The sequence below is a fragment of the Ptychodera flava genome, chromosome 4 (assembly GCF_041260155.1).
Source record: "Ptychodera flava strain L36383 chromosome 4, AS_Pfla_20210202, whole genome shotgun sequence".
In the NCBI taxonomy this organism is placed as follows: Eukaryota; Metazoa; Hemichordata; class Enteropneusta; family Ptychoderidae; genus Ptychodera; species Ptychodera flava.
In genome coordinates this window covers 30,420,014-30,492,102 of record NC_091931.1, presented here as the reverse complement: position 1 = coordinate 30,492,102, position 72,089 = coordinate 30,420,014, and the positions used below count along the sequence as shown (strand labels likewise).

The 72,089-nt window shown below is 38.0% G+C and overlaps 2 protein-coding genes across 4 annotated transcripts; one reads left to right on the top strand and one right to left on the bottom strand.

The window, feature by feature from the left end:
* Positions 1–11,017: 11,017 nt before the first annotated feature.
* On the bottom strand, positions 11,018–16,694 carry LOC139130493 (uncharacterized). Its single transcript, XM_070696271.1, has 2 exons — positions 16,616–16,694; positions 11,018–13,327 (listed from the first exon to the last, which is right to left on the bottom strand). The coding sequence occupies exon 2, from the start codon at positions 13,316–13,318 to the stop codon at positions 11,849–11,851; it is 1,470 nt and encodes a 489-aa protein (XP_070552372.1). The 5' UTR covers positions 13,319–13,327; positions 16,616–16,694; the 3' UTR covers positions 11,018–11,848.
* A 5,832-nt stretch (positions 16,695–22,526) lies between these two features.
* Positions 22,527–65,013, top strand: LOC139131449 (FHF complex subunit HOOK-interacting protein 1A-like). Of its 3 annotated transcripts, XM_070697494.1 has the most exons (12): positions 22,527–22,660; positions 31,642–32,426; positions 34,586–34,744; positions 38,539–38,625; positions 41,384–41,416; positions 46,682–46,849; positions 47,246–47,325; positions 48,181–49,088; positions 49,754–49,804; positions 51,579–51,757; positions 54,876–55,056; positions 55,512–65,013. In XM_070697494.1, the coding sequence occupies exons 2-12, from the start codon at positions 31,656–31,658 to the stop codon at positions 55,790–55,792; spliced, it is 2,898 nt and encodes a 965-aa protein (XP_070553595.1). In that variant the 5' UTR covers positions 22,527–22,660; positions 31,642–31,655; the 3' UTR covers positions 55,793–65,013. The 3 variants fall into 3 exon arrangements, with proteins under 3 accessions (XP_070553595.1, XP_070553596.1, XP_070553597.1); XM_070697495.1 differs by lacking the exon at positions 41,384–41,416; XM_070697496.1 differs by lacking the exon at positions 49,754–49,804.
* The last annotated feature ends 7,076 nt before the right edge of the window (positions 65,014–72,089 follow it).

Below are 72,089 nucleotides of genomic sequence, written 5' to 3'. Positions count from 1 at the left end.
GATTTCTCGCTCTCTTGTATCCGTAACGCTTCGTAAAATAGTGTGAAGAGTTTCGTCGTAGGGACAAGGCAAGCCGGCAGTGTTCCTGATGCTAATGTTGAGAACAATAATTGGCGACAGATGAAAATTTTTCAAAATATTCGTCGGAGAGTGGTTGCGATCAGCGTACTCTTCCCTTCTGAATTTCAATTTGTTCAAGGTATCCTTTAGGGTAACATAGAAATAGGCCCGCTGTAGGACCGGGTGGATGGATAAATATGGTTTGTATACACTTCTCAGTGTTTTGTTTTAACCGTCGTTGTTTGAATTGGGGCAGTAGCTGTAACTTTGGAGGAAAAATTATAATGTTTTATGAAACTGGTAGATTTTTATTCTGCCTAAATTTGTTTAAAAACACAGTATACCCCAATGAACACAACACATTATGTACGCTATGTGAGATGTTTTCTCGACCAATGAATTGTCCGTTCTGACAAGAGTTGTCGAAGTGTCACTACCAAACATTACACCCATATACATCAAAGTTGAACAATACGCATTGCGACATCACTATGGAAGTAGACAAGAACCTACATGTCACAAACAGGAAAAAAATACAATGAGCCCCGCCACAGGCGCCGTGTATACGCGAGATTTAGGCACAATGTGCGACATATAGAACAAGCCGTTAGATAAGTGCCAATATGTGTATACCCGCTCGTGCAGACAGTTATAACAAAATTTGTGTTTTATGGTGTTGATAAGCTTTTTTCCTCCTTACTTTTGCCAACCTAAACAAGACAAGCACAAGAGAATATTTAGCGATCGACGTCGAAAGGATAATCGGCACCCAGGACTGAGCATTGTTGATGCGTACTCTTGTCGCGCTAACGCAAACCCAAGTGCTCTAATGCGGCAGTTCTGAAGCAACATTCTATACGTCTACACGACTCTTATAATCATCTCCGTTTATTAATCATTTAATTAGTTCTAACGTCGATCTTTCCCCGGCTGTCTGACCGCTCCCTGTCTCTTCATTTCGCTTCTATGCTAGTTGAGGGATCCATGTTAGCGCTGGTGAAACACTGTTGTTTCACCACGTGAGCGGCACGTCCAATCAGAACGACGCGTTAGCACGACTGGCACGCTGATATGATATGTTTATTACTTTTTACGCTGATGCCAAGGTTTTCAAAATTTTAGTTTGCTAATTTGGATTTACAGCAGCCTAATAATTATTTCATGGATTTAATGAATACCACCCAAGTATAGAGCATGCGTATTGAATCCTTTCTCTGATCTCGTGTCGTCATTGAAAAGCGAGTAAGTGGCTCCCCACTGCGTCGTTTCTAAAAATAATTAGCCCGAACTTCATGTGGAAAATGATAATTTTACTTTTGGTAAGAAAAGGAAAACTGTATTCACTACAAAGGTGTATGACTTCGAGAATTCGGTCATTAGTTAAAACAAAATGTTCCGCATAAATACACACCGACACTACATTCACATTTTAGAATCTGTCCGATTCTGAATCTTTAATCGCCATTATTTCTGTGTATTTTATGCGAGCGTGTCTCAATCCAACACAGTCGGTTCGTCTACCAGTTCGACCGATGCCACAACATTGGACAGTTGATATATAATAAAATAATGTAAAGAAAAATTCTGTCTACATGTAGTTAGTCAAAGACAGAAGCTTCGCTAGAGATCTGAAAGTTTGACAATAGTCTATGCTGTGCCTATAAACGCGATTTTAACTTGTTACATTTCGCCGATTGCCACCTACGGTCTGATAGATGTGTTACGGTCGTACCTTGAGGAAATGAGTTTGGTATGTCGTGACGCTTTCAATGACAGAAGCTGACACACACAGTTGTCGGTTGTAAGCACCACTTACGACCTTTAATACACGATTATGTTCCATATCCAAATCTCCTTTTTTTCTGTATTTCTCTACAAATTTGTACACTTTCCTAACCTTATATGATTACAATATTATCTAAATTATTCAATGAAGTTTGGGCCATCTAATTGAAATTTCCGTCAGGTGTTGATTGTTCCTCACGGTACAGCAAAATTGCACAATAGAATATCCTGTTCCCGATTTTTCCCGTCTAAGTTTTACTAATAATCAATTCAAGGTGTTCCACTAACCCCTTCTCGCCTTGGCCACTTGAGGGCCACTTGAGGGACACGTTTTCTGCTGTCGGTGGATGAATGATAATGATGACGATGATTGTTATCATTATCGTCATCATCATCATCATCATCATCATCATCATCATCATCATCATCGTCGTCGTCGTCGTCGTCGTCGTCGTCATCGTCATCATCATCATCATCATCATCATCATCATCATCATCATCATCATCATAATCGTTATCATTATCATCATCATCACCATCATCATCGTCGTCGTCGTCGTCGTCATCATCATCACCATCATCATCGTCGTCGTCGTCATCATCATCATCATCATCATCATCATCATCATCATCATCATCATCATCAATATACAATGTATTGGTTTTGCTGTTTTATTGTTAAAGAGTTCTGAAGATCTCGCCAAACTTAAATAGAGGCGTCATGTGGGGTATTCAAAAGTTTGCGAATCAAGAGGCATTGAACATATACTTATTTAGAATGATAAAACAAGACGTTGATGTCGCATTTAACGTTCTGTGCCGTCTTGGATTTCAACAACGCCTACTGGAACTTTGTAGAGTTTGCCTCTGATAAACAATCCTTTTCTGTGTTCCTTTCCCTAATCAGTGCACTCCCTCAAACCAAACCTTGCGGCAGTCCCTTTTCAACAAATGCTAACGCCAAACTAGCGGTTAAAGCAAGCAATGTCTCCTGCAGTAATAGGGTAGTAAGAGTGTAACCCTGTGACACATTTTCAACCCGTCAAAATCTTACAGCTCTTATCTGGCGCACGACTTACGTATGTAAGGCTAGTATCCGACAAAATATGCTTAGACTGCGCGGGAGGAATAATAAAATTCTTCCTCAAATTAGCCGCTTCTACTCATTCAAATTTTGATTTTTTTTGAAATTTCGGCAAAAACACGAGGTCAAAGTAAAATTGAAACACAAATGTTAGACCCCCACCTTGAGACCGTTAATAGACAATACTGCAATTGTTTTACTTAAGGCAGTTTTGGTGTGCATAGCTTTTTACAGTTTTCGTGTTTTCTTCTATGGAAATGCTCAGATTTTGTTCAGCCTGTATATATCTCTGTTATTGTGGACATTTTGTAAATTTTAGACTCCAAGTAGTCAGTAACAATGTAACTAGTGGGAGATTTTGTTCGCCACATCTGTAGTTTTGCCAAAAAAATCCGAGGAACAATATTTTTCCCTCTGGCATTAACTGATAAAACCCGCCCCATTTCGCTGTAACCTTACTCGTTGGTAGAGAATAATTCCCAAAAATATGGCGTAGAATGCCTGTCAAAATTCGCCCATGCAATACTGCTGTTCGTCTATGCAATATTGCAGTTGTCCTACCAATACTGTTGTGCGGAAATGATATGATTCAATTATAAAATCAAATATCCTATGTTGGAATGTTATTATGAAATTCTGATATGATGATATTCTTCAGTCATGTTAGGCAATGATCCACTTACAACATGCGGCACACCAATAACTAGATGATTACACACATTGACCATATACAAGAACACTTCCATTATGTGCAAGCATTTCATCTTGATGTACGCCTCCATGCGAGAACTTGCAATGGTTAATTCAGGCTCTTGTAGCATAAAATGACTACATGATACTGAGTAATGGAGGTGAGTAAATAACTGCTTGATTGCGATCGTGCAATTTGACCATGCGAGTATTAATATAACGTGACATAGGGAGAGTCACATCTAATTTATTTTGTTATTGTTTCTTAAAGAGGTTGTTTTTGAACAATTCCTTGAGCTCAGTATGAACAGAAGCTTGAAACTATCGTGTGACACAACAGCGCTATTTTGAATGAAGCTGGGTGGAAAATTGTGTCTCTGGTACCAAATTTTACACAGATATCCCTGGTTTCTATTCTCGATGTCGAAAGGGAATGGTTATTTCAATTTCGAGGTGCGAACTACGTACCAAAAAAAATCTTGTCTTTCCGAACCTATGCTTGGAAATAGTAGTCACAGCATAGAAGTCAGAACGTAGTCACAGGCTGGAGCATTTTATAACACACCAAAGAGCGTAGATGTAGCAACAATTCCAGAAAAAAACAACACAAATCACAAATAGCGGTAGTTTTCCCGGACAAATGAAACGTTTTCAAAGGTCAGGTCGAAGGCGTAGATAATTGAAATGGAAGCGAAAACAACCTCTCGAGCTTGTTTGATATTCAGCCAGTGCCGTTGATGGCGCACGCCAACGCATATGATAGACGGCATTACTTGTGTATATAATTTAGATCCACGTGCTAATACGAGTTATGTAAAGGCGTGATGATTGTTCAACTACGACGTATTACATTTTATTTCATGGTTGTATTTCGTATTTTTGTCATGCAAAGATTTCTATATGACATGCAGACTACTGCACTGAGGGGTTCTGATCCTTGTTCATCCGTATCTCAAATAACCTGAATCGTACAATGCTAAGTTTGTATGTGTGTAAGAATTTTCTCGTCGAATATATCAGCGTTTAGGTATCCCTTCTCGGTTATTCTCTGCTGCCGACTCCCTGCCGAGAGTAATTTATTACTGGTAGGGGTATGTTCTATGCAGACCTTGAGTAAGATTATGCAGTAGCAACAAAACGAGGAGAATTCACAACAAAACCAGATAACCATATTACAGTTGATTGAGCGAAGAATGGCTGTCCGTTTCTAAGATTATCACGGGTATTAAAGGTCAGAAAATTACGACTTGCTCGATCATCTAGTTGGTTCAAAGTTGATAGTCCGGATTGCACCTGTGGCTTTCAAAGGGTGTGCATCGTGCGGACCGAGCTCCTGAACTCGACAGAGAATATCATTTTCCTTCTGTGAGTTTCGACTTCTTCTAACAAATTTGTTACCAACTGAGTGCAGTGTGTAGGATGGGAGTCACGCTTAGTGCCTGGCGTTGTCGTATTGGTGGTTTTCTACAACCAATTTCTTGGAAAATGGTAGATTTACCGTCCGAATACAACCCACACAGCAAATGGTCACGAGCAATGGTATTCAGCTATCGATTAGCATGCACGCTAATAATAGCCACGACCGTTCTGCTCTTCGGCACAGTTCTCACTGACGGTATGGTACCATGTACTGGCTATAACGGACGCGGACGGAATGAAATGAACGGTAATAATGAACTATTATTGGACTTCAGCCTAATAACTTGTGCCACACGCATAGCTTATGAAAATTGGGTCTGTCGCTATGAATGTGATGTGAACAAGTACTGTCTTGGTATGTCACGGATATGTCATCGTGCTGATTTATTAATTCTGAGTGGTGATGTAGAATTAAACCCGGGACCAAACCAACCCCAAGTTCATGCAACCAAACAACCAAAAATAACGGAGAGTGTAAGTGTTGGGTTTAAAGAACTACGTAACCGTTCGGTCTCCATAGAGAATGTGACTTCTGAGGCAGGTAAAGCTGGCGATAAAAACTATACAATGAAAGACATAATGGAAGAACTAGGTGCTGTAAAATCATCAATTACCACCGAAATTAAATGTCTCTCAGATGAAATTCATAGCAAGATAGGCAGGACTGGAACGGAAATGACAGACGTGAGACTAGAATTACAGCAAGAACGTGAAAAGGTGAAATTGCTGCAAATGGAAAACGCCCAATTGCGTGAACGTATCACAAAAGTAGAGACTGAGTCTGACTACGTCTCATCACAACTAAAACGTAACAACATTGTAGTTCACGGAATTGAGGAAGCCGAAAATGGTCATGAAACCTGGGCAGAAAGTGAAGAGAAAGTGGAAACCCTGTTGAAGGATGAACTTGAAATTGACACTGTGGAATTCGAACGAGCACATCGCCTAAGTTAACACCCGCTTCAGACCACGGCCAATAATAGCGAAGTGTGTGAGCTTCAAAGACAAGGAACAGGTGCTATCTGCAGCGGCAAAATAGAAAGACACTAATACTCAGTATCGTATCCGCGAAGACTTTACAACAAGAGTCCGCAACATCAGAAAGAATCTATCCAAGTTTTTAAGACAAGCACGCGAGCAAAATAAACGATGTAGATTATCATATGATAAGATTGTTATGGAAGGCAAAACATATACCTACGACGCATTGAATGACGATATCAAACCTGTTCGGAGGCCTAGATAGAGGTCAGGCAAGGCCCAAAATTGGCGCAAGGTATGACACATATGCATGATAATAACTCTCTAGGTGTTTTAACATACTTTCACTAAATGTCAGAGGTCTCAAAAACAAATTACATGCCAATGATTTTCAATCTTTTATTTCAAGTTATGACATTCTGGGATTTCTTGAAACTTGGCTCGGAATCGAAGAGTTTCCAAATATAGCTGGTTATACAGGTTTCAATATGCCCAGACCGAAACGTTGTAAACGTGGACGTAACTCAGGCGGAGTTGCTGTTTACATTCGTAATGAAATTGCACAGGGTGTTACTCAATTGCATTGTCAATGCCAAGATGTTATTGTTTTACTTTTTCATAATGATTTCTTTCACTTCAAACCCGCTAAAGATGTAATTTATTTCTGTGTTTATATCCCACCTGAGTACTCCACAACATACAAGGTGCTACCTGAGCAAAACGGCATTGTACTCTTAGAAGACTGTATAGCGGATATTTTGAAAGATTATTCAGACGTAAATATAATTTTAACCGGAGACTTTAATGCGAGGACGTCATCAGAAAATGATTTTATACTAGATGACTCTGTTGATTACCTGCCACTAGATTTATACAGTTCTGATACACTGACGCTACCTCGTAAATCAAAAGATAAGGTTGTATCAAACTATGGTAAATCCCTCTTATCTCTGTGTAAAACATTTGATGTTCATATTTTAAATGGACGTAAAGAACCGGATATTCAAACCAGTTTACATGGATTACAAATAATGGTTATAGCGTTGTGGATTACACTATAATTTCAGCGATCTTGTAACATCTGTGATATCCTTTATAGTACTTGAAAAAGACTTTTCTGATCATTTACCTATTGTTTCTAAGATTGAACTGCAATCAGATGTATTTGATTTCCCGAACTTTCCCCAAAATGATAGGAATAGTAAACAGGGGATAGTCAAATTCAAGTGGAAGCCAGAACTGAAGGATGCCTTTATTAATCGGGTCAGAGCCTCTGAGATACCTTGTTAGGTCTGCAATCGATAGAGCAGATATTAATGATACTATTAAGTATATTTGTGAAATTTTTCATCATGCTGGTGAAGACATGAAAATTAGTTCTAAACAATGTATAAAGCATTGCACTCATGTACCTTGGTTTGATATGGAATGCCAACAATTGAAGTCTGCCAAAAATAAGGATTTGCGTAGGTTCCGTATACTGAATAGAGAAAGTGATTTTCAGGATTATAAAGTAAGCAGAAACAAATTTAAATCTGTATGTAAAGAGAAGAAAAAGGCATACCAAGATGAATTGAAACAAAATTATTGAGTGATGTCAAACTAATGATTCGATGTGGGCGAGATTTAGGCAACTGAAGAGCAAATGTATGGGCCTTGACATTCCGACTGACAAATGGTTTGAGTATTTTCAAAATCTTTTCCACTCTATCCCAACTGACACCGAGAACCAAAACCCGACCATTGATGATACAGATAGTGAAAACTACCCAACCCTAAATAATGCCATCACTGAACAAGAAATTCGTAACGCTATACAGAAACTTAAATCTGGTAAAGCCCCAGGTGCAGATGGTCTGTTGGCTGAATTTTTCAAAGTCTCTGATGACATTCTTCTACCATATCTCGTTCAACTTTTCAATTTAATTTTTGATTCTGGCTGCTTTCCAGAAGGCTGGTCGTTGGGGTAATAGTTCCTTTTCACAAAGCAGGGGATACAAATATGTGAATAACTATAGAGGCATTACGCTGTTAAGTAATTTTAGTAAACCTTTTGCTATTGTTCACTAAATGGGGTGAGATTGAAGGAAAACTTTCTGAATGTCAAACTGGTTTTAAGAAAAATTTCTCTACTATCCACAACATTTTTGCCCTGTACTCTATTATACAGAAATACTTAAGCAGGCGTAGGGGAAGATTCTATTGTTTTTGTCGATTTTGCGAAAGCGTTTGATACTATCAACCATACGCTTCTATTCATGTCACTTTTGCAGAGTGGTGTACAGGGAAAAATGTTAACTATTCTTAAAAGCATGTATAAGGATGTAAAGTCTTGTGTTCGAGTAGGCCGTCATCATACAGACAACTTTGATTGTAAAATGGGAGTAAGACAGGGCTGCATTCTAAGTCCGTTTTTATTTGCTATATTTATAAATGAACTGCAGACTATGGTTGAAAACGCAGGGTATATGGGAATTCAGATAACACAAGAATTGAAAGATGTTTTTCTTTTATTGTATGCAGATATACTGTACTAGGCTTGCAGAGACTTTTGAATGTCCTTAGTCTTTTTGCGGATAAATGTAAAATGACTGTGAATCTCTCCAAAACAAAAATCATCGCTTTCAGAAATGGCGGTAAACTTAAGAAAATAGAACAGTGGTTTTACAAGGGAGTGAAAGTTGAAGTTGTATCTTTTTATAAATATTTAGGAATTGTATTCTCGAGTCGTAATGTTTGGTATAAGGTACACAAACTCTTGCAGACCAAGCAAAGAAGGCTATTTTTACTGTTAACCGTTTCACTAGGAAATTTGGAGAACTGCCCTGTAACCTGTATTTTAAAGTATTTGATGTTATGATCCTTCCAATTTTGTTATATGGCTCAGAAGTTTGGGGATATCAAATGTACACCTGTATAGAGAGAGTTCATTATAATTACTGTAAACGTTATTTGGGTGTAAAAAGGAGTACTCCCAATGTTGCTGTGATTGCTGAGCTTGGGAGAATGCCAGTCTTTATTTCTACATTTACTCGTTGTATAAAATGGTGGTTAAAACTTCTGACCATGCCAGATAGTCGCATTGCAAAACATTCATACTTGATGTTACTAAGAGAAGATGATAGAGTAAAATAAACTGGGTAACGCATATTAGAGAAATGCTGAACAGATATGGTTTTGGTCATGCATGGATCAACCAAGGTGTTGGAAACGAGCGTTATTTTATTTTTACTTTTACACAAAGAATGAAAGATAGCTGGCAACAAGAATGGTGGGGGGAAATGTCCAGCATGAGCCGATTGAATTTACTTTGTCAGATTAAGTTTCGTCCGAATTTTGAAAGTTCTATATCAGCTGTCACAGTAAATAAATACCGTAAAGCATTGTCACAGATACGATGTTCCAGTCACCAGCTTGCTATTGAATCAGGTCGTAGTAGGGGTCTCGATCGCACAGAGCGACTCTGCGAAATTTGTCATGAAGGTCTTGTTGAGGACGAATTTCATTTCTTTTCGAATGTCCACTCTTTCAAAATTTGAGAGAGAAGTTTTTGCCATGTTGGCGAATGAAAATCGAAGACAACAAACTCTCATACGGCTTTTTACTACTAAAGATAGCAAAATTCTTTGTAATTTAGGGAAGTTTATTTATGAAGCATTGAACTAAGGAAAGAAGCTATGGAAGTGTAAGATCAATACTTTTCTTTTCCTCTTTTCCTTACATTGTAATACATTTATTTGGTGTAATCATGATATGTGATATTTCTTTGTCATATATTCCAAGCAATGGCCGGTGGCCTGTAAGCTAATAAAGATAATAATATTTAAAAAAAAAAGTTGATAGTCCGGTCTCTCACTTCATTTGTCCAAAGTTCCCAAATGTCATATTGGTCATCATTTGTAAAAGTTGACGAATATCGATGCTTGTAAATTATCGCGTTATCCTTATTAAAATCGCTATTTATAAAGACATCCGTAAAAGCACAATGCTACGTCACATTCCATTGATAAAAGAGTATAGTCGGGATACTATTTACCGATTTTTCAGGGCAAGTTTCATTATTTTTGTTCAAAAGTGCAAGTACGTTTTTTCTTGCTCTTCCTAAATTATGCTGAAATACAAAGATATTGCCATTCAAACGAACAACATCGTGTGTTTGCTTCTGTTTTCAAATAAATTCCAGTCCAAACCAACATTTAAATATTAACAATAACATCGGACATAACATACGCAGACTGCGTTGACAATTTAACTACTTTGCATATCGACATGATTTTTGGAGTAGAACAGGAAACTTTGTTTTGTTTTGTTTTTAGAAACAGGACGGAATACCAGCAGGAAAGTGCATCAACAGTTACAGCTTGTGGAGCTTTCATAGAACGAAAACACATTGTTGCGATATAAGAAACGATATAAGGAAATGCTGTATACAAGCAGTGGATTTTAGATAACATAAACTTAGACCTTTGATAAGATCATCATTGATTGTCGAATTCTGTGAACTCCACATCCAACAAGGGCAAATAGTCGGTTTGGAGGCACTTGAACTCGGAGCTGTGAAATAAGAGTGCAGAATTTCACGTATTTACCATCACGCGTACGGTGAATTTGATAAAATTTTCTCGAGGGAATATGGACCGGATATATGTGTAATTCCTCTTTTGTAGGTTGCTATTCATTGAATCGTTTAATCGTTTGGGAATGAATGGCTTTGAAAAAGATGAATGTCTCCGCTCGCCAAATTGGTACTTTTCCAACAAATCGAAATGGTTTTGACCGCTCGAGAGCAAACTGATAGTGTCCGAAATAGTGTTTTTGAGAGAGAGAGAGAGAGAGAGAGAGAGAGAGAGAGAGAGAAGAGAGAGAGAGAGAGAGAGAGAGAGAGAGAGAGAGAGAGAGAGAGAGAGAAAGAGAGAGAGAGAGAGAGTTTACCTATAATTTTCGTGATATTTTCCAACGCCCTGATCTAAGCAAAGGATGAAACTAAAATGTGGTGATCCGTTGAAAGAGTAGCATCATCGACAGAAATGTCTTTATTGTAGTGGAACGGTCACCGCAAACGATAGTAACGATGCCGATTATGTAATGCGATTTATTATACGGCGTAAGCAATCATGCAATCTCGAATATCATTGAGTTCATACATCACAATAACAAGCAAAGTAACTGTAACTCTGTCCATGGAGTATCGTTCACAGACAAATAAAGGTAAGTATGTGCTGAAAGCATTATCTTTAAAAGCTAACGAGTCCTCGTGTTAAGCTTGTGGGGAAAATCAAATGGTGCTCTGCTGGTAGTTTTGAGTAAAGGTAGGCCTGACCGTAACATATAGAAAAAGTTTCTGGGCCAATTTATAATAATGAAAATCAAGTATTGTGGAGGTGAATAACATGACTTTATTAACCACACAGGTGAAAACACGATTAAGAATTGTACGGAAGGTGGAGAATGTCAAGAAAACCAGATATGAGTGATAGTTTTCACATCAAACATTAAATCTAATATTTTGACTACGTCACGTGCACATACGAAAAAAAATTCAAAAGAGAATTTCAACAAACAAAAGTTCGTAAACACTGCTCTCAAACCGTGATTTAGATTCTTGACGAAACCGTCTGGGAGGATCAAACTTCTGAGAGATTAATGGGCATGCTTTGATGAGTTTCTTTCGAGTCATTCTCTCCTAGTATTGTAGAACCACTAATACGGTATTCTGTGTTTCTTGCCTTGTATACATTTGTGTCCCTGTTAATCTCTTCATTCGCTTCAATTGGTTGATCCTGATTTACGTAAGGGGACAGTTTCTTCAGTGCTATATCTGTCATTCCCTTAAATGATGGCACCATCCCCTCGAGCATTCCCAGTGGCTTCATCTGATGGCCCAGAGTGGGATGACTCCAGGCGCCCTCCTCTGCCGTTTCCGGTGTCATCGGTTTGATCCGATGGCTCAGAACGAGGCGCCCCTCCTCTCCACTGCCTGCCATTTGCATTCACTCTGGCACCACCATTTCTGATAGGTTGATCGGTTTCTTCTGATAAACTCGAGTAACTTGGCCGTCTTCTGCCCTCTGTGTTACTTGCTTGACGTTGGCCTTCTTTTCCCTTCTGGCGATTCCCCCTCATCCTGCCCCCGCGCATCTCTCTCGATATTTCCGCTTCGGCAGTTCCATTTGTTTCTTCTGGTGGTTCAGAATAGTAGTGTCTCGCTCTCCAACGCCTGCCAATTGCTCTCGATCTATTGCCAGGTTTCCCCATCCGTCCATCAGTGACAGAAGGTTTATTGGTTTCTTCTGACGGTCGAGAATCATTGGGCCTTATTCTACCTTCTCTATCATTTTCTCTCATTCTGGTACCAAGTTTCCCCATATTTTCATCAGCAAGGGAGGTTTCGCTGATTTCCTCTGATGGACTGGGACGAGTTGGCTCTCCACTCCGCCATCTGCCATTTTCCCTTATCCTGTCACCATGCTTACCTGTTTCCTCTGATGATCGAGCATGATTTGGTGGTCTTCTCAAAGGTCTGTCATATCCCCTTGTTCTATCACCACCATTTCCAAGAAATTCATTAGTGACAGATGGTTCGGTGGTTTCTTTTGAAGGGTCAAAATGAGATGACTCTCCTCTCAAGTCGCTGCCATTTTCAGCTACTTGGTCATTAAGTTCTCCCATCCATTCTTCTGGTGTCCACGAATGGTCTGGTCCGGGTGTTCTTTGTCCGCCACCACGTCCCCTCTCTTGCCTTCTACCGTTCAAAAGTTGCCACCTTTGCCAATTGAGGACTCTTTCACCTCTTTCTTTAGGCCCTTCTTTTGACCTTAGTCTACCGCTCCTTCCACGTTGTTCTTTGCCTTCTCTGACATTGCTATCTTCAGTTGTTTCGTCTGAGGACTCACGATTAAGTCTGCCTTGATGGCCTTCTCTTCGGCGCTGCACATCCTTTTCCTGTGACAGTCTGGAAGGATTGAGCTGTGATCTCCCTTCAGCTTCCAAACTGTCATTTTTGGTCTCGTTATGGTGATATATTTCTTCTGAATGCCATTCAGGCCTGGACATTGCCTCTGACGATGGCAAGGATCCTTCTGCTCCCACAGCGTGTTCAGTGGCGCGTTCCTCTTCAACGGCAACTTTTCCTGGTTCATGCTGAAAGTCCCCAATACTATCACCTACCGCTGTCACTGCTCGATACGGATTGAGCCGAAGTGCAAAGCTCTCGTCCTCTCTTCTCTGTTTGCCGGGTAAACCGAGAGAGTTTGCGGTTAAGATGACCTTGCATATTAGTAGTGACAATTGAAGGTTCATCTCGGGATTCTGTCAGACAAATAAACACAATACTGCCATTATAGAAAGGTTGCCATATATTAAAATATTCCTTACATATAGTTTAGCTTGGTGGGCTGCTTTTGTCGCCCGTCATTCCCCAATGGTTGCTGTCTTGAGACTGATATTACAGGAACGCATGTTTTACTGTCACTCGGGATGTTGTTAACATTGTTTATCACATGCACAAGCCAAGTTTGTCGTCTCCGAACAAAAAATACGGGATTTATTCTCTGGTCGTTCTACGTCACGACAACCCGCGTCTATGTCATCAATTTTGGTGCGTCGGACCTTTTTTTGTCGATCTTCGGTGTGCTCGTAAATATGTAAACAAACAACATGGCGGCCGATGTTTCTCCCACGATCAAAAGTCATGTAATGAAATCGATATTTTCACAGACTACGACATTAATAATCCGAACAATGTAAACACAAGAGCGTACCGCCTGTATATTCCGAAGGAATTACGTGAATAATTTGCGGAAACAACGAACTCGAAGCTGGTCGCGTATACCGTGGGTTCCGTACGCATTGCAAAACACTGGTCAGGTGCGACGTTTACAGTGTTCGCGCCGTCGAGATTCAGTCGATATTTGTTCCCGAAAAATAGCGTATCTTCGTCTGTGATAAATTTCTAGGACTATGCTATCTTTGAAATAGAGTATAACTTTGCGGAAGGTAGCCTACGTGTAGACCGAGAGCTGTCATTTGCTCCACACACGAACGAACGTGAGCGCTAACGCACACTGGGGACGACTGGAAATGATTGACAACTTGTGCACCGCGTACTGATATTATTCCTAAAGTAGTTCAAAAGTTTAAACGCGGAATCGTCATGGAAAACTTATTTTATTTTGCAAAAAATAACGAATTCTTGGCTTGTGCATGTGATAAGTATATTATTCCCTAATATTTTTCTTCGTTCAGCTCGGAAAATACTCGTGACGTAATGAGCGTGTCACCACTCGTCTTCGACTCGTGGTGACACGGTCATTACGTCACTCGTATTTTCCTTCGCTGAACGAAGAAAAATATTAGGGAATAATATCTAATAATTGATATAACTCCTCGTTTTCTCTATGACGGATAGCCCGTGCATGTCAGTTATCATTAGAAGCAAGGAAATGATTCCGCGTTTGCTTGAATACAAATTTGATGTGCCACATGTTCTTGTAATACATCAACAATGCGGAATTCTCAAGAATACAATATCTCAACCACAGTGTCTAAGACATGTGCGTAAATGTTACCTCAACTGAACTGTGTTGTCTCGCTATCGACAGTCTTATTGATCCCAATGATTTTTTAAGCAGTTATTCTGAATTTTTTTATGTCATTTAGCTAAACTTATATACTTGTTAATGTAAAACGTGATTTAAGATTTGGCGGCGGTGATTGGTGAGATAGACGCGCGTTGCAAGATGGGCAACGGTGCAAGAGAGAGAGAGAGAGAGAGAGAGAGAGAGAGAAAGAGAGAGAGAGAGAGAGAGAGAGAGAGAGAGAGAGAGAGAGAGAGAGAGAGAGAGAGAGAGAGATTGCGTTGACTCGATAATATTCTGAAATGTTTTGTTTTGCATTGTGAAGATCTCCGTGAGAACATGCAAAGTGTCGCGACACAGAATTCACAGAGTTATCTTGTCATCTTGCCATTGTTTCCACGGCGATCATAAACACAATAATTAGTTCATTACAACTATATGAAGGAAGTGGTGATTCTGAAGATGACAAACTCCCCAAGAGAGAAGAAAGGAAGCTGTACAACTTCAAATCCAGTACTCTTAACACACCTCTCCATGGCACACCTTTATGGACGTAAGTCCACTGTATATAACCTTGGCCTAAATACCTATCAACACCGTTAACATAATCAGACAGCAGAATATTATAGAAGTGGACTAGATACCACCATATCAAGTGATTTAGAAACAAATCTGAGGCGTAAATTCTGTACTTGAAGTACAGTAACAGATAATTCGGAAGCAGTCGTGTCGCAGAAACTGTCGTTGAACAACAGAACGAAAGAACGCGCGTACCGAAAGCAAGACTTTAAGGTTGCGACTACAGGGAAAAATTACCTGTAAGTTTCTTTTATGATTTATGTGTCTTTTATTTGTCTTTTGCACTTTCATAAAGGAAAGAATGACCAATGCCAATTGAGCCTTGAAGTTTTCTTGTCTTCCAGTCGTCATTTACTGAATAATTAAATAGTTGAATAGTTGTACAGTACTTGATCTCCAGGAATGTTGATACAACCAATTCTTATATAAGATTTCGATTTTCCTCACAGCAAACAGAACTTGTGAAAGAAACTTGACGCAGGTATTCTCGAAACTTTTTCTCATCGGATGCGGCATATTTGAGGCATAGAATTCCAATTTACAAGTGTTATTTTAGCTTGAAATTTGTGAAGAAAGCACGTCCTCTCGCAATCTTAAAAAAAACACCCCCGTGTAGCCTCTTGGCACTGTTTTAGTGGTCAGCTATGGGGTTTCACAAGGTACGCTGAAAGGTCCAGTTGACAACTGCAGGATGTTTCCCGTCAACCGCAGGTTTTTAGTGATCCACGGAGTGGTTTCAACCTCCAATATATACCCCTGTATACTGCCAGTTTTGTCCCAATACAATGAACTTTGATGGCGCAATTACATGCATCACGAAACATATTCTATAATTTTTCTTTGTACTTTGTAATTGTCTAAATCGCACTTTCCCACAATTCTGGAGCGTAATTTGCATTTTGCTGTTCTTTCGCACTTTACGCTAGTTAACCTTACTTATATATCCTGAATAGTTGAAAATAAATGAAGAAACGAACAAAAAAAATCTCCTCGCTCAAAAATCCGCCAGTGCACTGTGACAAAATTAGTTGTGCAATACTGTTACTTTTGAAATTTATGATCACTGAACTTGAAGTTACAAGACATCAGCTTTATTTCACTAACAAATTGAACAACCTGATAAAACTTTCACATAAAAAAGCGAATAAATGATGCCATATAAATGGTGTCAGTAAAGATCAATGCCAGAAACAGCGATAGAGAACTGTAGCTCTTAGCATAGAGATGGCGATAAACTTGCAAAGAACGTTGTGTGCAGTATTTCGATTACTTTTTACAGTACAGGCCTACCGAATCAAGCGAACCCTTATAGTGAGATAAAGTACCAAAACAGCTATTTCAAATTTATCAAGGTCAGAGCATCCAAAAATCAACACCAAATATGTGTTCCAATGATGTAAAATTGTACATGGAAGCCCGTTTTTGAGTAGAAGAATCTTACCGGTTAACTGCCAGTCTTGCAGTCGTATCTCTTCGATAAGATGTGCTGCGATGCTGCTCCGCCTGTTCGAGGAGTGGTGCGGTTCTAGTCTATGTATATGTTTTAGCCACCACTTTTATACTCTATCGGTTACAAAGAAGAACAACTACCATGGGACCATTGTCTTCGCAATTACCATTGCATCATTGTATACACAAAGAAATTTTAAGTCTCCCGACGGCTATGCGAAATACTAATTGTACACAAGCGTCGTTTGGACCAGAACACTGATGATTGTAACTTAGAAGTATGGGTCGAATTTCACAAATGAATACTAGATACAAATGCCGTTAATTCCTCGCCTTGGGTACTTTCTCACAGCAGTTCCTACCATAAGTCTATAAGTGTTCTTTGACTGAAGGCAGTTTGAAAGAAATGGCGAAATTAAAACAAAGAAGAATGTAAATATCCATATTTCTTCGCCTTTTATTGCAATGCAATCCCACAACAGTCCTTTTCAATATTCATGGACGCTTGTTTCGAAAACTTGAAGGGTAATGAAGAGTAAAATAAAGGTAGACTTTCATTTTATTTTGCAGTCTCTTACTCTTGTTGAAATTGATCAGTGTCGATTGTAACCTTTTCCTTCGCAAATCTTAACAAATTCCGACGACTAAATTCCAAATGTAATTGTCTAAAAATTGTCCTAATTGTGTTCATAATCAACTAGTCTTCTTTCTAGAAATATTGTTTCGGGTTATTGTGGTGTTTGCGTTTAATCTCAGCGGTGGTTTCACATTCCCTTGTCCTACCTTTGCATTTTGGGGAAATCACGAGAGTGCCTGGGATGTTATCATTTGTACCAGTCAGAGTCACATGACTTCCAATGATGTAAGATGATATACTATTACAAGAAGCATTCACGGCATAAAATATCGTTCCACTTTGATTTAGAGGTTCCGTAGGCTATGGATTGTTGGTCATATTGTTTTCACAACAAACGTGTTCAAAATTACTTTACAGTTTAGTGTTGAGAGCGATAGCGCCCTTCCTCCCCCCTCCCCCCCCCCCCCGGAAAGTTAGGCAGAAGCGCAGAGTTATTCAACATGCTCGGGAATACTGTATACTGAGCCGAACGAGTGCTTTGGTCGCATATTCGGGATAGGATTGGAGGCGATTAGTCGTTATGTATTAAGAACAATGCTCATGGATAATGCGGAGTGACAAACTGTACTAAAAGGTAGCATACCTACACTGGATATCGTTGCTGTCACAGAGACAGAGCCCAGCTTGCGGGCAGTTTTGGGTATTATGTAATGGCTGTAAGATACTAATATTGAGTATAAAAGATTGCTCAATGGAAGGGTTATCAGTCCAGGTAGTATGAACCGATATGTTATTCTATCTTGGAAATGATACACCTTCAAACGCAAGAGGGCGTGATGATATCAATTTGCCGTAGCTGTAGGGAAATCGCTCCCAAGAAAAAATTAGCACCCTCTTGCCACCAGTCGCACGCGGTTGGTTTTGTTTGATGTAGGTGGCCAGGCAGAGGCCAAAAACTGTTTTCCTTACAGGACTAAAATCCGTTTACATTAATTAATCCTACGAATACCGTTCTTCGATTAATCCCTAATGGACTACAAAGGAGGACAGAGTGATTGCCGCCGCGAGACGAAATTGAAGACTCATTCGTGCCGGGTTCTGTTTCTCTTAATTTGTACATTTCTATACCGCCCCTCGTCATGACTAATCTCTACCTAGGCGAGGAAAAATATGTTGAAAGGGCCCGCTGACCAAGATGTGGTCCGTTTCACGTTTTTGCTTTTCAAAAATTTATGTTAATGTTCATCGGTGCAGATGACTGTAGCGCCACCAACGGTCACATGTTAGCATTATTTGGTTGTACTTGTTCACGGCGGTCATTGAAAACGGATTGAATTTTTTTCGTGTTTAGGAATATCGTAGGACCTTACTCAGCTCAATGACAATCTATGAGTGTGTATGTGGTAAAGAAAGGTATATGGAGTTTGCAGATTTCTGAAAAGAAAACTCGGTGGCCATCATAAATTATTCAGATTTCTGTTGTTGAATAAATACCTCTGCCCTGGCCACTAAGTGGCCCCAAGGAATGAATAAACCATGATCGACGACCAGAAAAACTTGAACATTTATGGGCAAGCAAAGCATATATGTGTACAGCAGAAGTTATATGTTTAATGTTAATAGCAGTGAATCATATGTATCAGAGAAAGATAGAATATATTTTCTCTTTCCAGTATTTTACCCATACAGGGCCGTCATTTGCAAGCTAGATTGTGTCATGACACTGGCATTTACGGAAATTAAACCAACAGAAGAAACTGTACATCAACGAAGAGAGGGTGCATAACAGGGAAAGCCTAAAAAAGAAAAAAACACATAAATGGGACAAAACGTAAAGCGTAAACCACTTTTTCCTGATCTTTTTCCTGATACAAACTTTCCCAGCAAACTTTGACAAAGCACCGAGCAAAGGTTTGAAATGTATTATTTTGCAAAATGATAGAACAGAAAAAGTCTCCTACGATATGCAAAAAGCCAATTCCACCATGAAATTATATCTTTATCGGAGACAAACCAACTTCAGACCATTCAACGATAGATTAATTTTGACCCAGAAAACAATTGACAACATTTTAGAACTGGCTTGGACAATAAGAACACAACAATCTGATCACAATGTAACTATTAAAGCTTCGTTTACTTAAGAAAATTGAGCGAAAATTCGAAAAACAATAATATCAAACGACTGGTTCCATCCGTAAGACTGTACAATGTCAAGGAAAAATCACAATTACATGTACTTCATGTAACTTTTACAGAACTGAAAGCCAGGGCATATCATCAACCGATTGATATACCCTTTGCAACGAGGAGTAGTGCGACTTCTGGCTAACGCAATGTAACATACATCAGTGCAGGCCTATAAGAACTTGATGCAGACAGCTCAGCTCCTAGCCCTCGATCGCAAATTGACTCAACATCGCGAGTTCGATAGAATTTGATCGGGGATTGTAGTGTGCAGTTCTAGTCCAGAGAAAATGAACGTGCGGTTGAACGCAGTTTTCTGCCGTAGGGACTGGTTTTCTTGGGTCAAGTTGTATATGACGAAGTGGCACATGGAAAGAGCCGGGTTTCGTAAAAGATGGCTCGGGACAGGAAGGTTTTGGACGAAGGATCGTTTGGAACCGAGCAAATTGTTTTGGTGCGAAAGATTCCCCGTCATCCGCCCCATCAAGTAGGATGAGAAGAACAGTCATCTTGTCGCCAGTGACAACAAATGCTAAATCCGCACTTTTCCTCCTATCAAACAGGATGTAAACATAATCAGCAGTCATGAACAATACTTTAAAGGTACAGGACCGGCTTTTGCGGCACCCTGCTCAAAACCATGATATCATTCATCGAGAAAAACAAACTTGGTGAAATGAAAGTCCGATACCAACGAAGGCCCCGGTAAGCATCGGAAGGATTCGCTTTCATCGGCCTTCTCCGTGTATCGAAGCACAAGCGACATGAAATGTCATGCCAACGTAACTGTAAGTAAGCATAGCAAATGAAACACACAGGAAAACTGCACTATAGGCGTAATTAACATGATCCGATTACAGAAGATGAGAAAAAAGGAGAGAGGTCATCGAAATGCAACTTGTAGAAAAAGCTCAACGTGTAGTTTTGACCTTGAAATCTCACTGAGAGCGCTTTGTTGTAAAAGATACCTGGGGACAGTGGTCGAGCACTGACTTACTATCAGTGAATGGCGAGCTCGAGACCTAGTTTCCGGTGTTGTGCCAACACAAGGCAGAGCACAGTCGTTTGGAGAGCTATTCAGCGCTGGGACTATTCGCCCCATAGACGAGTGTGCAGAAACGAGAAATACCCCAAGTCTGGAAACAGAATGGCTATAAAAACCACGCCATGTCACATTCCGTGTCCGATTTCAGTGTGAAAATTAGCAAGTTCATCTATCATGCAACCGTCGATCGTTCCCTATCATTCTAAAATTTCATACCTGATACTTTATCTGATTCAGAAACTCTCGTTTCATGTGATTTTCGGCCGAATTCGACGGACACCTCGCCAAAACCGGGGGTGAGCAACATTCCGGTCACCTCTTGGGGTACCTCCACTTTACTGACGTTGGAGCCGCCTATCCATGAGGGATGACTGGAATGTTGCTTACGCTTATGTTTTGGCCAGGTGTCTCTCGAACTCGGCCGAAAATCACAGGAAATGAGCATTTTGTAAGCAGATGAAGTATCAGGTATGAATTTTCGTGTGATTTTCGGCCAAGTTCAGAAGACACGTCGCCAAAACATAAGGCATGAACAACCTTCCAGTCACCCCTCATGGGTACGCGGCGCTAACGTCAGTAAAGTGGAGGTGCCCAACGTCCACTGTGAGGTGACCGGAACACAGTAAGTGAGGCTACCCACAATTCCCCTTGATTTGTTCACTCAGACATTTTTTGCTAAAGGCTTTTTCAATTTTATCAGTTTCTTAAAAATTTTTAACTTACAATTTAAGTTCAGGATTATTTGTTAAGACTATGTTCCAAAATTATTGATTATGTTTAAAATTCAGGAGTAAATTGAATGAGAAGTCGATGTTTGAGGTGCTAAAAATTGCACACTTGTCAAGATAAAGTTATCAGCAACTAAGATGGTCTCATCATACCACCTGTCAGACATGCAAATTTCCTTTGTTACGAACATTAAAAAAAATCAATACTCTTCTTTTGCCAACACAGATGCAACTTATTCCCTTAGTTTCCTTGAAAATATTGTGTATGGCTGTCAAAAATCTATGTTGACAAAATTACAAAATTGCTATCTCCTCCGCGGAAAAGGGGTTGATCTTCTCATTATTTACAGTGAGAAATCAGAAAATTATGATGATCAGAACTATGTTGCCAGAATTTTGAAATATGGACCGAGTTGTTCTGTGTACAGAAGAAATTTGCTTCAGTTCAGTGAGTGATCTCCGTGTGTACAGATCATGGAGGATTGTGGGTAGCCTCACTTACTGTGCGGAATGTTGCTCACGCTTATGATTTACCGACGTGTCCGTCGAATTCGGCCGAAAATCACACGAAACGAGCGTTTGTAAAGCAAATCAAGTACCAGGTATGAATTTTGATAATGATAGGGAACGGTCGACGGTTACATGATAGATGAACTTGCTACTTTTCACGGTAAAATCGAACGTCGAAGATGACATGGTGGCACAATCCCTATACGAAATAGCCATTCTGTTTCCAGACTTGGGGTATTTCTCGCTTCTGCACACTCGTCTATGGGGCGAATAGTCCCAGCGCTGAATAGCTCTCCAAACGACTGTGGGCAGAGTAAGGCACCTCACTCTGGTGGTGGATATCTCATTTTGTGATTGAGCTTTCGCTTGTTGGATGGCGAATTGAACAAAGCTACAACTTGAAAAAAACTAACCTATGATCATGTTTTCTTTCTCACACATGACGAGTATTTTATACATGAAGGCGCGCAGCATTATGGTCGTATCACAGGAGATCGAAGGGTAACCTTTACGGATGAATTATGATGTACGAGAGTAAGTATTTCACTCCATTTTTGGTCAATTTGACCTTCGACTTCATGATTTTCACCTCTTGCAAACTTATTTCCAGCGCATTTGATTTGTTTTCTAAAATTATTCTTACTAGCACATTAATTTAAAGTTAACTACATTGTAACTTTCTTCACCTCCTATATTTTATCTGTTGATGCAATTCCAATTTCAGCGACAAACATAAATGTTTTCTAAAGTGAGAATGCATGATTTATTTTTTATTTTATTGTTTAATTTTTTTATATAAAAAGCAACGTGAGAAATAGCGCCCTCACAGGGTAGGTATTCAACAACGAAAGGATGATGGGATAGCCGTATATGCCGAAAAAATCCAAAATGGCGTCATAGGAAACATCGCGGAGATTGTTTGCTTCGACTTCATTGCCGATGTCGGTCATTCTTTAGCCCGGCGACAGCTTCATACCTCAGTGGCAAACGGTGAGTGCTGCTACAAATTAATTTGAATATTTAGCACATGAAATATCAAGGCCGTAGAGTTCTAGCAGGTGTTGTCCCCAGTTGGGCGTAGCGTCTCGTTGCGAAGTGCTAGGCGGTTATGCGCGATATCGAGTCACTCCTTGTTTTAAATATACGGGGGATACCGGTGCAGGTGTGATCGTGTTAATCATGACAGGCAACATTGATTGTACTTACGTTCTGGTCTCATTATTTTTATTCTCTTTGCCGTTCCTTAAACCACTCGGGCCCCTGAAAGCATGCCCCAAAAATTACTCGACAAATCCGGGTCCGTTAAATTTCACCAGTCCGTATGCCACCAAACACACTGGCCGGCTTCCAATTTGACACAGCTCCAGGGGGAAAGTCAGCCGATCGTTTACTTTTCGATGAAAGGTAGTTTTCAGTTACTTTATGGCACATCCACACACAAGTTTAATGCCATTGCCAGTCGTCGATACAGAACATGTTTTTGTGAAATCGTGGAGCTAGAAACGGAGTAGCTGGGAGCGAATGGCCTTTGTACATTCGAACAGAAGTGTCCCTCCATGCTCCACATACGGAACTACATGGCTTGAAATAAATGCATTTAGTATTTACGTCATTCTGTCTCTACCTGTATGTTATGGCGTTAAAAGTCTACTCAACACGTTCAGGCAATCACATCAGCTGAAATGCCATGAATTATTATAGTGTAGCTTTTCTTCACAAAGGTTCAACTTTAGTTTAGGTTTAATATTTTTGAAAAGTTTTTGAAGAATAAAATACATACAGTGGCAATCACCCTGACCACTGCGGTAAAAACCTCATTGTCCTGACCCTACCCAGACTCTGAGGATTGTGTTGTTGACAGGTCATCGGAGGCTACAGCAGACAAGGCTATTCCAATAATTCAAGGTCACCGACTGACTCACATATGGGTCTCATTAATAAACAAACGAAGCCTGTGGTTTTGAGTCGCTATATTTATTTTTCAATGCTATAATACTAAAAGAATATGGATTTCACCAGTTTCCCCTACCAAAGGATAATCTGTACAACAGTATGTACATCAATATAGCCTTCTGAAAAGAAGAAGCAGAAGAAGGAAGGATGTTCGAAGTGAAACAGCAGTTGTGAGCTCACTGTGATCAATGAAACATGTACAGTACCATGCAGGAAGTAGTACAAACTACTACAAACCACAAATTTTTCCTGTGATCTTCCGATCCCCTTCTGTAAACTCACTCTATTGATGAATGATAAGGTAATCAAATTGTGTGGGAATCAACTACAAATACAATAACCCTGGTATGTGTCAAATAACATTAAAGTCAGAGCCTCAATTTCCAATGGCTTTCGCTTTTGGTATTTCTCAAAACCTGGAACACTGGTAATGTGCAGATACATTAAGTTTCTCAAACTCAGCAGATAATATCTGCATCAGTGAGTAGAGAAATAGTGTTGAGTAACTCGCATCGTAAGTTTATCTTGCTTGGTAGACTTGAACAAACACTTTGGTAAGAAGAGGCCACACAGAACTTTTTAGATCACATTTACAGTGCATTTCAATTAAAAATATACCGGTATTAGAGAGATGAGTTATCTGACATTAGTTCATTGCAGTAGTAAAGTAGCATGAAATATAGACAATATGTATGTCGTTGTAAGGTCCCTACGTCTAAAATATTGTGATGAGGACCATAAAATTTCCAATTACTTGAAAAGAAGATTAGGCGAAGCTTGAATATAAATTTTGATGATGTAGTAAATATTCACCTCGTTACTGTATCCAAATACTAATCTAAGATCTTGTCTGTGGTATCAGACTATGTCGCAGCTGGCCGAGTGCATTTGTAATAGCTTTTGTAGTGAAGAATCAATGATGGCTTGAACTAAACATTTATGTTGGTTTCAAACACAGTGATAGCATGTGTTCTAAAGAAGGAGAGTGTTGGATGTACAGTACAGTGTGGTCCATAGAAATTTTTAGGAAATACTTTTCTTACCAAGAATGCAATGTCAAGGGAAGCTTTAAACCCAGTTGTGCTAACTCAAGGGCAATCTGTGGCTTGTCCTTGACCACAAATGTATAGTGTCCTACTGAATCTGACAGCCAAGCAAAGGTTGTGGATGTTAGATATATCCTTCAACTGTATGCTCCAAGAAGAACAAGTTTACTTGCATGATAGATACAGCTGTAAATTTATTCCTGTATTAATTCTTATGAAATCATTTACATGTATTCAGTGAAGAATGTGCAGAAGCTAAGACGTCAAATGAACAAGCATTCAAACCCATGGGATTTTTTACTCATAATGTGTTTTGTTTCCTCGTTCTAACTAAGCTTCTGATGTAAAGCTACATGAAATAAGTACATTTAATTCTACATCTGTACATTTACTGTTCAAGACAATCTTATCAAAGTCATCTCCGTGTAGGCTTTAAATAGGATGTACAGTACAACCTCAGGGATAAATATCCTCCTGTGTACGATGGAGCGCAATACGTGTAAAAATAATGGGAACCTTGAATGAAATGCTACGTGTAGATTGAATTGATATTGATGAGTCTGATGTCATTAACTTAATGGAGTTGTCATTGATAATTAATACCACCGGACACAAAGATGTACAAGGACAATGTTTTATGTTTTAAATTAATGAAACTCTCTAGGACAGCCAATGATTGGTGATTTCCTAATGAATTCATAATTTTCCAGTGACTTGAGGGTCCTGGTTGAGTACATTATCATGCATGGAAAATATGTAACACTTTCCAAGTCAGTATTGCTGACTATGAGCACACATAGTAATTGATTTTTAATGGCTCAGAGGAAACAGAAATCACAAAGAAAGGATAAATTTGATGAATGTGAAATGCATGTACATGTAGATAAAGATGTAAAATATCATCTATATAAAATATAAGATATATAAAATATGTTTGACAGTTGCCAAACTAAAAATATCTACATGCATGCATTGATTAATTGGCAGTTTCAAACTACATGTACATGTACCAGTACAAACATCTGTGAACAACTAATATAACTGGCATCACATCAGACGTACATGGAAAGGAATTTAGCACAGAGACTGTAGGATCCGATTTATCTTGTTTCCATGCATGGCCAAAAATTCATGCATTGTTCTAAAAATGTGTGGGTTTTCGTACCTTTTTCCCCTTTCTAGTATATTCATGGGTATCCCCCCGTCAATATTTGTCTTTTCGGTCTGATTATGAATCATACAGGTGGGTGGGACAAGGATACTGTGAGGTATGTCAACCTTTATATAACCAGGGTCAGATACCATAAAGCGGAGATAATATATGCCATAAGGTCATTGGCCACATCAAAATTCTTCAATCTTTCAACATTTTCTGTAAAACAGATGGGTGTAGAGAAGTACAGAAATGGAAGTTAGGCCAAAAAAAAATTGTCCTTGACATTCAGCAAAAGTGATGCGGCGACGTGGTTTTCTTTTTTTCTTTGTATTTTATTCCGAACAATGCTGTTTTGGCACTGTTGATGTAACAGTTATCAAAGGCTGCATAATACTCCGTTTTCATTTTAGCATTTTTGGACATGCGAACAGAGATATCAAGGATAGCTGTACTGATGAGTATGTAAACTCTTAAAAAAAAAGACCTGATGTGAAGGTTCTGAAATGACGCGAGCGGTGACCAGAAACAACCTTTTTTGGGGGCCTTAAGGAAGTCTAGTTAAGGAGGAATATTTTTGTCAATTATTGAATGGTTTCACCCCCATAATACTACATGTAAATACAGGTCCATTCATTCTATAAAAAAAATTATGGGATGTACCAGTAGTAACAGTAAAACCGTGAAGTCATTTGTGTGTTAGTATTTAGATCAACAGAGAGCCATTTAACACTAACAGTTGTTATCGGCTCAGTACGTCCTGGCACGGACTGTTATTTATCAACTAAAAATTGATAACGTTTTAATTTCTCCCATAGTATAGCATAAGCACGGGTATTATAGTTGATACAAAGGAACTAATATACCTAATATGTTGATGGAAAACTTTATATAGAACTTATGCATTTTGTGTTGGAAAGTGGTTACTTTACGCCAACTATTGAAAAATTATGAAAATTAGTGTTATGATATTACATGTATTGTAGCCTGCGCCACTTGTGAATGGCTACAATGTGACATTGTGGGTGTATGTGTTTGCAAATGTCATCGTAAAATAAATATTACATCAAAATGTATACATATGAAGTTTACTTTTGTAACAGCAAGGGATGATGAAGATTGTGATTTATTAAATTGAACAATTGAAAGAAACCAGACTGTCAAAGGCAATCATTGTCAAGCATATGTACAATTACATGTAATTGCTCTCAAAGTGACAATTGCATTTTTGATAATTAATGAATGTCATCAAACAACCAACATTAAGAACAGTACTTGTTAAGTATGTACTGAATCAAACAATCAGTGTATACAATTTTTGTGCGATTAATATTTTCCTACACGGCTGATCATATACACATGTATGCTCAAATACCGCGGTATTACATGTATGTATTATTTCAACTAAGACCTGTACAAAACCAAGGTAATATAGGGGCAATTCTGAAGCTGAAAATATGGAGATGTCATTGATTCAACTTAAACTGTAACCATTTGAGATAAAAGCAGCAAGTAGCAGGTGGTTTCTAAATGTATGTGGCACAGTCTCTCTATGATCCACCAGACTGTGTATGTTGGTACCAGATGTGGTCTCTTATCGACATGACTGCTGTGTGAATACCAGTCTGGTATACATGCTTGACTGACAATTATTTGGAAAGAACCAAGTCTGGGGAAAATGTTTGCTATAGGCTATCATTTATCGTCATTCCTCCCAACTCCAACACCTTTGATTTAATTCACCAAGTGGTGGTACAAGAGTCCTAAAAAGCTAAGAACTATTGATCGTTTTCTGTACATTTTTTACTTCATTATTCCATTATTTCTGCAGACTACTTAAAAGTGTAGCAAATAAAATTTGTATTGATAAGAAAAACAGACCACAAAGAGTGTCACCAAATGAGTTACAAACTGTACCGTGGTCACAGACGGCAGACTATGCCTGTGGCCTTTATGCAGATCTTTGCCCACCCCTGGACATTACACTGACCTTGAAATTCTACCCAAACCGCCATGGAGTGTATGCATAAAATCTCTCATCAAAATTTCTATGAGCCACCAGACTGTGGATTCAAATTCGAATGATTGTATGACCCTAAAATGAAGCAACACTGTTGCTTTTTAAAAAAAAGGTGATGCCATGAATATTTTGCATCAAATAATAACTGTCTTGGTGCTTGATAATGTATTGTTATTCTAATTGTTATTCTAATTGTTATGTGAGATGCGATTGTTTACTCACAGGGACCACGTGTGTTATTTAAAATTACATATTGAAATTGAATCTGGCATATGGATACATGTACATTGAAACTATGGTCATGTTTTGTTTTTTTGCACAGATGTCAGTGACCTACAATTTACAAAAGCAAAATTTCTGTCTTGTTCATCATTAAGCCCTGCTTCATTTGTAAACTCTTTGGAAATTTGTCCCATTGAACAGGGCTCGACATAAGCGCTAGCCCACTAGCCCGAGGCTAGTAAATTTTCAAGAGGACTAGTAAAAATGTCTTCGGAGGTAGTCCTGCGGACTAGTGCAATTTTCAAGTTCCGTAGTTGTCCAGGAAAGTTTATCGCTACAAAACTAATGGGACGCCGGGCCACTCATTCGATAAGAATGAACCATGGAGGTAGTAGAGAAGGAGTCACAACTGAGATAATTACGTTTATTACTATTGTGCACCATTGGTTTAATCCCTTTATGTCCATTGTTTAACACCCCTTTCCCGCCATCTGCGTTGCCGACGCTACCTTCGCAACCGAACCGAGTGAAATTAACCTGAGTTTGCTAATGCGACTCAGTTTCTCCACAGTGTCATAACACATGCGCAAAGACTGTATTTGCGTAGCTTGGGTCAAGTGCGTTATTAGAGTGTAAGACCGACACGTTCCGTCCACGAAAAGTGAAGTTACACGGAATTTAAGTTTTTCATTCTCAAAATCTTGGTAATTTTAACGCCGTTTTTTATATACTTTACATTCGATCGCAGGAACCTTTCCTTGTTAGAATGAAAGTTCTGATCACGAACTTTTCAATCATGTACTGAGTATGGTGCAGCGGACTGCAGCACTGCCGTGAGCGTGGGTTAAACTTGTAGCGTTTCCCGGGTGTTTTATGACGCGACGCCATAGGCAACGCTTCGACGCTTTGTTTCAATGCATCGTACGTGTTGTTTTTATATCGCGACCATTCATTAAAGTCATGGACGCAGCAGTTAAAAGCTATGCTTTCTTGTTTAACCTTATCATTAATGCCAGTACAACATGATAAAACACGGCAAGAACCAAGAACTGGATTTGGAAAAAGTTCGCGTGTTACAATGCTGCATTGCTGCTCTACGATGTATGGCATTTTTTTGTAATCGCAAGCTATCATCATACACAGTCTCCGCGCCTTTGCGGATACAAAAGCTGCCTTTCTCAATTATCTGTTCCTCGACCTCTTTAACATTGTGTACGTCAAAATCAGTGGAACGACTTGAACTTCCCGATGCGACGCTTGGACACGTGACGCCATGTTTGAAGATCTGTCAACTGCCGAGGGACGGCCGAAACACCCGAACGACCCCGAACGAACTTAATCTTGTTTCCTAAATCCGAGATAACGTGTTCGCATTCCCGTTTGTGCTAATGAAGTAGTTAGTAAGGCAAACAGCGGCAAAACACATGGTCCCTTTGATCTCCGCCTAGTTGTGACTCCTTCTCTACTACCTCCATGAATGAACCAAGCCTCGATCATTTTATATAAAAATAAACTAACTTTTACCCAAACAAATTGGACAGTGAAACAGTGAAGCAAACTTTATTGATCACCAACTTAAAATGAAACAGTTTACCTGCTACGGAGAATCAAATTGTACTGTACAAGCCATAGTAACATGGTCCCGGGAAACATGGCTCAATGCTGAGCATCAAACGGAATTGTCTGCACGTCGTGTATTTTGCTTTGCTTGAAGCTCATCACTTCGCCTAAAAACATGAGCAACCCCACAATTTTGTTCAAACACTGTATCCTTGCCTTTCAAAGAAGATTTTTTCTCAAGATTTCTTCAGGGGCATTCCCAAACAACACCTCCTTCGTAGCCAGCTTGACCCTGCTTTAGAATGCCTCCACATGCTGACCTCCATATATAGTCAAGACCCCCTAGCTTGATTGAAGCTGATCTTAAAAAGAGCCATCTAGCTTGCCAAAACAGTGCTATGGCAAGTTGCTACTGCTTGTACAGGTGAGGGAATTCCTCACCGATAATAACTTGGTGCTAGCACCTTATTGTTTTGCCATTTTAGTGGAAAAGTGTAAATTATTGGGGCAATAATAGTGAAGTGAACCTTAAAACAGTAGTGAAAAAAACAACGTATGAAATGGGTGTATCAGACTGTTGTATCCAATCACTTCTGGGAGTCATTGGTTATTTTTGTGCTAATCACATTTTGTTACCAGTAACTGGCAAAAACTCATAAAGACACAAGCACATGAAATGGTAAAATGCAACATTTTTACTATTAAAAACAAAATTTTTCACAAACCATTATTAAAAAATGAGAGGTCCTCCACACAAGCTGGTCAATTTTAAAATGTGATATATGTCAAAAATATGAAGGCACTCCACAGGAACATTTGTGAATAGCTGTATGAATTTCAGTTCTGGAGAAACAATCTGTCCCCATTATGAACAAACATGTTCTTTGCAAATTAATGGCGCACTACCTGAGCTATGAAGAATTTCCAACAAATTCATTCCTACGTCTGATTTTATTCTTGATGGTAATAGGCTACTTTCATGACCTCTCCTCCTACACAGGACATTTCATTCAGGTTATTTTTGTGGTTTATATATGATTCAAAGTTAAACATTTTGCAGTAAGCAAATGTGCTAGTCTTGCATGAAAGTTAGTTATTGGGTTTAAAAACCTTTGCGACAAAAAATATGAGAATGGTCATATACACCTCTTTACAACATGAGAGCAACATTTGGCTTTGCTTGAGCAGGACTAGTAGATTTCATTTAGGACTACTAAAAATGAACTGCTACTAGTCCTTCGGGCTAGTGGATGATTTGACCTTGCGTCAAGCCCCATTGAATTCTGAAGATTTGTTTCTGATCTTAAAAAACCCCCACCAGTATTGTTTACCAATGGATAAATTTTTACCTTGAGTATCATGCAGATCATACATGTACTCTATCATGATATTATTAATAATGCCATTGTGTCAGGTACAGCTGTCACTCACAGAGGTCATAAGACTAACGTGATGGAGGAACTCTCAATGACTGTTATACGAAATGGTGCACTTTGAAACTAATAAGTCACAGATAAACATGTAACTGACACTAATGTAGTATTTTGAAATTCCCTGTCACATTTTCTGCATCAATTTTCAACACATTGCTCCGTTCTGTGTCATTACAGTATGTGTTTGTGTATACCTTTCTGTTTGTTTCAGTGCTGCTAAACTGAACTTTGACACTTTTGTGCTGGACTGTGTCGCTTCCTCATCTGCCAAATCAGTAAAAAGCAGCATTAAGCTAAAACCATACATATGGCAATTAATTCTCATTGAAGTTTGCCCCTGATGCAGTTCTGGTGACAATTTTATATTATGACAATTAGACAGACACAGATAGAGATTGTGCTTACAGTTCCAGAAAATGACGAACTAGTGATTTATCCTTGATGCACATGATTGTCATTTTTTATATGGAACAAAAACCAGCATCTAAATATCCTCCTGTTTAGAACCCTGTCAAAGTCTCTTGAAGTTTAACATTTCTCATAGTCTTTCGAAGTTTAATATTCTATCTTCTTATTAATTTCAGAGGTCTGAGTCAAAATGAGTTGGTTCATCGAAAACAACCACCCAGATGGGAAATTTGTAACTTTTCCACAGCGAGAAGATCGAATAATACAACGTCCCAATGTGTCAAACCTGGATCCTCTAACTTGCTTTGAAGTGTTCAAAATGCACTGGAGACAAGTGCAGAGCATCATATACAGACAGAACACTACTAACAGTCTGTTCTATAGGACACACCTCACAGCCGACGAAGTTCAAACGGTTGTGAACTATGTGGAGCAGATGATGGCACTGTTGGTGGCAGAGAAACCTTCGAACAATGACATGGGACCTATTCTGAGGCTTGTGGTCACGGAAAAAGTCATGGAGAAGTTGTTCCTGTGGAGCAGTCGCAGCGGGCAATACGTGGATGAACTCAAGTTTGAGCAGCTAAAGATTTATGAAATGTTGATAGGCCAATCAAGACAGAGCATACTGACTCATCATGCCATTCTGAATCCGCTGCTGCGGTTGTTGCTGGCAGCGTCGGACTTTGGCACCCAGCAAGTGGAATCACACATGATTCTCTTGTTGAATCAGTTGTGTGTTAGCCTGACTCAAGATCCATCACTCTTAGAATTCCTATTCCATGCCAGTCCAGACCAAGGTCCGGCCAAGTTCCTCATATTTTCACTCTTGATACCATATTTACATCGGGACGGGCCGATTGGCCAGCAGGCACGGGACGCTTTGTTGCTGTGCATGTCTGTTTCTTCAGGAAATGAGTTGGTTGGGAGATACATCGCTGACAGTACCAATTTCTGTCCAGTAAGTACATACGTGATGTAAGAGTAACCCTTCCATCACCATGGTTTTGCCCAAACAATTGTTATCAGCAGTGTATATGTGTGAACTGTTTACAGGTATATGGGTGAACAGATTGATGAAACGTGGGAAAGTTCATTACCAAATGAATATACAGTGTTTCAATTTGCTATTTTCTGCCCTTTTCACCCAACTATTTTATGATCAGTCTGATCTTTACTATTAAGAACTCAGTGATTCATAAAGATTTACCAATAAAAAGGGGGAACAAGTGGAACATTTGTAAGGAAGAAGAAACTGACTACAAACATCTCTAATTTACTCTTGTAAAAGTCATATTCTTGTTCACAGTTGTATGAGGGTAACACTAGCAAGCATTTCTCTCTGTCTTATAAAGAAACACTGGGGATATTTAGGGATGTGGCTGTGCTATTGAGAAACAAATGAAAATCAAATCTTGCTTGAATCAGTGTTGAACCTAACTTTATGATATGAGTTTTTTTTGTCCAGAGTGTCTTATATAAAAGAATTCAAAATTCCATGCATCAAAATGGCTAGCATCACCTCACTGTGATAGAAATTTGGCATCATTCCAGATAATTTTGGTGTCTGTGATTCCAAAATTCCTGAAATGTCAGATAATAGAAGCCCAACACTTTATCATGACAACTTGATCTAACTGAAAAGAGACCATCTTTGTGTAAATTGAGGGTAATTTGTCCATACAGTGCGGCTCACTGAGCCAACTGGTTGTTCACTTCAATGTTATTTCTTCAACTGTACATGTGAAGTGAACATTGTCAATGAAATTGATACTACAGTAGGTACAGGAGACATTTCTTCCAATTTAGTGTACAGCTGTTAGACTCTGACCAATTAAATAACCAAATCACAGCATGTAGAAATGTTCCGTATGTTCTGCACATGTTTCTATCGCAGTATGGTTGCTTGTAACGTAGATTAAAAGCATACATACATGAAGCTGTCATACCATTGACCAGACATAACAAATATAATTTTTCAGACTTGACTGTAAATCTGTTTGTCACGATCAAAGTGTCATGACATTGATAGCATTTAAATGAGATGCATTTGTTTTAAAATAGTTTGTAAATCAACAACTATTATTGATAGATAATCGCAATCAGCTCAAGACTATGTGTAGCTCTACTTCATACAAAGTTCACAAATGCCATACATGGAACAATAGGTATTTTATCAACGAATTCAAGTACCTAAAGACAGTACATTGTGTAACGTAGTCAATGTACGTTGTTGATGATATTGGCATTATGCCAAATGTCTATCATTTTTTGTGGGGGTTAGTACATATAACTGTAGTAAGCTAGTTGGCCGTCTATTGTCAAGTTCAAAATCTCGATGTTGTATACATGGATGTACCCTGTCTGATGGTTCAGTATGCTAAGCACAGACACGCAGCACACCAGACTGTAAAATGAAATGAAACCTAAACAAAATGCTGGTTGTGTTTGTGGTTGCAGTGTTGATTTAAATGTTCATGCATAATAGGCACTCATTCTCACTACGGGTACAAGCCCATAAGAAGTGCATTAACAATTTCTTTGTTCGGAAACTGAAAGGACGACAATTTAAAGTGTACACGTAGATATTGCATTCTCAGCAAAAGACATCTCTTCATGTACTGTAACACATTCAGATCAACATATCCATTAAAGCTCACTACAGAGAGGGTTGGAACACATGCAATGGATCGCAATTTGCATATGGATGAAATGCCCATAGATTATAGTATAACATACCACTCAGACATCCAAGAAATATTGCTCTATTTTATAAACATATACATTGTGCAGTATTATTTGAGAATAAAATTGTATGTGCATTCTTAATACCTATGTTCTTCTCACCCTGCATATTTAAAGTATAAATACATATGTATGTAGAAATCAATGTAGAAAGCTGCATTGTATCTTCAGAAAATCAGATACTGTAAAGATTGCAGTAATTGATACCTCCACCATGACATGATTCAGTTTGAACATGGAGGTACTGTACCTGGAAAACCTGTTTTGAATTACTGATTTTTCAAGCCAACTGCCAAAAGCTGAGCATATACATACATGTAAACTTGTCCAATACAACTATTTAAAACTGAGCTTTTTCTTTCCCTGCTTTTCTAGGTGCTTGCAACAGGGTTGAGTGGTTTATATTCAGCCTTACCCCATGACATCGTTGGTAATAATGCATCATGGTTTCAACTCAATCGGGAAGATGCAAACAATATACCAACGCTGGGAGCTTTTCTGAATTCACTGGATTTCTGTAATGCTGTTGTTCAGGTCAGTATGTTATGGAAACCATTGTATCGTAACAGCTAACTACATGTATCAGTGTTGAATCTAGAGCGCGCCATCGCGGGATTGACGCGTTTCAGCAAAAAATCCCGCTCTGAAATCTACCCAGTGCGTCACTTTGGGCGCACTCACAAAGAGGGGGGTCTGTAAATAGGTCAACGTGTGTTTTCTTTCATTGTTAAACGTAACCACTTTGCGTGATGATTTGCTACATTTTGCTAGAATGTTACCAATGATTTCATTTATAAATACTTCAGCAGCACACGTCCGTTTTGAAATGACATTCGCGTTTGTTACATTGTCAATAAAACTTGTTTGTGAATGTACTGACTGACAGCCGTGACGAGAAAAAAAATTCACGTACGGGAGTAATTTCAAACTAACTCTCACACAGAAAGGTTTTTGAAAAATGTAGCCAACACACCATTCCATTCAAAAAGAAAAACATGTTCTTGATCAAGCGGAAATCAAACCAAATTCCAAAATTTTCTGAAACATTTCATGTGTCCACATGGATCGAGATACTAGACGTAGCTTGGTTCATGTTGTTTGTCAAAGTCGTTATGCCACGGTCACGCATGCATGGCTTGCCAAGAAATTCGATCTAGCGAGAACAACAGTGAATATCTATTCAGATCTTATACCAGACGGGTCATATGTCAAGTTCTTCAGTAAGAATGCATTTACTAATACTTGCACGGCTTGCATTGTCAGAGTCGGGACGTTGTGCTGTGTTTGTTTTGCCTCGATGCAGCACATGGTGTCGGCCATTTTCCAAACTTGCTTAGGACAAAGCGTCATCACTCTAGACTCCCTAGGTTACCCTTTTATGTCTATGGGAACTTACTGCTGCAGAGATCGAGACTACTTAGTCATTAAAAAAAGTCCTGCTCTATCAATGAGAGCTGTGAAATGACAAATGAACTTACTTTTCTCACTGTGGGGAAATTGTCAATTGTATTTTTGCATAATACTGAAGAATTATCTCTTGAGACTAACAGAATGTGCTGCATCTTTTCTATGAGTGTGAGTGAATTTGTGATACTTTATTCAAAACAATTATATTCTTGAATAGATGTACAAAGACTTCATAGACTTATTTTAAATAAATGCTAATTTAATATGCAGATTAATATGCAAATTTGCTGCCAAAAAATTGTCCCCCAAATTTTGAAAATGTCCCCCAAAATTTAAGGCAGTGGGCCCAAATGTCCCCCAATCCTAAGATCCTAGATTCAACACTGATGTATCACACTTTGGTACAATAATTTGACGACCCTATCTCCTTCGTTTGGATGGTTTGAATTACCTGTGACTCGTTGAAGTAAAAGTTAAAACTTAAATCACAGTTTTTTCCACTCATTCTAATTATGTTGAACATAAGAGTTGTAACCCTTTGGCACCAGGCTTTCATTATGTGAAGAGAAATAGGGACAAAAGAGCTGAAGCTTTCAGTCCCAATTGTGTGTGCATATGTGGGCTCAACCCTATAGGGGTTTCAGGAACTGTCTTTCATATTTTGTACCACATGGGAGAATTGTTATCACAGAGTATTCATACCATGAAACTCCGTCTTGCATTACTGTTAAAGGTCAAGATGGGAAGTTTCATGTAAAAAGGGTTGTGTTCCCCTTGTGCAAAAACTATTCTGAAAATTTCAGTTCTTGTCATAAAGTTACCCTGTCATCTGTTTACATGCAATTTAAGCAACATGACTGTTTGTACAGCAAACCATTGAAAAGTAGGTTAGACTCTTCCTATCATATCAATCAAATATTTATAGCCATGCATTTAAAGCTTTCACCCCCAGTTCCCTGTGTACAGGTCCAACTTTACCATAGAAAACAATGGATTTGGAACAAACCATGGTGGTGAAAGGGTTAAAGCTGTCATAGCAGGGGTCATGCCACTGCAGTGTGTACGCACATTACCCACAATGTAAACCAAGATATCCAGATACTGGTACATTGTGTAAATGTACATGCTGTGTGAAGGCAACACCCCTTTATTTAACAACGCCCCATTACGATGTTAACACTTCTGTATTCGACTTGCTGGCAGCTACCCTCAAATTAAAGCTTCTTAACAGTAGATTTGGAAGTCTTGCTTTGTATTTCAGATGGCTAGCTTTTTTTGCCAGCATTCCATTCTCTCTTTTCCAGTGGCTGCAGTACAGAATGCCCCGTTTGGTAAAAGAGAGTGGTCTGTCTGTATGTCTTGTTTTGGCAAAAACATCCTCAACATTTTGGCAGAGGGTCATTGTTTGTATTACATCCATTTACCCTTGGTGTGGTCAGAACTGTTTTGAGTGGATAAAAGAATAACATTAAAAGAATTATATACATTGTGTATTTATATTTATGGAAATAGCAAGTAAAATATCCCTGCTGTAGATGTTTATATAAACAGAACATGCTGATGTCTGAATAAACATGTTCATGCTCCTGAGAGTTTGAAACCCCCTCAGAGATTATTATGCAGCCAACAGCACAACCAATGATACTTTAATTGTTAATAGTTTGAATTCTGTGAAAACATTTGAACTCACATAAGTAGGGATAACCGTTGTAGTGTGTACACTGTACTACTACTGTAAATTTTCAAGTCAAGGCTTTTATGGTGAAAACTTCAAGTGGGTCATCTACATTTCAGGTCAAGGATTTCTCAAGTGTCATGCTTTCTAACATCTAGCATGTGTCAGTAAGACAAGTAACAAGGTTGTGATCCCCACACACACATCCATCTACTTGGTACCCATTTCAATATTCAGTTTCTTGATCTTTGTCTTCAGTCGGAAATAAAACTGCCGACTCTGTAGTCAGTAGTTTAGATTCAGAGACAAGGGTAAACATGTCACCATTTAGAAAAACTCTGAGACAGAAAAAATTCATTGCACTATCATATTTTAATAAAAGGTAGAAAAAAGTTGTAGTCCTTTTGTTTTTGTATTGATACTGAAGATTAAATATCCCAATACTGTGAGGTTGTCTTGGTTTACACACAAGTCTCTGAAAATAGGAGTGTGTGAAGCCCTTTATATGCCAATACATTAAGTTTGATTGATTTGATAGACAAATTGAAGAGTGCCATTCAAGGAGTGTTACATGTTGACAGAATTGTATAGAATGTATGTAAAGTAGAAAAGATCTAACCTGTAACCATGTTACAAAGAAAGGCGGCAAGCACAAACAAGTCAACAGCATGTCTGTTTTTTGATAGTCAACTGTAACCTTTAACCTCTAAGGGAAACTTGTTTTCATGACCCTGTAATGATATGTCACCTTTCTCTCTCTTCAATTGTTTTAATGTCACTGGAACAATAGTATACAATTTGCATATAGAGATATGGAGAGTTATGAATGGTGATGCCCTATATGTGTAATGCATCAGAGGATAGAAAATTTCGGAGGATGTGAAGAGTTTAATTATTGACCAGAGCACAGATTTCGATGATGTTTCAGTACTCTTGTTATTATATGCAAAAACAAATGTATATGCTTGGAATGTTTTAAAAGCCTACTGAAAATCAGTGTATACTATATATCTATAATCAGTGTATTTACGCTTTTGGAAATGCCAAAGTTTTAATATCAGATTACATGTTAAAGGTACTGACCATGACCTTGGGATGACACATACACCAGACTTAAACAATGTCAGTGTCAAACCAACGACTGTCGTGTTCAGCGGTTTTTGATTAGAAGCAAAGAGCACATTAATGTCATGTGCCATGCTCAACATGTTCCTCATACTTAAGTCCATTTTCCTTCCACCAACAGGTTGCACATCCCATGGTATGCCGTCAGCTGGTGGATTACATTTATGAAGGATTTCTCCTACCAGTCATGGCACCAGCTCTCCACCAGGTCAGTTGAAGGTCACACACATAACTCAAAACACACTTTTATGTACCATAACTTTTTCCCCATGGAATGCTATGGCCATGTGCCAACACAGGGTGGTGATTGTTACCAAGCCAACAGCAGCATTATGTCAAATCGTTTGGCAGTTAAACTCCAGTACATCAATTTCACTATGGCGAACATTTCCTGTTTTAACTTTTTGCAGAAAACAGACTTACAAGCTTCTACGGTCCTGAATGTTGTAGATAATGTTCAATGGGAGAACCTGTCAGTAATAGTGATGCTTTTTGAGTTTTTCACTTCATTTTGATGGCCAGTGTTGCTAGTTTTCAGAATGGCTAGTGTGATTTAGTGAAAGTCAGTTTTGATCATATTTTGTGACTGTCATAAACACTACATGTAACTGACCATATCATGATGAAACATAGATGTAGACATAGAGTATTGATCAAAAATTGATTATCAACTGACAGATTTGACACCATTTTAAACCTTCTGACTCCTCAGCAGTACTGGTTTGAATCCAGTGTTTTTTCAATGTTGACCTACTGATTTAAATATTGGGTAAACATTTGAAGTTGGCAACAGATCACATCTCAGCTTTTGACTTTATATCCAGCAAAAATCTCATAGTCCAATTATTTACAACTTACACGTACCTGTAATAACTTATTACCACCTGACTTTGAAAGAGTCACACAGTGTTCAAGGGCAAAGTTGCTTCTTAATGCTTAATACTATAGCAAGTTTGAGTGCAGGTAATATTCTGTTGTAACTTTTTAAGTAAGATGTGTTTAGTGAGATCTTTCAAGTTGAAATTGCTGGGGCATTGGCAGAAAAAAGGATTTCAATTATTATGGTAAATACTGAAGGTGTTAGAGACATTGATTTTATATTCATTACTTGGATGAGCTATGATGTAAGCAGCCGACGTTTTGTTTTGTTTTTAAATTATTAAAAAAAAACATGGTATGCATGGTTGTTGCTTGTGTAGTTGGATAAACAAAACAAGTTTGCTGAAAATTGATGCTACAAATTACCGTAAATCTCAGTAGCTCATGCTCCATTCATTTATTCATCATTCATTCATTCATTCATTCATTCTGACAATCCATATCAGTCCATGGAAAATGCCCTACATATGTAGTACATGGCAGCTTTGGTTACGCCAATGCATTGTGAAATAGTCATATATAACTTTTGTGTTTCCTAGTGTGTTGTGTTTCGTATCGGACTTTCAGTACAATCAATGAAAAGATACACAACATTTAATTCAACCAGTTTTGCTTCTTTAATACAGTAATACCCAAACAAATATTAAGTATGTTTACCCCAACAAATCTTAGGTATGTTTTTCTTGAAATTGTAGGGTAAATATTATTCGTAGTTCACAGCTTGGGCCTACTCCTGTGACAAAGAAATAAATTATTGGTGTGTAGATTTTTGCAGCATAAAAATAAAAAGGGATTGAATAGTTTACCAGAGTTGCAGAAAATACAAAACTCATCCAATTTAACATTCTTATTTTATAGCTGAGTAAAAAGAACAGATAATGCATTAGTTTGTAGAAATATTTTATGTCAAGTCTAGTCAGTAGTCTTTATAAAGTGAGTACAGGTACTTGTACATCCATAGACCAGTAGGTCTATGGTACATCAAAAGTAGTTTATTAAGAGCACAGTTACTCTTTACCCTACAATTGTTTTACGAAGCAGCCCCTGGGCTCTATGTAGGGTCCATACCATGAATGGATTTTGTAAATGTATATTTATAGGTGTGTGAGACGAAAGGTGAACTTCACTGATAGAGTAAGAGATTGTATATCAGAGGTCAAAGTAGATGATGCCATTACCACTGACACAAAACGACAGGGAAAACTACCATACCAACCTGTTTCAAATTTACGTGTACATGTACAACTATCAACCTCTGGTCTTTTCCAGGTCCTGCAGCATGTAATTGTAAACTTGTGTAGCTGTACAAAAAGACACTGCACAGAAAGACCAACATGCCTGAACGTTTGCCATAAACTGATTCAGTGTCAAAATTAAAACCAAATGAGCTAATCATTTCTAATATAAGACAGATATGACATCAAATTAAAAAAAAATAGTTTCACATACTGTATTACAGTATTGCAATATAAATTCATACTTAGTATACATGTGTGTACATATAAGAGGGTATGAGGTCATGATGAAATCTTTTGAGTTTGGCAGACTTAATGTTCTTCAATGAAAACATGGACATTGCGGTCAAATAGATTAGCATCACTATCATTATGAAATGTGAAATAAAAACAAAAGTAAGAATGAACTTGAAGTTGAGACAAAATCATTGTATTCCCAATGCGCATGTAATTTAGTATGTAGACTTTCAAAGTAAAAATGGCAGATCATTGCCATAAATACAGTATTCTTCATCAGTAGGGGCTTCGGTGGATGAGGTGTTTGTGATCATGTGCACTATTATTTGTAAAAGCATGCTGCACAAGTGCACATACTTGTACTGTAGTGGCTTGTTCTGTGCACAAGTATTGTCTCCTGTTTAACACTGCATCAAAATGAATGTTGGGTGTCCCTTAAAGCTATGAAATCACAACACACTACTCTAGACTCCAGAACAAAAGAAAAAACCAAAATACACATTGTACAATGTAGATCATCTGTATCCTGTGCTATGCCATGCCATGCCATCTTCCAGATTTATTCCTAACACCTCTTTTTTCCATGTTTTACTTTTTCCTGTTGCATAACTCTAGTTCATAATTATCAATGGACTCAGTCCCAGAGTGGTAAGCAGTTACATTTGTGCATTCGTATTGGACCATCCTCCATCAACTTGACTTTCTCAATACCACCTCCAAGAGTGTATGTTTTTTTCACAAATACACCAATCCCTACGATGTACATCGTACAAAATTTGCGTTTAGCCCATAGTGATGCACGATATTAACATTACACATAACAACATTTACTTGTTTGTTTGCATGTAACCCTGTCACACACTCCCCCTCCCAAGTTTGGTCCAAATCCCTCTCTAAAATGGGGTGCCTGGATCTGTACACTAAGAAATAGGGAGGGTGAAAGTGGCACTGAAATTTTGTTTCTAACTTGGAAGTGGAAATTGATGGACTTTGGTCTCACCATTTTCATCTGTTGATACACATTGCATGCTTCTGCTGCTAATATTTCCCAAATGAGTATTAAACAAGTCTCAATTTTTGTTGCATTTCGATGTTTTGTTTATAATTTGTCCTTACCTAATATATCATCTGACGACTAACAAAACCGTTAACATAATCTAACAAAATGATATTGTTTTTCAAAGTTGTTTATTACAATTGCTTGCTAGTTGTACATTTATTACAATTGCTTGCTGCTTGTACAAAAATTGCAATGTTTAAAATTTATATTTGTGAAATTTGGCACTTTTAGAAAATTAAATTTTGTTTATTTATATTAAATTGTAAATTGTTCGGCATTATCTTGTTTCTCCAGTGAATAAGTCTGGAAGATTCTAGAGCAATGCACTTTTTTTAGTTTTTTTGTCTGCCTTTCCCTTATGTGCTTGTCATGGTCTGTTTATAGTTTTCTTTTTCCAGCTTTTTTGTTAGATATAATTTTGTTTCTTATCCAGCCATGCATGACACATATGGATGTATAGTCACAGCAAACATAAGCTTCCTACATCTGCATGTATCAAATAAGCACGGGCTTGAATATGTTTATTTATCAAAACATAGATGACGTTACATGTTTAATAATCGTTGGTGAGGATGGTAATCTTTTACAATAGTCAGAAAAAGTTACATGTACCAGTTTAGTACAGTTAGAATACACATGTGCTGATCATATCCAGGTTTAAGTGTGTCTGTCCTACAGGCAAACATGAATGACCGCATTGAGGTAAATGAGTAAGATAAAGCCCGAGTATGAGGGCTCTTCTGGTATATAAAGTCCAACCCAACGATAAAATGTCGAGGCCGCAGGCCGAGACATTTTATCGAAGGGTTGGACTTTATATACCAGAAGAGCCCGAGTATGAGGGTTTTATCCGACTTAAAAACTATCGCCCCTAACTGATATATTTTCGTTTTCAATGTGTCTACGTCAACCGTCCCCTTTGTCGATGTAACATGTTTAGGATATGAATTAAAACTTTTATTTATGAAATAGCCTTCCCATGTAATGGAACATCCTATAAATGCCCTAGGGCACATTATATAAATGCCCTAGGGCACAGCAGATTTTGTGTTGCAGCTGGTTTCCGCTGTGTTTCCAAATTTGAATATTAAAACGTACCAGATGTCTACAGAATATGACATGTTCACTTTTGATTGGACAGTACTTTACTACGGCGCTGTCATTCGTTTCTGGAATTTGGTGACCAAGGCTTTATGAGTAGATAAAACACCCTGAATTGAGCACTCTGATTGGTCAATCAACAGTAGATGGTTTTTAAGGACAGTAAGCACCCCATAAAGAAAGTCAATACATTTAATTTTATATAAAAATCTTCATGCTGTGTATATCATTCACTTCTCAGTGTCCGTACACTGTTAATAATCATGTACAATAAAATTGTAATTCAAGTGGTCATTACAATGAATCTTTGTCACAGGATTATGGTAAGATAAATTTGGCATATAACATGACTTGACATGTCAGACATTCCACATTATGCAATGCATGCATACCACTCTGTGGTTTTCAGCGATTTGTTTTATTTACATTGGATTTTTTTACACCACAACTGCAGTCAGACACTTCAGTTATGGAATTCGATTGACATTTATCACTGTGGGATTTGCAATTTTGGATTAAGAATGGCAAAGTCTGTTGTTGTGATAGCTCATTTGTGTAAAATTTATTTGCTTTAGCGCTGACATTGTGAATTGTGAATTGCAAGAGAATCGTCTCTTCTTCCTCGATAGTGCTGCCTGTACAGCTCATCACTCTGTCATGGGGACATATTATATGTACACAGGTACATATGTGACTAGAGGACAGATCTTGTCAACAGCCAAGTCAAATCATGTGATAAATATCAGTTTTTCACAGTCTTACCTTAAAACTTAAATGCCGTGTTATAGTGAGTGTGGTATATTCGGAAGTGATTCTGTCATTTAATAGTTGATTTTAAATTTTCCTTGCTCAATATTCTTTGTCGTTGCTACTGTGTTGTTTACACCGACGTGTACTTTGGACAGTGAGCAAGGAAGTACATGTATGTGGTAGCAAACGAAATCCTATTTTAATTAGAATGTACTGTATGGTAAAGGTATGCAAGTTGATAACAATGTCACATGCCCCCTCTTTGTAATCTTGCTTGTTGTGTATATTGAAATAGGTACAAAACTATCTCCCTGCACCACTCCCGCCCCCCACTATTGTCACTCAGGATGTTCAAGTGCCAATGCTTGTCACGTTCACGTTAAAGGGGCAGTTCTCAATCCCTGGTTCTCACGTTAGTGGTTGTTGACATTGACTGTTTGCATGATGTTAGTCCTTTGTTCTCCTTTGAAAGTTGTGCACAGTTACTCATTTTGCCTAGAGATAAAAAGCAGATAAAAAACCTGACCCTTTTTGAGGATGAAGTCGTTGAACTGCTGTAGTCTTTTTGTTGAACTGCCAAGTTTTTAGGGCATACAATTGAGCATATGGTTCTTGTTGTCTCGGTCTATACCATGCACATCAATACATGTACTATTCAGTGTGCATAAACCTTTGTACTTGTGCCAATACTTGTCTACAGGGCTACTCCACAGTGGCAATGGTGTGCCCTGCTGTTATCAACATCCTAATTGATCTTGTCGCTAATTGTCTAGTGTTAGATTTCGAAATGGAGAGGAATGGGCGATTATTTACATAAACACCGATAGGAATCAGTTAATTACTTGTAATTACCGGAATGAGAGCTTTGTTACTATAACTTCAGTAACTATCAGTTTCAGGGATGTTGGCATGCTAGTATGTCCTTCATCACAGAAGGACATACTGCCCCTGAATGGCTATAGGTAGTTTTATCCAGAACTCAAAGCAGACACAATTTTATAGTTGTTCTTTATCACCCAAGAACCATTTTCATTGATTTTTTGTTTTCACATTGTAGCAATTGTTCTCAAACATAGTTTTAGACTTTTGAAATGTAGATGCAGAGTGTTAGAAAGTACCTTGACAAGAAAAACACTATCACTTGTATATCCACGTTACTCAGATAGTTATCAAAGGGGTGCATTTTGTGATTCATATGTGCTACAGTAATGATAATTTGTTTTGCTATTTCATGTCAAAACATGCCACTTTATTGCAAATTGCAAGTACAAACGTAGTGTGATATGGTCTCCAGTTTCATATGGACAAAACCCCATGATTTAATCCTTTCTCCCAAGTTGTAGTTATTTCTGTGGCTTGTCTATGGAGCCTGGTAGAAAGAGGATTAATCTCAAGATAAAAATTCTGACCTACATGTTTCCTGAATTCATTCTTATGATATTTTTCAAAATCATTGATGATCAACCACCCCATCATGTTTTCTGTGTCTCTTTACACTCGGATAATAGCTGTAACACAAAACGATCTGTTCCATGAATTTATCAAGACTTCAGTATCTTTGGTTAAAATTGAAAACCATGAAACCTAAGTCCATTTAATAGCTGTACTCTATGAGAAACAGAAGTGAAATGGTTACATATGGAAACTGTACAAACACGATGAGAGTTGGTTTTCTTGTGACACATGTGCATTCGTCATTTAACTGACTGCAGACAAGGACAGCAGATGTACATGTACGATCCTATCTTGATGTAACTGAGATTTGGTAAAAAGTCTGTTAAACCAAAGCACATCAGGGTTGGTCAGACTACCACAACTAACAGTTTTGTGTAACTTGCTAACTTTTTGATAACCTACATAAGCCAGAGTAGCTGCACATGTTCGTCTAGTTTTGCCTCAGTTTCATTACATCAGGATCAGTCCAAGTTGATATGTTGTACACGTATTGAACAATTTACTGCTGGTTTGCTCATCTCTGCTGAAAATATTAAGAAATATTGGGTATTACATGTACATGTAACTACATGTATCTAAGGTAACCCTATGAAGTGTTCTTCCCACCAGTTGTTATACAGTTATATTTAAAACTCCATGCAAATGTCCTATTATCCAAATGCACCACCAAATACCAAAATTAAGTTTCTATGTTTAGAAAAAGAAATGGTATTTTAATAGCCAACTCATGGTTGTCAAAGTTTAAATTTCAGATGAGAATAGTATACCATTACTAAAATGTTATATCACATGCAAATTACTGTTCAATACTAGCAGTGTAAATACCAGCAAAAACCTACAGAAAATATCAGATTATCAGCTATAAGTAGAGCTACTGATCATTTGAAGCAAAACTAGTGTACTACATGCAGCCACTAGGGCTTTCTTATAAACCTAATTCACAAATTGTACACAAGTGATGATGTTTAATGTCAAACATATATAGAATCAATACCTACTGTAATTATACCATGTGTTTCGTTATATTAGTTTTCTGTGCAAGAAATAAACTAGGACAGGTAATTTTCATTGGCAGATGGACAAAACTAAATGAAATATATTGCAATTCCAAATACCTCAGTTTTAACACAGTTCTGATGTTATCAATTGAGCAATGTCTGTCTCACCTGGTCATGTAAAAATTTTCCTCGAACTTCTGACTGTCCATACATGACCTTTGTTCAGTACAATGAACAAACCGCTTAATAGTGTTCATCTATGCATATGTATACCATATGTGACCAGTGATTCCTGATTTCTTTGCCCTTTTTGTTAGTCTTGTTTAATAAATAAGTAAATAAATAAAAACTAAAAAAATTAAAAAACCCAAAAATCCTGTGATTTCTGATGAACTTTGCAAAAAGTATATCTTAAATTCTAGTGTATTGGTGAATGTCAATTGCATGTTTAACGTTTCTTTTTCATCATGCAATGTCAGTGAAAACTTTTCTAAATTAGACTTATGTGATTACAACAAGATGGTGAATATCGTAAATTGTACATTTCAGAATGTCCAAAGGGAAGTTATCGCAGCTACGACCTATCTAGACTTGTTTATACGGTGTGTCACTGAGCCTACACTGATCAAAGGTTTCCTGAGGTTCATATGCAAAGGCAGGCATGAAGGTGGATACATACTGGATTCGCTGATCAGTCGTATCCACAGTGAAACCAAGGTGAGGACACCTCTTGTTTCATCCAGGCTGTACACTCTGGACAGAATTATACCAAGCATCCAGCTGGTGCAAGGTCAAGGGTGACAGAAATGTGTTTTGTAATTCATTGATCATCCATCAAGGTAGAATCCAGAACAGTGTAGATGTGCTGCACATGTTTCTTGACTGTCTTCACGAGTAGCTGTTTAAAATCATACCACTGTCAAAAATTCCAACACTATTATTCATTTACCTACTTATTTATTCACACGTTTTCGTCCAGTTTTGATATACACATAGTACTGTTATGGCTTTCATCAGATACATTTTGTATTTGTAACACTAAAGTACATCTTCCATCACATTCACTTCCATTACAGTTAGTTTATTTTTTTCTTCTCTCTTATTATGTTTCAGTTATGTTTGGTTACATTGTCTCTGTTCCACACAATATTGAATTTGAATTGTGAAGATGTCATGCTACATCTGGTGCTAAAGTAAGTTTTTCCATACGACTATTTACCTCTTTATTTTGTTTTCAAATCATAGTATCGCATGTGAAAATAAATGACTTTGTATCACCTTCTTTGCTGACATGGTAGCTTTGTTAAAATTTTTTTTAAGCATGACCACTTAAGTTCAACTTCTACAGAAATTATTGCAACTCACCAGTTGGATGGCAGAGTTTTTTCCCAATTTTCTTGAAATTGCCAAAGTTTACCTGAAACTAATAACTATCAGTAACTTCCATGGTGACCAAGACTGGCAGCCACCATGAAAAATCTTCTTCATAAGCAGGGCTTGCATACATGTACACTGTATATTAATTCTTATTTTTTATGTTTTGGTATTTTTTTGAATGAGTGCTGAATCTGATATGTTTATTCTAATGTGTGAGTATGAGTGTAGACAATTTTACATGCAGTGTACATGTATGTGAGGCCTGCTTTGGAGAACTTTCATTATGACGACAGCCAGTCTTGGACAAGCTAGAAGTCACTGATAATTTGTTGCAATTTCATGTAAGATTTCAGCAATTTCAAGTAAATTTAAAAATGTCTTAACAGGCAAGCTGTGATAATTTCTGTGGCAATAACCATTCTTTAGTTATTGACCTTTGGAAATGATAATATTTGATGACTTGATTCACCATCCTCAAGGGACACTTCCAAAAGTTTAAGTGCGTCTAAACAGTGCCATGTGCATATGTTGAAATTACAGCAAGCAGAAATTTGATACTTGTGAAATTGTGTCACAGAAACAGCATGCACAAGAAGTATAGATTGAAAATTGTCATACATGTGCAGATGTGGACAAATTGTCAAACATTTCCTTTCATATCTGATTCCTAGGTACTTAGTCCCATGTAAGCACATCATGGCATCTCAGAGATCAGCAATAAGAGATCAAGACATGTACGGAGTCAGCAGTGAAAAGTTCCTGTCCCTGGTTCCAATTTGCAATCGATCAAAAGATCATTCCAATTCTCTCTCTTCCACGTCGACACTGATGTCTCGGACTTCCCTGGAGGATAGAAACCAGGCAACCACAGAAGACACAGAAGAGAGCTATTACAAATATTTAACAGATGCAAGGACTGTTGTTGAACAGTGTTACAAGGCGTGCCTTTGTTGGAACCGTGCGTATGACGGTAAGGACAAAACCGACGACAGCAGCAGCTCGGCATATCCAGACTTTGATCAGTTTGATTGGCTGCAGGATCAAGGGGAACAGAATTACATGGATAATGTCTTTGATGTTGAACTGTCACCAAGGATGTCCATTCCTCGGGAGCCAAAAAATGTTGACATGTTCACAGATATGAAAATGTTTTTGGAAAACACACTTGGGGAAGAAGTAGACCTGAGTGAAGAAAGCAGTGAGACTGTGACATACCTTGAAGATTGGGTTGATATGGTGTACAGCAGGCGGGAACTCTTTCTCCGACAGCAATCAAGTGGCTCGGACATGTCCCCTATGCAGCTCATGGAAGGCTATGATGAGGATGAAATGTGGATTGGAGCATATATGAACTCAAAACCAACACTTGATAGTGTGCCCTCAACGGAGGATGAGGGAGATGACACTGACAAAGAGACCAGTCAGACGGATAAAGGCAGTGATATATTTGGAGTCAATAATGATGACTTGTTTGATTTTTGGGAGTTTGATAACAATCTTCTTCCGCCGCGGCCGTTCAGTCATGACTCGGATGACAATTCAGACAACGTCATCACAACAACACCTTTCTCAATGACAGGTAAGTTATCAGTGATGTAAAGTTACTTTACTTTTTCACTGTCCAGTCTGTAGCTCAGTCTGTCACAGTGAAAAAAGAAAATGAGCCATTCAGCAGGTGCGTGCTCAAGCATTATGCAAATACACTCTAGCCTCAACCAATAAGAATAAAGTCATAAAAGTAAATTTGATGCACAGAGTACCAAAGTAATATGTGGTTGAGTTTTAAAAAATATGAGTAACTACCTGCTGATGTAAAAATGTAGACTCACAGATGTACAGGCGAGAGAGAGCATGCATTTACATGTGCCTGTTTGTGCGCATTGATTAACTATGTTAGAAATTGAACCGTTTGTGCAGCAGAATGTGGTGTCTTTTTCTGTTGATTTCCTACATATTGCATGAATTTGACTGCTTCTTAAATGAAAATTGGATTCATGAGAGCCTTTGTGAAATATTGAACGCCCTATGTGATAAAATGATTGATCATCGTATAGTCCACATTTAGCAGTAGTGAAATTCAGATACACAGTACATCTGCCCATTCAGTTCAAATCTTTAAAGTACTACTCTGTGAGTGGGCAAAATACGAGATACACGTAATGTGAATGAAGAACTGACAAATTTAAATTGTTTTACTCTGAGCTGAGCTCTGTATTGATTGCATGTACTTGTTTGATAAATTAGATGCTACCGGTGGTATTTTCCAACCTGTGAGAACCCTTCAGGATGCATTAGGTATAGTCTTACTTTTTTCCAGTGATTTCGACCCAAGTTGTGGTGTAGTGTAGTGAAGTGTACATCATGTTTCATTTCACCTTGATTTGCTTTCTGGTGTGGTTTTCAAGTAGAACATGTTCACTGAGTAACGCCAAGAAATGGAACAGTCCATACCATATAATATTACATGCTATACTACATTTACATGCGACAAAAGTAAGCGTTTCGGACATTTGCAAAACAGCCAATATTGTCAGTCATTTACATACATGTAGGCTGTGTTTGCAACAAGACTGTCCAAGTCTGAATTTCCTAAATATATGCAGAAATCATCAATATTTGTGAAACAAATGTCTCAAAATATTATAGCAAATGTTGATATAACAGTGTTTCATCTAGAGAGGGGGAATGGGGGATTCCCCCTCTGTTGACATGTCGGCACCCCCTAGTAATTTGTCAAAGGGACAAGCCCCTCCCCATGAATGGTGTCAGTCACACCTTAGAGATACAAGTAGAACCCATGAACTGGCAGGCAAAATCCCCCCATATTTTCTGGTAAAGGGGGAAAATCCCCCCTGTTGATGCCATCCTGGATGAAACACTGATGTAAATTTCTAGACAGACTTGAGTGCTTTGGGCATTCCATTGTCTAAGATGAAACCTATGTTTATGCATACTTAGCAAGTTCCATTCTCGGAAACTTAAATTTCTGTTCTCAAAAGATCATGATGAGTAAAATCTATTTTTTAATATCAATCGAAAATATCTCAGAGGTATACAAGATTTCATATTAAGTCAAGAAATGTCCTGATTACTGCTGGTCCATATATCTGTGTTCTGTTCAACCACACAGTTGAAAAACAAATGAAAAGTTTAAAGAAGTGTTATATTTTACCCTTAAGGCATCCTGTGATGTGGCAGGATTGTTCCCGTCTTAAGCCAACAGGCCTAGCCATACGTAAAACAACAGAACTTACAACACGCTTCCATTTCATTAAAAATGCTTAAGAACATGAAAAAATAGCTGTAACTCTTCAATATTACATGCCCATAATCCTCTGCAGTAAGTAAATGCAGAATATACTACATTAAAAGTAACTACATAGATATGACAACGCTCATTTCCAGCATTTTCTCAAACTTTCAAAGCGTGATCCATTTTAAACATGATTTCTGTGTGCTCTTTGTGCTGCATTGTACCATGTTTTTGCTTTTGTTGTGGTTGTGAATGTATTTTATTTAGATGTACGTGTGTAATTAAGCACATTCCCTCTGCGTAAGCTGCTTTTAAGAGTCCTTCACAGCAGTCTGTTTATTATTATCTTTATTTTGTATTCACCAATATATTTGTTAATACTTCGTTTATGTTTTATTATGGTACTTTGTCTTTGAAAGTGTTGGAGTCTGTGATCCAAGCACTCGTTGTCAGTAGTTTTGTTACACTGTGACCTGGGTCGCAAGGAAATATCAAAAGAATACTGATTTGGCTGGTACACAGATAGCAATTATGTTTCCCACCTATACATGTGTGTAGATGGTATGCACAAGGATGAAGACAAATTGATGATCAGCTTTTAAGTTCATTTGCTTTGTGGAACAGATTTCCCGTGAGCCCAGCAATTATTTTCGGTCTACTGCTGACAAGACTGCTGATGTTCCAGGCTTCAACTTCAAGCAGTACTTTTTTTTTTCTCACAGAGCCTGAAAGATTCAGGAATACAGGTCAGTTGTCTTGGTCAAGTCACGTCTTTCTTTAGCTGATATTTTAACAGACATAATGATTCCATTACAGGCCCTTTCATCTCAGCATTATTTACAAGGCTGGAGCACATGATTGAGAATCCACTTGAAGTGAATCTCTTGCTGACATCAGTGATAACACGTCTTGCCTGCTATCCACAGCCACTGCTGGCGTCCTACCTTCTCAATACAGAGATGGTATTCCAGCCCAGTGTTCGGTCTCTACAGCAGGTAAGGATTGTGCAAAGATTCGATTACGTGTCCAAGTAGTACAGGCTAGGTGTCACAGTCTGGTGTCTAGGATGTCTCATTTCCATTTTCCTTAAGTCAAAAAATATTCATTTGACTCTCTCAAATGGATTTGACAGCATCAAGTCATTTTTAGCTCCCATAGCCATATGTATATATGGCAATGGAAGCTATTCTTATAGGCTGGGGAAATGTCTGTATGTATGTATGTCTGTATGTCTGTATGTCTGTATGTCTGTCCGTCAACATCAAAAACTCCAAAACCGCTGTACATTTCATCTTGATATTTGGTGTGTACATGGATGATGGGCTGTAGATGAGATTTTGTTCAAATGAAGTTGTCATTGCCAAAAATATGCAAATTAAGTGAAAAAATGTAAAAACAGTCAAAATTGAAAAAACTCAATAACCGCTGAGCAGATTACATGAAAAATTAGCATGTAAGTACTTTGGGCTAGCATGAAATGATTGTGCACAACTTGGGTCAGTATCTTGGACTTGCTATTTTTCATGATTTTTTTTGTAATTTTCTCCCATTTTTGGTCAAAAATCTCCTGCTCTGAAACCACAAGTCCGATTGATTTGAAACTGGTATGGAAGTGCATAGGAGTGACCTTTCCCCAAATTTGGGCAAATCGTGGTGAAATTTGCATATTTTTAGTTTACACGTCCATAGACTCCCATGTATAAGGCAGATCTCCATAGACTCCCATGTATAAGGCCACGAAAAATAAAAATTTAGTTTCTCATCGTATTCATATTGCAAAAAGGATGCAGTGACACAATTTTTAGTCCCCACGGATGAAGTCCAGTGAGCTTATAGATTGGGTCATGTCCGTCTGTTCGTCCATCCGTGAGTCCATCCGTTCACGCAGATATCTCGGATATTTTGACAAAATGTCATGTGACCTTGATGACCTTTGATCTCAGATATACATATTTGTCCATAACTCAGTAACCACGAGTGCTACCACCCTTCATATATGGTATGATGGGACAGCTTATGACGCCACATATTGTACCTCATTAATTATGTGCATATCTAATTTTGAGCGAGCCATAGAGCTGGAGGTCTGATTTTTGGTATATAGGGATAACTTAGCAAAACAATTTTTTTGACAAAATGTCACGTGACCTCAGTGACCTTTGACCTCAAATATACATATTTGTCCATAACTCAGTAACCACAAGTGCTACAGCCTTCATGTATGGTATGATGGGACAGCTTATGACGCCACATATTGTACCTCATTATTTATGCGCATATCTAATTTTGAGCGAGCCAATAGAGCTAGAGGTCTGATTTTTGGTATATAGGGATAACTTAGCAAAACAATTTTTTGACAAAATTTCACTTGACCTCGGTGACCTTTGACCTCAAATATACATATTTGTCCATAACTCAGTAACCACAAGTGCTACAGCCTTCATGTATGGTATGATGGGACAGCTTATGATGCCACATATTGTACCTCATTAATTATGCACATATCTAATTTTGAGCGAGCCAATAGAGCTAGAGGTCTGATTTTTGGTATATAGGGATAACTTAGCAAAACAATTTTTTTGACAAAATGTCACGTGACCTCGGTGACCTTTGACCTCAAATATACATATTTTTCCATAACTCGGTAACCACAAGTGCTACACCCTTCATGTTTGGTATGATTGGACACCTTATGACGCCACATACTGTACCTCAATAATTATGCGCATATCTCATTCTGAGCGAGTCAATGGAGCTGGATGTCTAATTTTTATATATAAGGATAACTATAGGAGAGAAATTTTTTGACCAAATGTCATGTGACCTCGATGACCTTTTACCTAAAATATATGTTTATGTCAATAAATAAGTAACCACAAGTGCTATGTCCTTTGTATTTAGTAGGATGGGAGACCTTATGACAACACACGCTTTACCTCATTAATTATGTACACATCTAATTCTGGGCAAGCGAATACAGCTAGAGATCTGATTTTTTGGCATATAGGGATTAATTAGCAATATAATTTTTTTTTTCAAAATGTCATGTGACCTCTATGACCTTTGACCTTGATTATACATATATATATATATATATGCATATCTCAGTAACCACAAGTTCTATACCCTCCAATTTTGATAGGATATTAGACCTTAAGATGTCACATCTTGTACCTCATTTATAATGCGCATATGTATTTCTTGGCTGGCCAATACTGCTAGAGGTCTGATCTTTTTCCCGATTTAGAACCATAACTTAGACATGCCTCATGTGTTTCAAATTGGGAACAACGACATAGACCTATGTGCCCATAGATCTCAACATATACACTCCAGTGATACTTCTTAATGACCACATTTTCCTGCCCCATCAAGACTAATACTCCTATTACAAGTGGGGACTATGTCATTGTAAATGACTTGTTGAGTTAATGGTTGTATCACAGTATTGATATATCTAATTCTGTATTTTTTCCCATTTTATATTCTGAATAATTACATTAAACATATTTCACTGTCTCCAGTACATTTTATTTAAGTATTTTCACTTCATGCACTTTATCCCTTTCACACATGTTCAAATATCTGACCAGAGAACAAACACTATTTATAAATAGTCCAGGATGGGAGCTACAGTGTCATTGACGCTATTTTTGACTGATCAGTTCCAAATATATTTTCTACTGTTTCTTTCTGCTGTGAACTGCTGTGGTATCTCTGCTCCATATACTGGTATAATAATCTGCCATGCTGATGATTTAAACAGTTACGGAAGGGAAGGTTGAATTCTTTTGTTTCATTTCCACAATTTGTGGATGGACATCAGAGACACTCTGCTTTTTGCCAGAGAAATTGAACATGCGTGACTACAATAACTTACATAAGGTAGATTTTGTTGACAGGTTGTTACTAAAGCGACTTGTATAAAAATTCCTTTAAAACCAGAAAAGAGTTTCTGTCAAAAGTCTTATATTTGTTAAAAAGTACAAAACCCTGTCTTGATCGCACAAAACAACTCATCTTACATAATTCTCTGCCCTAAATCCATATTGTGGTTCTCATTCAGTTTACTAGAGAGATAGGCACAAACATATCACCTTACACATTTCACAGGTGCTGATTTCTGTCAAGAGCAATATAGAGATGTATGCAAGGAAAGTGGACAACTTCCCAAGGCTTTTGAACAACGCTAGATTGACCTTCCCAGTTCAGAACAACTCTGTCAGTGAGACAGAGAGGCCGAGAACCAGGACTTTAAGCACTGTTGACAAAGACAGTAATGCTAGGCCTACAGGTAAGCCATGTATGTGTAAATGTTTTGTGTCTGTGTGTGTCTACCTACATTAGCATGTTCCACAACTATGCTCTGAGCCACAAAGATGCAAATATTGTGTCATGTGGTCTCTTTGGCATGGACTTGATATACAGTTGTAGCTGTGGTTCCATGGCAGTGCTTGTGGTTTTTTGATAAGTTTTCTGTCTTTTACACCCTACAACCACAGCTATAGAACATTCTGTTGACAAGCAGGCTCTAGAACGCAGTTTTTTAACCATTTTGCTGCCAATTTACAATCTGCCAACACTCATCAATAGCCCGGTTACTGGGAGTGTACCATGATCAAAAAATCTCAGCAAAATTCACCTAAATAACACTGTAAGTTTCGCTAACATGACTACCGTGAAACCATGGTTTTTCCACATATAATGACCTTACAGTTGATTATATGGCATGTGTTATTTTTTTCAAAGCTCCAAAGAAGAAGGGAATACAGCGATTCCTTCGGGCTGGGAGTATGCGACGGCAGAAAGCAGTGAAGGCTTCTGAGAAGCAGAAGCTACACGCGATACAGGACGACAGTGTGCAAAACAAGTGCAAGGAAGTGGCTGTTGCCTCTGTAGTCTTTGAAGATTTTATGAAGGAGCTGGCAGCAGTCTGTCATGAACATAGTGTACTGCAAGGAGACATGCTTCAGTTCCATATAGACGAGATTTTACCCCTTAGGCTATACGCCACTGTTGCCCATCTTTAACTATAGTGTTAACCTCAGGCAATGCATCTGTCTGTGTCATATGGTACTGCACCATCAGCTGAATCATTTCAGTGCATAAAAACAAAAGAAGTATCATGTTTCATCAAGTCGCCCTAAGAGGGCTCCATAGTGGATATTTTCTTGCTGCATAGTTCATTTTACTTTTCATATTTTTAGGTCTTCGTAGACAGAAAAATGCAAAACAGGAACCACCCTTTAAAGCCCCAGTATTTGTAACTTTTGACCTTTTTTTATGTTCGAAATTACATGTTATTCTCTTACATCCATCGTGAAATGTTGTTCAGTAAAGAAATAAGCCAAATCTGTGCTCCTGTAGTGACATACAAACGCTAAATATTGCCCGATCGAGTTGGATTGCCGCGCGGGTTTGTTGACAACTTGTAGGCTGTGCACGTGACCGAGAACGCCGATACTGATGACATCATCGAGCCTACAACATTCCTGGGGCCTTGCCATGCCACGCCACACTGCCTGGGTAATCGCCCATGGTCGCCGGCTGAATGACCTGCGAATGGTTTTATTTTGTTCTTCTCTGTTCAAATACGTACTGCTACTGTGTTTCAGAGGATACAGAACTTTGGCAGAGGAGGCTGACATTCTATTCTGGTACCTTGTGCGTTATATACGGATTTTCAAACTGCAGTCGGCAGTGCACCGATGCGCACCCTGCAGTTGGTCACTCAGAACTCCGGGTACCGATGTAAAATCAAGACGATACTATATACACTTTGCTCACTTCTGCAGGCAAATAGCTATCAAAATTGAGTAACTTGAAGTAATAAATTTCAGCTGATTCATGCTTTAGCGGCAAGGTGATTGCGAAATCGAAGCAACATAGTTTTGCAATGTATGGTAGGCTGTCGAATGCAGTGAACGCGATGGCCTTTGGCAGCAAGAAAGGGAACCGTCATTTTTTACGACCTGGGGGTCATTCAAAACTTGAAAGCTATAAGGGGGTGCTCAAAATGTTTTTTCTTTGTCTTACTCTGTCCTCAATGGCATAAAGATGAGTTGATAATATATATTTTACTCTGATACATATTAAATAAAAAGAAAATAAATACTTTACATAACAAATAAATATCAACTAGATGAAGCAAGGCAAAAAACTACAAGTACCTGCTACTACTAGCAATACTTATTATGAAAGAGAAGATAGTGACTATGAGAATGATATCGTTGTTCATGTACTCAATGACACCAGCGACAGTAAAGATGAGGATCGACAGTAGTGATGATGTCACACAGTAGTTTTCTGCAGTCGTTACCAGAGGTGGAAGGAGAGGCTGGGTCATGGAGAAATGTTCTCGACAGATATCACTATAAGTGCACAGGATCTAGGGCAAAACTGAACTGTTGTGAATCCATCCTTTATATTATCATAGGAATGTATATTTTAATTGACTTGAGTTCAACAACCATTTGGACATTCAACCATACCATAATGACATGCTACCCATCCAAATTTAACAATACTATATGGTCGGAGACTGCTTATTAGGTGAGCTTTTATATCTACATATTGTTACATGGGTTCAGGTAAGCCAAAATTTCTGTTAGAGAGGGGGTTACTCAAAGTCATCATGGTTGGCTGGGGTGTGACTCAAAATTTCGGAGTTTCTAATGTAATTCCTCCGACCCCCAGGTCGTAAATAATGACGGCTCCCTAAACAGCTGTGAACGCCTGAGTCAGAACGATCGGGAACAGTATACGCACGGCTGTATCTCAGCGACAATTTAGAAAAAAACAATGGAGCTACTGCTAAGAAATTTACAGACTCTTGGCTCTTGGTGCATCAGTTTCTGAGCTTTTATACAGGTAAAAAGGCATTCTGAATACAGCGGTAAATTTCCTCCCAAACGCGAAAGGATAACACGCGGGCATTCTGCAATGGACGCTGTCAACTTTACCTTGCTGCAGGCCCCACACCAATCTCGGCCCGGCCCCGCTGCACTTGTACAGTCTACTACCTCCATGTAGTACAGCCTTACAGGACTAGTAGCCGGCCAAACACAAAAAGAAACAACGCCGCAGTGTAAAGTCCGTAGGTCAGAACCATTGATCATAAATTTTCAGAACCAGTGATGTTTAAAAGTTTTGTATTGATCACTTCATGTAGGTTTATGTGAATGACTTTCTCATCGAGCTGTGTCCCGGGCATTGTCCATGCAAATTTGGGGCCTGCCTTAGCTCCCTCCGATCGTCTGTAGACTACAGCCAAAATCACAGTCCTAAGCAAATTGTAAAGTTGTGAAAGTCAGATATATGTATCATGAATTTTATACAAAAATATGTAAACAACAGAATCAAACCAAGCGGTTAGTTTGCTGTCGGGCCGGGTGCGCAGGGGACGAGTGAGGCCGGGATCTCCCTTGTGTTCGAACTTCTACCATGCCCGGAGCTCCATCGCATCGCAGCTAGCCGATAATTGTACTACTGTAGTCCTTGTGAGGATTAGATACCCGTTACGATCGATATTATTTGGAAATACTTTTAAATTTAATGAGTAAGACTTTTGAACTGCATTCAAGATATAATTTTTCCTTTCTGAGCGTTTCAATTACGGCAACGATAGGCGAAGTTGATAGGCTGTGTTGCCTGCAGCTTAGCCTGGCCGTACACAAAACTTCGTTTGAGTAGACGGAGCAGAATCAGTCCCGTCATTTATTTTCGACGAAATTTTTATTATACTCCATACTGAAGAAACGACTAGTTCATAATTACGATGGTGAAGTGATTGAATTTTTATTCATATATGTTTTTCTCTCTCAATTCATTCAGCAAACGTGATCTCCGTACCGTCGGTCACAACGTGCAATGCCTTGCATGAAGCTTACAATCGACTGCCTCCGTCGTTAGTTTAGCTGTTCAAGACGTTTGTTTGCACGGCTCATTATAGTCGGAACAATCTGTAAACACTCACATATTTATATCTTTCCGGTATTTCACCCAACTTTCGCGCGTTTTTAGCTGAGTCTCCAGTTTCGATGGACCAGACCTTTTCGAAGAGCGTATAGTTTCTACGGACGCCGGGACGCCACAGTAAAACTTGCGTAGATGAGGTTGAGCATGCGCGGTGGCGTGATTACGTTTCGTTTCGTGTGTCAACAAAGCTGACTTCTGGTCCGGACAAGAAGTCATTTTTCACTCCTTTTACTGTTAATCGTGAGGCGGGCTGGGCATGCAAACCATGCGAGTCAGTATTAATTATGATCTACTTTCACATACTGAGGATGTCATTTTGATCAAAAATATGAAAAAAATTGTTAAAAGTTACAAATACTGGGGCTTTAATATTTTTTTTCAAAACGTCTTTGATTTTGATTTGGTTTTTGTTTCTGTTTGCCAATATAGGCCTCTGAAAAGGTTTCAGAGTGCTGTCTTTGCATAACTTTTATGAAAATCAATACTTTTCTAATGCCAATAATATTGCATTATTTATAGATTACTATGATAGAGCAATCGGTACCATGATAACATTGCTGATCACCCAGTGTGAGCTGTACAAAGTTAACTAACAGGTAGTGTTAGTGCATTGATGTAGCACTCACAATAGCTGTAAACATAGACAATGCATTTTCTGATGCCAACAGTTGTTTATAATTCTAACAAATCTCAGGAAAATATCTCTATTTCACAATAATTTCATACTAAAACAAATGTTTTATGAGATTAATAATTAAATATAAAGGCTTCATCCACTGTATTCTATGTGTAAAGGTGTGCAAAATTGCCAAGTATTCTTTTAAAACAGCGATAAGGCTCATTTTAATATTGAACAAGAAGCACCTTTCAGTTTTTAAAAACTGAAAAAGGTTTCGGAATTATTTGTTCAAGGTCATGCTAAATGTATAGGGAATTATATTAAATTAATATTTTGTTTTATTTATTCAATACATTTTTTTTTAACCTTTTCGTATCTGTGTTCTACACTGTCAAAGCGTACAATGTTTTCTGTCATGCTCATTTGTTCACATCTTGGAGCTGAAACACAGTATAGAACGCAAGGACATTCAGCGTAGCTACCTAAATGGACAGTGCAGATACTGCAATTTTTTACATCCAAGATTGTTGGTGATTTGTCTGGCATAGGAGATACTTAGACACCATGGATGATAGGTATCGGACTGTCTGCACTGAAGTTTGGGCTGCATTGCTGGTGTTTGTTGTGCAATATGAACTTGCCGAGTAATGCGATTTTAATGATGACAATGCTCAGAGAGTTTTTAAATGATCAAACACTTACACAATGACAAGGAAACCAGTTTTACATATACATGTCGTATTGTCATGTTTCACAGTAGCATTGATAAATCTAGACTTGAATATAGCTTGAATTAAAATTGATAGTGGAACCCCACCTACGAATCATTGCGCCAAATGTACCTAGTACCTCTGGCTTTGATAATTAATTTGATTATCTTTGTAAACAAACAACACTTAATATGTCTCATTTTGCAAATGACTGCATACCTCAGCCTCATCATCACTATAGGGTATACATTTGTAATGTCCTGTTGTGAAAATGGCTTTGATCCTCCTCACTATATCAGCACTGTAGAACATCATCCCCATTACACTTACGCCACATCAGGAAGGTATACTTTAATCTAACATGGTATGTATACTTCAATAGCGCTGATCGCAAATGACGTCACTGTTCTCTCTCATTAATATGCATGAATAAACATTTGTTCTTATTTTCCGCATAAACGACGAAAATAAAACCTGCGAGTGTTAGAATGGCTATTTAGCGTCACACTTATTCGTATGAATTGATGATTGAGACTACAAGCTGCAACAACAGCCGCGCATACAACGACAACATTTGTCCGAATTTCAGCATATTTGTCCGAAAGTCGCGCGCGTGCAGCTATATTTAGTAACAGACCCGAAATCGCAATCAACGCTATAGAAGCAACATGATAATTCATAACTTTCACTCGGACGTGAACATTTAACCTTATGAGCGCTGTAATTTTTCCCACCAAAATTTTAGTGCAAAATTTTACCAAATTTTATGAATTTTTCTGTAAGTTTTTTGATAATTTTGGACTAAAGGGAAATCACATTTCATTGGCTACAGTTCTTTATCAAAATTTTGGCAAAAATCTGAAAAAATTTGGCTGAGGTATATTCTGGTAAGGCAACAAAAATTGACTTTGGCACCCAAGGGGTTAATAATCAGTTTATGTGATAAGCAAGGCATGTTTGGTAATGTAAGATCTAAAAAAATTGTATGAATCAAAAGAGGCTGGCTGGATTTTTGTACTTGCAATTTATTCATATTACAGACAAATCCACAGCATGCAATATTGCATCGTCATTAAAGGAAGCCATGGCTTTGAAAATTTTTCAGGTTGAAGCCTGAACCCATTTACTGGTATCTCACCGGATATCGACACTTGAGCCATCCAAATGTTCCAAATTGTGTCTATGTACATTTGCTGCTTGAAGAATTGCTGTTGATCGCAAAACACAGATTCATTCCATGACACTGCTAATCATTTTGTTTACCTTTTTTAATGTGAAGATCCAGTAGATTTTGTTGATGAATTTTAATACTTGTAAATTTATTTTTGACTCACTAAGTGTGTGTTGTAAGGTCAAGTATTGTCCATGATTATGTATAACTCAAGTCAATTTTTCTCTCTTGCGGAAAGTAGTTTGTGGTTTGAGATTACACAAAGTAAACCACTTACCAGTATGTGCTAACTGAGAGGAATCTTAAACTTTAAGTTATACAAATGTATGTTCACTCCTTGAGAATACCAGAAATTTCAAGCAATTCTTAAAATTCCTGGGGAAAAAACACTGAAAATTCCTGGAAAATAAATATATTGTTAGACACTCGTTAACTATCACTCAAAGTATCATAAAAATTATTTGTTACAAAAGTCTGCTTTCACAATTTGGAGCCCACCAAACTTACAGTGCAATTACTTTTGAAAAATAACAGAGTCTTAAAAATGGCTATATTCCTAGAAAACTCTGAAAATCTCCACTGAAAGACCTGGAATTCTCAACAAGGGAGTGTACCGATGCTGTTTATACCTTTTCTGTCTTTTAATCATGTCAATGTTTCACTTGCCACATTATTGCGTTTTGGAGAAAATACTGTGCTATTGTGTAAAGTGCCACACTTTTTAACTGAATTTAAAGATATTTAATGTGGTTTAGGGTTTAGTGTGCTCTGAAAACAGATTTTATTAATTTTTTGGAAAGCTAGCAGTACACATAAAATGTGAAATGCAGCCAGATTATGCTCGACTTACTGAATCCAAACCAACTTATTTTTAAAGGTATCATTTCTTGCCTCTCGGCATGAATGTCAAAGTATTAAAATATCTTTCGTTATTTAAGGTTTGGAGAGCTAACATTGGCCATTATTATTTTTTTATTTTTTCCATGTGGTGTTTTAACTTATATTCGGAAAATCTAGGTACCAACCTACACCCACACCACATTACCGTATTTTGTGTGACACATTGACTGTAAATCAGAATGAATATACAATGGTGAAAAAAAACTTCATCAGGGGAAACGTTCTTGAAATTTCAGAAAAACATCATTGAAATATTTTTTTCAAGACTGTCCTTAGGAAACAAACCAATGGTGCAGACTGGAACATCTGGCTTGAATTTTATTAAGTATTTCCTCTGTGGAATCAAAGCTTTGATAAATTTTGAGAACTGCAACCAAAAACAATCCCAATAATTCTACAGGTACATCTTTGCTTTGCATTTGGACTCAAGCAAGTAACACAGTACATTGTTTTGCCATACTGTGTTCATTTATCCCTAGATTTTCAGTTTCCTTCATTGCTGGAGCGTAGTAATAGTAATATGCAAAGATCAATACAAGTTTCCAGTATTCCTAAAGTATTGTGTCTTTGTGCAACAATATTCAAGCAAGCCATTAACAGGATGTAATCATATTTTGATTTTCATTTTTTTTGAATGCTTCTTGATTCTTAGACTAAATTCACACTAATTAATGGTTTAACTGTTTCAGTGGTCACATACCAATAATGTTACCTGCTGCTTAGAAGTGCCTTCAAAATGTACAAATTGATAATAACTCAGTGTAGATAGTAGTATATGTATATTATACATAACAAGTATAAAACTAATGTTGAAACTATTTTCAAGGAGACATATTGCAGGAATTTTTGAGAATTACACAAAATAATCTTTCCCTCCATTCATAGTCAGTTTCTGTGATCAAAGATCAGATGTATTTAGCCTTGTACAAATTTCAGCTTTCCCCATAGCCATGCTTAAGTGAACATAGTGTAAATATAATTAATTTATGGTATAGGCAGTGGTTGTTAACTTTTTAAACAAATTACAGGGTGGTAACAAAGTGATTGCATTTATTAATCAACACTTCACCTTGAATAAGTCAATGTCATTAAGATAGTATGCGCCTCGGAGACAGATATTTGGACTTTCAAACTTTTCCAGTTCTTTTCTGATCTACCACTTATGGGGGCTCATTTTTAAGCCTTCGGGGTAAGAAAAACTTTCACCGTCTTAGTTTTTGAAAATTGAAAATGTTATTTTTCTCCTCATAGTTAACACAGGGATGGCGGCCATATTTAATTTCAAATATCTGTAAATCTTGGGTAATTTTTTCTCTAGTACCAAAAGTGCACTGTGACTCTGATTTTTATTCTTGATTTTGAAAGAGAATGGTTGAAAGATTCCTTTAGGAAAGTTTGAGCAAAAGTTTAAGTCTTTCACTTTCGGGGCGTATACTACCTTAAATGCAGATTGACTATTAATCCTTTTGAGATTAGAAAGTGTCATTGTTCAGACCCCAATGCCTGAACGTAGCCGTGTGTAGGGAAGAATTCCCATGCTTCAGAAAAGGACTTTTTGTTGTCAGAATTTGTCCGCATAGCTCTAGGCCAGTTCTTTATGAATTTCAACATGGATTTTCAATGATATATTGTTTTACCTACAATTGAATCTACATTTAGTGTTGAAATCATTTTCCCTGAGGATTCAGCATGATTTTCACTTGACACTACTCAGCCTTTCATGGTTAGGTGGGTTTAAATTACTTTTAACAAATAAGTTGTCCTGTACTACTGGCACACTATGGCCACTTTAAAGCTAGAAAAAGTTCATTGTCAATTGAAATTCAGAGGGAAAGACTTTGATCTTCATTCAGCTTTCAAGAAAAATGGCCACTCAACCCCAAATCAAGTTGCAGCTTATCATTGAATTTGTGTACAAAAAACATTTGTTTTCTGGAAACCTTACTCAGATTCATCTTTGTACATCCTACTTTTCATGCAGTTCCTGCCTAACTTGGATACTTTTTTCCTACCAAATATCACCTACATAACACCACAACCATGAAAATCATAATTTGAGTGAGATAGTTCAGTGGGGTGAAAAATGACTTGTTGCTTCGCTTAAACAGGTGCTTGTATTTTACCATATTGCATGTAGTTTTCTTATTTGGACTAAGTCCTACAAACCTGTAGTCCCAACATGGAGGACTTTCTACTCTTCTGAAAATCATTTGCTGAGGTGCTTTGTGGCGTAGTGTTTTTCAAGTGTCTGTGTCATTTGTTTGCTTTTGAAAGAGATACTGTTTAACTGTTTTGGTTAAGATTATTCCTTCATCAAGTAAGTTTAGTGTCTGTAGAAAGCTGTCTTTCTTTAACCCACGTCACATCCAAGTTCCCAGGTGAAACCTTTCAAGAAATCGTGAACACTGATGTTTTGTATGCAGAATGGTGAAGTTCTTTGCTAGTGTGATAACCGGTCATGTCACCAGCAATGTAACTTAAGTTTCACATGCCCTTGTGTATATTAGTATTTTGAAAGAGATTTTGTCACACTTTCAAACACGTGACGTTTTTTTTTTAAGTTTGAGTACGTGGTATCAAAATAATCAAAAGTTTGGAAAAAATGCTGACAGGCAGAGGTGCTGATAACAGTAGGTATAAAAGACAAATGAAACATATCAATGTTTTGAGATGACAATGAAGTTATCTGTGGGTTTTATCTGTAAAAATATTGTGTTAATGCTATATTGATGATGAAGCTTTTGCTGTTCTTTTACTTTGTAATACTTTGTAAAGGATGGGCATACTGTGGGCTTTTTATATGTCATTCATATTTGATGTAAATACACAAGCTCCTGAGTTTCTCTTACAGCAGTAAAAATATTTTAACTAAAATTTTGTGCAAGACTTTCTATCTTGTGTTTGTGTTGATTGTGTTACAAAAATTGTATGAATATATAGAGTCTCTAAGCTGTTGTATGGGAGAATCTTGTGAATGATCACTGTGCAAGACTTAGTATTTCTCTGATGCAGTCTTCCTTGGCGATCAAAGGTGAAACCCCCACCGGGGGGGGGGGGCATTGGGACAGCGATACAAGCATTTGTTCTTCAGCTGTTCCAATGTCTGCCTGTGTCCCGCTGGGAAAAGACACGGGTTTTTGTCAGAGTTTGCCCAATCGACTTCCAAATTGCGTTTTGAGCGGAATTCTCAAAGACCATAGCAACAATGCAGTTTGCATGGTACATGTATGCAAGCCCTAACGCATGGGCCAGTTTTCAGTTGGAACGCTGGGCAGAACAGTAGCATGAACGATTAGCGCTGATTGCAAATGTACGCGCGCGACATTTGGTGCTGCCGACACGCGACAGTTCGGGCAAATATTGGCCTTCTGCACCTGTCTATACTAAAGCTTGCGGTCGTATCTTTTAGCATATAATTTGTATAGTTTCAGAATATCGGTGGTATCAAAGTACCATTTTACAATGTCTGTAAGGGGGATTTCGAAAGTCAAAATTTTAACAAACTTTGGACAAAAATGATTTTTCCCACATTAATGATGGGCTCTGACGTCATCACGAATAAAAAATTGCCTAAGGTGGGTAGGCCTAGTTTTTGCTGTGGTTTCATGGTATATGCAATTCTATGATGCACGGCTGAACTTCGGAGCCAATTTCTTTGGTAAAACGCAGTTAGTCTGAACAATATTGCACAACCACATGGTTTCATCTCGGCGGACAATAGCTTTGTACTTCAACATTACACCAACCAAGCTTCTTGTATAGCGATTTTGCTCGTGACCACATCCACAAAATATTTTTGGGTGAATCATAATTGTTACCGTGTTTTTGTCACCGACTGTAATACTTACCTTTACAATCTACCAGTCGAGTATCCTTTTCTAAATTTATTCAACGAAGATAGTCTGCCACCTCAGGAGATGTCTGTAAATGATGTCGCACGAAGCCGAACGAACCACTTTTCATGCTTTTATGAAGTTGCTTTCCGTGCACTCGTAACGCATGCGCGTTACGTCAGGGGTGAGCCATGGAGCACTGGAAGGGTAGTCAGAGTGAGAACTAAAAAAGTGCTGGGTTTTTTTTTCACGTCCCAAGATCTACAATGTCTCAAAAGTCAAAATGTATGCATTTTCTGTAATATTCAAAACATATGTCGCTTTCAAGTTACGCAAATAATTTTCAAAAACAGAAAGGTGCTTCATACATGTTCACCCCTAAACTGTCCATCCCTTGTTCCAATGTGCTATGGTAGATTCATTGTCATGACAATTAAAGTGACATGGTCCCGGTGATTAGAAGGGTATCATTTTGAATTCGAAATTTCTGAGGACTTTCTAGTTACATGTAAATGTGTAAAGGACAATTAAATGACTAGAGAGACCTGCTAAGTTTATGTACTGTTCCAGATAATCACCAAACGTTGAGAAATATGGCCTAAGTGCGAAAAATTATTCTTAAACGTTTCAGTTTCAACTTTTGCAAACAAATATTAAATCTTACTGGAAAGCGAAAAATAAAACTTGGAATTATGGGGAAATGGTAGATGCTGTTCCCAGTTATAAAAGACACGCCAATTCTTGGAAGGCAATAAAAATACATATCCCCATCCTTGGCCTCTCGAGATATAGTAGCGTATCCCCTGTCTGCAATTGCGCAAATATACCGCACTGCCAGTGAGACAAGACATTCCGCGACAAATGCAGGCCGGTAATCATGTTCCTATGTCGGACTGAGTTAAACTCGGGTGAAATTCTCAACTTATATGTATAGGACCATAAAATATACAACGGCATTTAATAAAAAAATACTAATTTGAGATTAATGAATACACGAAACGTCAATTTGCCGATAACAAATGCCTGTCATTGACTCCAATTTGAAGTATTAATGATCACTGATAGGACAACAATTTTACCTGGTCCAATAAATATGCAAGATTTACAAAACTAAGGGCGGTTGTTACCTGGCAGCAACTATCGTAGCTCCTTGACCCTATCGGATGCTTGTACACATCAATACAATGGTGCTTGTATACATTTTGGTTTGTCAACAAACTTGCAGATGTAGTCCAGGAAGTGCTGAAATTATTAGAGGTACCATTAGAAACGTATCCTCAATGCATGCAACTTTCATAAACAGCATTGTAACTTCATGAGTATATATTAATAGTTTGTCGAACAACACCTCCCTCGCCATTGTTTGAAAAGTTTTACCTGAGGAGAATTTCGAAGAACACAATCGACAGTCACTCGGAAACCAGTCTGAGATTTTGTTGAACACTTTTTTCACAAGTACTGATCCTTTAGATTGAGTTTGAAATTGTTTGAATTTGTTTTAAAGATGAACCATGCGCTTTGCCACTTCACAAAATTACGCCCGACAATTTACAATGTTTGGAATGAAAACAACGCAGGTGGGGTTTGACCAAGTGGTAGGGTTGTTTTTTATTGCTGGGCAAAATGTCTCTATCTGGTGAAGTTATATACTCAGGAGAAGAAACTTTAAGATATGAAAACGTCAAATTCTTTCCCTTTGATTTGATGAACAGGCAACAGTTGTCCCTTTACCAACCGCTGGGGAAACACTGTCGGAGTGGACTGCGTCGTGGGTGGGGGGGAGGGGAGGGGGCTGTCACAGTAACTCCGGGGAAGCATAGCGCTGAGGCATTCATCATATCACTACAACAATATTAAATGAATAAACATTACCTTCGATGAGTAATATCCAATGTTATGTTGCCATGCACAATATTTCAGTATATAATGCACAGTCAAGGCATTGTTTTGTCAAATGAGGTTAAAAAAGAGGCATACGTTTTTGTCATACCTAATACGGGAGATGACAGGAGCGCCCTCTAGCCCTCTAGTTTTGTGTACATTTTCGGAATGTTATTTCAGTCACGTGTTTCGATCTCCAGTTCGGAATTGCATTGTGTAAATTTCTCTCACTTTTCAGTGTACATGTAACTTTATGGCACGAATATCACTTCTGCTGTGTTTTTATACAATCCTTCCTACAGAAGATCTAAATGTATATACGCAAATATCCTACGTGTCAAATAATTCTGTATCAAGTCAGCCGTGATGAAATATTTGCACTTAGAAACCACTTTGAGTACAGATAAAGCTTTGATAGAAAACACTAGTACTTTCATCGAATCTTGTAATGAATAATTCAGAATAGCTTTTTAAACTAATGGTATTGGACAATCACACAATAATGAAAGAAGAGGAAATAAAAATAAATTGCATACTCAGAAAATTGAAAACAGCTATTTCAATAGAAAAGTATTGGAAATTATTAGAGATTCAGATCATAGGGCAGCCATATGTAAACTCACAATTTTTGCATACATAGTACAAATTGAGACTGATAGATATAATACTGTGAATCCGGCAGATAGAAAATGCTCTACTTGTCAAGACAGGCATGTGGAAGATGAAGAACATTCTGCTTAGATGTGAACAATACTCAAACATCAGAAATCAGTTCTTCAATTCCTTAAATTTCCTATCTGACTCATACATAGAAAATCAGACTTTAACGAACATGTTAACGACGACTAACAGACCGTCTGATATTAAAAAGAATTGGGAAAATACACGCACAGCTACTTTACAATAAAAATGAGCAAGTCGTAAAACGATAAAAACACCAGGCAGTCTCAGAACCTTCAATTATGTCCTTTACCAAAATATAAAACTTAGGTACAATATTGTGTGTAACTCATATTTATTCCCAGATATATATCAAATATTCATATATTTGTATTATCCTATAATCCATGTACATGTATTTATTTATTTTTCTTTATGTCTTCATTTTATTTTTTTCGGCAACGTCTTTTTCCAAACAGCTACTATAGTTCACTACTATACTACTATAGTCCGTATGGTAGTGTGGCCCAAGTTTAAAAGATCCAACCATGTATACTTCAATAGATTGACCCACTGCTAAGGATTTCTCGTTAAAATCAGACTTGGTACAGTCATAGACGTCAGAGAAAAGAACTATGCCAAAACTCAAGAAAGGTCGATGACCTGGGGTCACCCCGGGTCATCAACCTTTTTAAGTTGAATTGCATCATGAACTGTAATAATACGGCCTGCCGCCATGCCGGGACCATTTGCAGTCATTTTAATACTGGTCATTTTTGACCCATAGTTAAGTTTTGTAGAGTGAAACTTTTTGAAAACGTGACCCATATGTTCGAGCACAGGAACCGCCATAGTTGACAGCGCTCTTAGCGTTACGGTAGTACCACACTCACAGTAAACACTGTCAACTTCGGCGGTGCCTGTGTATTCGGAGCGGCACCGTAGACAAAAAGGAGTACCCCTTTCGGGCTCTGCACCCATCAAACATCATAGTTACCTGAAAACCTCTGCCGAACAAGAGCCATGGAGCAAATTTTTCTCTGTCAATCTCGAGTCGTGAGCCAGTGACATTTGCATTTGATATCCACATATCTCGTGACCTTCCAACTACCACGGACAGCGGGCAGATAACGGAACTCTTTCGGCTTCATCATTTGGGTGAATGAAAATATTATGATTATCTACCTAGTATCGATAAATGCTGATATATGACAGGTTTTAACATTGCTGTTCATTCATTATAGACCAAATCTCTCACCTTAACACGACACTATTCGCTGCACTCGAAAACTAAATAACCAAAACAATCTTAACTGACCAAAAGTTTTCAGTGCTTGTATACTGAGGTAGGCCCTATATAATACCAACACGGTATGAGTGCATGCCATCTCGCTACTGAAAATCGTTTTCGGGATCCCTGTTGTCTTAAAATTGTCTCTTTGAAGTTTGGTGGCGATAGTACTTAGTTAACTTACGATCAATTACTTTCTCCAAAGTAGATCCACTAAAAATTAAAAATAAACAAACAACAACAAAAACAACTCGGCTCTTGGTATTGTAAGACACAAACTGTGAGCATCCAATCTCATGAAACTATTACAGCTTACCATTTACAAGAGAACTGAAAAGGAAAGCGAAAAATATCAAGGGATAAATTATTTAGCGCAACAACTATTCAAAAATTATTCGCATCAGTTCAATATGTTTGACTTGATCTTCCAGGTAACAGGTTGCAAGTGCACATGCACATGTGTACAAATAATGTGATGAAATGTTGATTCACTATACATGGGCGTCTATGAGAAAACTATAAATATTTTTTTACAATACTAAACTAACTAAATTTGTATTTTATAAATTTTTGACACTGATACAAATGTACTTGATCAGAATAGGGTGTTTGAAAGTGCAAATGCGAATGATACTGAAATTTCATGCAAAAATATCAATTCACTTCTCATGGTAGTCTAGGGGTAATCTGTTAAACATTTTCCCCGCCAAAACTTGCTATATTTGTGCATTTATAGGTAAATGCTGTTCAATAGTGACTTATAGGCTGTAATAAGTTTCTTGACACATAATTGTGCTCTACACAAGCCAGCATACAAATGAAGATAAATATTACAGCTACTGTCCATTTTGATTTTGAATTGCAATTTTACTGGAAGTAGTTTGTAGAATTGTTTATTGTGAAATGTGATCTTTTTTCATTGAATTACACAAAACCTTGCATAAAAGTGATTACAGTGTGTATTTGCAAAGGTTAAAAAGTATTCTCTGAAAGTTCAAAGGTCAAATAAGAAATTATAGTATTGATATTGAGTGTGACACGCAGGGGGAGGGTCACTGGTTTTTGCGCATGAAATGGGGGCGGGTCACTTTATTTCTTGAGAGGACTTTTAAAGGGTCACAATTTTTCGCGCAGCGTCATTGTGAAAAAAAACCACTGCCCCCCCCCCCCCCCCATATTTTCTGCAACATTTCAGATAGAACCGATCGAATCTTCATACCTGATTTTAATCCGGTTGGTCCAATACCTAAGAAGGTGTATTATTAACTTCTTCACCAGATCATTGAGGATATTGACACAAGAAACAAGTACCTTCGGTGCTTCAATCGCAAGGTGTGAACAGAATATGCTGAAAATGAATTGAAATTATAAATGTTTTCCCATAATTACTTCAGATTTGATCTTGTTTCGAAATGGAAAATGAAAGTAACTGAAATCATAGATATTGTAAATTGATGGCATCTAATGACCTATGGATTCCATCAACAATGTACTCCCCTTAGGGACGATTCAGAATTTACTTCCAGGGGGGTGGAGGATTTTCAGGGGGGCCACCCATTTTTCCCAAGAAAATTTAGGGGGGGCCAGACAAAAGTACCACAATCTTTTAGGGGGGCCAAGGAAAAAAAAACACCAATTCAATATTTGCCCAGAATTTCTGATCTCTACAAAAGAGGACCATAGACGCTACCTGGGTGACAGATAAACTCAACATGTTTAGTTAAACTCCTTTAGCTGCCAAATTCGGTAATATTCACAGTGGTTTGTTTTATGCATCTACTGAAGTATCTTGTTCTCCTCCCTGAAGCGTTATGAAATGTCCAGTATTTAGCATGTCAATACAAACCATACAGTGAACAGTCAGGATTGTTTTTGTTGAAAAGAGATCTCAGATCAAGTCCAGACTAGAATTCATTTATCAACAATAAGAATGGTCAACACTGGTTTGTTGCTAAATACAGCATTGGGTGGTCTATGTAGTGATAGAATAACAAACAAATGCTGATACACAGAGATGAACATTGAACAAATGCTAAAAATTACAGCAAATGTCTTTTTAAGGTTGGGTTTACCTTGTAGCTTGTAAAGCAGTTGAAAGTTGGATGATAAAGAAGTGTTAATTTATGCAAATGTTGCAAATCACCCGATTTCTTGGCTTCTTTTGCCTCCCGATTTCAAAATTTCCAAAGAATTTAACTCCCCTCCGGCTGGGTCAAATTTTCTGAAATTCCACATTATGTTTTTTTATTTGGCAATAAAGCTGTTACATTTTGAATAAGAGGCAT

Bases quoted from the DNA above. Each gene is read 5' to 3' on its own strand.
- LOC139130493 (XM_070696271.1), bottom strand. From the start codon at position 13,318: ATGAACCTTCAATTGTCACTACTAATATGCAAGGTCATCTTAACCGCA.
- LOC139131449 (XM_070697494.1), top strand. From the start codon at position 31,656: ATGAGTTGGTTCATCGAAAACAACCACCCAGATGGGAAATTTGTAACT. The intron at 41,417-46,681 runs GTAAGCAGTTAC...TGTACATTTCAG, and splicing joins ATGGACTCAGTCCCAGAGTG to AATGTCCAAAGGGAAGTTAT. The intron at 49,089-49,753 runs GTAAGTTATCAG...TTGATAAATTAG, and splicing joins AACACCTTTCTCAATGACAG to ATGCTACCGGTGGTATTTTC.